We start from the raw sequence: 52773 nt of genomic DNA on the forward strand, positions 1-52773 counted from the left end.
AAGTTTAAAAAAACAAACAAAAAAACCCGTTGGATTTCACATCAGTAGCTTCATTTGAATGGAAGACTTATTGGGGACAGAATTATTGGGGACAGAATCTGTGAAAAGCCCGATGGTGAATGGGAAGTGGTAGTATTTTATTTATGTTAGGGCTGCTCATTTTATCTCTTTGTAAAGACTGCAGTTAGTGTACAAAAATTACACTGACAATAAGAAATTTTAGTGGTTCATCATTCTTTGATATCGTTTTTCTGAAAATTAGGCTACTTTTATTGTGAAAAGTTGATCCGGAAGTAGCGTGTACTTTCATTCTCTCCGTTTGGCAGCGGTATATGAGAAAGACTTGTACGGGAAGAGGAAAAAAGGCTCTAGACGTGCCGGATCGAATAAAAGACAGGGTTCGTGTCATACAGTCATGAAGTACCATTGTTGAGTTTCTCGTTGCACATTAAGTTAGTGTTTTTAAAGTTGTATGGGCAATCTTATCTACCATTGCTGGGTAGCTAGCTAGCTTATAAGGGAAATTTAATCGTCTCATTATTTCTTCTCTGTCTGGTTGTCTCCCGTGTGTTCAGGTGGAATAGATCTTTGAGGACCGACACCGTCCATATAACTAGGCCAGTCTGCTGGATTTTTGAAGCGTTTCTGTAGCGTGAGCGTTTATTTGAGCCGATACAGAATGTCTGGACAGAGCATTACTGACAGGATAACCGCCGCTCAGCACAGCGTCACCGGGTCGGCGATTTCCAAACTGTGTGCAAGGCAACCACTCATGAAATAATGGGGCCAAGAAGAAACATCTAGACTGTAAGTTTGCTTTGCTTGGTTATTTGCTATTGCTGTAGTTGTGTATTTCCTTCCGCTTCATGTGCCTCTGAATACTGTCTGTGGCTGTGAGGCCTGCATATATGTAACGTCACCGTCACACGGCCATACTGTGGCTGTCTACTATTGAAGTTCGTGCAGTAGAAATTGTTTAATTTATCTAGCAAATTGGACCGTTTTTATCATTGAGAAGGTGTTTGCTATTAATTTCGCAAAGTGTTAGAAGCTTTGGTCCTTGTTAATAAGGAGCGGAGAGACTTCTTTCTGCTAAATATTTCCTCCAGACAGCTACATTATACATATCTAAATTGTTTAATCCAAGCAGGGATCTGCATTGCACGTTTCATAAAATAATTATTTGCACCAGTATGTTATTAAGCACAGTTAAGTTCAGTTTAAGGTACCATCAAACAACTTACCTGAGCATTGTTTCAGCTGTAGAGATACTTAATGCAACTTTGGGTCAAAAATGAACATGTTGAAGGCTTGAAGTAACATTTTGTTTCTTTCTTTTCTTTTTTAACAAAATGAAACATATAATGGGGCTAAAGATAAATTAGTTTTATTTGAAGCTTTATTTTCCAAGTGGACTATGATAATTACCATCATAATAAACAATATTCTGTGACCAGCAATTCGTGTGTAAGTTGAGTCTGGTTTTATTTCAGGAAGTGGCTGTGTTGTTATTGACTAGGGCTGAGCGATATGGACCAAAAGTAATAATCAATATTTTTTAGCTGAATGGTGATATATACAATATATATCTCGATATTTTTCTTCCCAAAAGGTATAAACAAAAAGGCACTCCTGAGTCAAAGCTCGTGTCCCAAATGTCACACAGACATTTTTATTAACATTCAGCTGGTGATGTGCATGAGAAATTGTTCAAAAATAAACTATTGGCATATTTAAATAATAATACTCCTCAAATAAATTAATGTTTTTTCTTCTATAAAAGACTCACAGCTGTGCTATTAAAATGTAGACAGAAAAGATACAGAGCAAAAATAGCAAAAAACTGACTAATTCTTTAAAAAGCCAGTCTGGTGAAGTAGACTTCACCGGAAAGTACTTCCTCTTGTGTGTACTCCTGTACATCTAGTACCTTGTGACAGACTGAATGAACAGCCAGCTCAGTAAATCCATAGACATATGCGTTGACGTATCACAGCAACGGGCCACCCACTCAATGCGAAGTCTGCAAGCACACGAAAAAGACCCACTTCCGCTATTAAGGTCACGTGACTTACAGTACAACCCAACTTCTGCTATGGAGTTGCGGTATGGCAGCCAGGGACGCTTGGGGGTCCAGGTGATTGCCAAAGCATAAGAACAGACGTCGTATGAAATAGGGATGGCACGATACCACTTTTTTATGTCCGACACCGATATTTACATTTGGATATCTGCCGATACCAATAAAAATCCGATTAAAAAAAACAAAACAAACAAAACAAAACAATTGTTTTTAAATGCCTGAATGCAAGTCAAAAGTCTCTTACACAACAAAATAAGAATCTTTTAGTTATCCCATGTACAAGACTAAAGACCGGGGGGCAGAGCTTTTCGGGCAGTGGCACCAAAGCTCTGGAACTGTTTACCACTCCAGCTCCATTTAGCTGACTCTGTGGCATCTTTTATAAAACAGTTAAACTTTTCTGTTTAACCAGACTTTCTGTTGACTTTACATATTTAAAGAATAAAAATAATGTTAATATGTTTTTAACATGGTGTTTTATATGTTTTGTTTTTCTGATATTGTGTTTAATTATTGTACAACACTTTGTGACTTGTTGTCTGTGTAAAGCGCTATATAAATAAACTTTACTTACAACAATTGCTCTGTCACCTGAATTCCTGTTGCTCCTATGTGAGAAGGTGATGCATTGGCTTATGGCATGTTGCAATTTCAGTAGGGCTGCAACTATTGATTATTTAGCAATTGAGTATCTATCATTTATTCCATCGATTACCCGAGTAACTGGATAGAACTACCCAAACTGTTCTATCACTGCCATTAGCAAGCGGGTGCGCACCCCACACACGCCACGCATGACACCCCGTTGCCAATACCAGATATTTTTTTCTCTGACTAGATTGCTGCACTATAGCATTATTTCACTGCAATTGCAATCTACCACCGGGCACGTTCACAAGGTGTACACGCGATCTCACGACGGTTTCATTAACTGAAATAAATAAAAGCGATAATTAAAAGGGAAAAACGATAACTAACTAAAAGTATATTGTGGGTTACAAAACTAACTAAACTAACGGCAGCAGTTTGCAGAGAAGCAGCAGAGTCCCATATGGAGTTTGTTTGAGTGCGACAGCACAGATAGAAGCGAGTGTGTTGTTGTGGACGATGAAGAAATGTGAGGAACACTTCTCAGTCAGGAAAAAATACCAACGTCAAAGTCCACCTGAGAAGCGCACACAGGGCAGCTACGGAACCCCTCTGAAGCTACGCAGTAACCTATGACCTAACCTGATGTGCACCTCTGGAGAAATGTACCTACACGTCAGGTGAATGAAGCCCGCAACAATTGTGATTGGCCTGTTCAGCACTGCCAAGTCCACTTGGTGTTTTCGGCTACTTTTTGCTTCAGTGTTTAAATTTATCAGGAATAATCAGGAATGATAATCAAGCATCAATATAAGGACTCACAAATTCAGCAATTCCTGGAGTGAGACTACTGAAACTATTGGAATGGATGGAGGTAATGAACACAGTAAAAAAAACAGGGATAATTATGTTTGCAGCCAAAAACTGACAGAAAGAGCGAGGACCAAGGAGGAGAAAAAGTCCCAGCAAGCGACAAAAGGCAGTTAACACACATATCCAGCTATACAAGCGTAAATGGGAACATTAGTCAGCACTTGCGTCATTTGATGCAAATACAGATGCCATTTGTGCAAAAGCTCATCAGCGTATGTATTTGTATCGGAAACTTAGGGGTTTTAACGGGATAACATTTTTATGAAATGTTTTATTCTTGTTGTATTGAGTCTGTTTTAACTTTTTCCTTAATCTGTGGTTTGGTTCTCTGAGCCTCAAGAACAAAAGAAGGTTAGAGAACGTTGTGAAACTGTGTAGCAAGGTGGCAAGTGCAAGTCTTCATGATCTTGCCCTCCTGTACAGGGTTCGAGCCACACAAAAGGCAGAAAGGATTCGGGTTGATAGCACTCCCCCCTGTCCTCAAAGTATCAGTTATTGCCTTCAGGAAGGAGGTACTCTCTGCCACAGTGCAGAAAACAGATTTAAATTCTCTTTTATTCCTAATACTATTAACTTTTTGAACTCTTTAGATGATTGTGTTCCTGGTTGCATGTGTTGTGTGTTTGATTTGTTTTATAGATTTATTTATTCTTGCTGTTGGCTGCAAAACAAATTGCCCCTCGGGGATAATAAAGTATTTATTTGATTGATTGATTGTAGGTTGTGTACATCTGCCCACAAAGACCCAGCGCTGAAGTCTAATTAGCGAGCATCTAATCAAGCTAGCTCTCTGAGCAGCTCCGACAGAGAACCAGCATCATGTGCTGGATAAACATCAGGACGCAGCTGGATTGAGCTTTGATTCCTTTAAAGAGTTCAGTTGTTTATGTCAAACATTTGCTGTGTTCTGATGTTACGCACCACATACGAGGTTTGGGAATAGTGTCAGGAACCCCATGTGTGCTTTCACTAACATAAAGTTATAACAAGTGGATTGTAAGGGGATAGATCTTTCCGACAATGAAGTGTTCCTCTAGTTCCTAAAGGAAGCTTTGAATTGCCAAGGTAACAAGTAACAGGAAATACTTACATAAACCTCACCTTCCCAGAGCTCAGGGGAATTTAGCTGATCAAATGAGAGATTGGCTCTGATGCATTTCCTTACAATTATGCTGCTGATTACAGGCACATATTTGACCACTGGAATGCTCTCACCAGCCTATCATATCATAATAATGTAATTCCACAGAATTTAAACTTAGATGCCTCTAACCGGGGAATTGCTTGGGCATTATCCAAGAAAGTAAACACGTTCTAAACACCAAAGTAAAAGCTCTTTTGGCACAAATGCGTCATGACAATATCAGTGAGTCATTTAGTCTTTTCCTATCTAATGCTTCATATGCTTTTATCAGACCAACTTTATTTGATGTGTCATGAGTATATTTAAAATTTATTCATTGTCTATTTAAAATGTATTCATGCTAAAAGGCTAGCAGGCCAAAATTCTAGAACCCTGCCATGTAGAACTCACCATAATAGGAAAAACAGGGTCATAACCTTGTGTTGTTCATTTGCAGAATACATTATTGTGCATACTTGGAAAGAGCATTATTTTTTTTCACTTTTGATTTTAGCTACAAGTTCAGTGTTATTATTATTTTTTAATTTAACTTTGAGGCTTTTCCTCATAGAGTTTTTTACAGTGCTCGACTCTTCTTCTGTCTGCAGGATGCCAGGCTCTCTGTGATGCTCGTTTATCCACAAATTCTTTTACTAATTACCAGTGAGATGTAAAATGTAAACTATGGATATAGTAAACTTTGTTTGGTCAGTACAGCACAAATCAGAACACTTTTTGGTTTATTTGAACATGCTGTGGCCAATCCTAGTAATGTGTTTGTAATAGTGAATATACCGATGAGGACAGAAATATTAGCCCCCTCTTTGAAATGTGCCGTAAATTCCACAAATGGTCATAACTCGAGAACGATGTGACCTAGGATGTTCAGATTCACACCATAGATGCATACTGTTAAAGCTAGACCCATCAAACTTCACACATTTGTCATTGACTTTACCATAACAGCACTTTGCTAATGCTAATGAGTCATGTTTAGATCAGTTTCTAATGGTCTGTTTCAGTGTATGCAGCTTTAAATCAAACTGACAGCAAGAATCAGCCAACAGAAACTGCAGCTCATGCAGTACACAGACCTGAATGACACTCCACCTTCTAACTTTCTCTCTGAGTGATAGATTTATTTTTAAATGCAGCTAAATTCTCAACACCATTATTGTTTTTGTTTTTTTCTTTTTTACATGTGAGCATAGCTCTTGTCTGATAATGTTTGTGGTGCAAAAACCTGGATTTCAGCAGTACAGAGCAGCATCTTAATTAAATGATCTGATGTAGTGTTTTTTTTCCCCCCCTAGTTATTGCCCCATGTTAAATAAGAAAATGCAGTGTGTCGCTTGAGTGTAGACAGATACTAACAGAAAGCCAGCTGAGTTTAACTGCACATGAAGCCACATAAACACATTAACATGCTGGTCATCCCTCAGCATTTAGTTTTTCACAGAGATGCATTTTTTTTAAACTTATGCATTAGGGATGTTCCTGGCGACTAATTTCTTAGTGACTAAACAAGGGAAAAAAAAAATAGACTGACTGACTAGTCTAAAACCAAGAAAACACTTGGATATCTAGTTTTAGGACTTTTAATGGAAAATGCCAAAAACTGTCTAAACAAAGGCATTTGACTCCATTAGGAGTTTTTGAATTGTATGGTAGTCACCTTAGTCAACTTTCATTTGACTTTCAAATAAAAGTCCAAAGAATTTGATCTGAGACCCTTTTTGTAACTCTTATTGCTACTCTTGAGGTGGCAGACTAATGTGATGTAGAAGTAAATTTCTTTATTTAATCTAATACTTAAATGATTTTTTGATTTCCAGTTCACAAGGATAGCTTTCTTAGTGATGGATAATGCAGTAAGAATTATGTGTGATTTATTTGATTTTATATCTGATTCACTTACATCACCTAAAATGTGTAGTGTGGCTGAGGTTGGGATACAGCAATCTGGATAGATCTTCAAATATCCTCTGCCAGAACTTCTGAACAGGTGAACAAGACCATATAGCATGCTTGTAGTTCTTAGCAGAGTTCCCTGCACAGTGGGTGCATATGTTTGAGTACATAAGACCCATTTGGAACATCCTTTGTCCTGTATAGTGTGCTCTATGGAGAGCTTATATTGTATAAGTTGTAAGAGTAGACTTTTTTCACTTTGAAAGTGTTTAAACAAGTTTGTGTCCAGACGTTTTGATCTTGATTGGTGGAGAGATCACGCTTCCATTGTGCAATTGGGAGAGAAACTGACTCATCATATTTAACAATAACTTGTACAGTTTTGATAACAATTTAGGGGTGCAGAGATTTAAAAATTCTGCTACCCAAGTAGGCATTTCTAAATTTAGTTGACTAAGATTAAATCTTTCCTGTAGGATGGACTTCAATAGCTGAAATTTACTCTTGCTGATTCCATATTTTGATATAAGTTCTTGGAATGAAATAAAGTTTCCATTTTGAAAACATGTTCAAGATTTTTTTTAATACCTGTACTGGAACTGGTTTATGTTGGGGTTTCTCCAGGCCTATAGGAGTGCAGGTTTACACAGTTTGCTATGTTGAGCCAATTAGTAAATAGAAGAAATGAACAGAAGTAGTTTTCCTCATAAGGCAAACGAAGCATGTGTGTGTCTGCCAACCCAAAGCATCCACTCTTTTCTAACCCTTTGTGTGGCATATGAGTAAGCTTCAAGGTTGTATGTGATTGTTAGATATTGTGCATGTGATTATTGAAGTAAGTTTGGAGACGTTTTGATCTGCCTGTATGTGTCAACATAGTAAAGTCCAGTCTGAGTTCATGTAAGTGACAAGTGAAATTAACCTTTTAATGCGCCTATAATGTTTATTGAATTAAGGTGGACATATTATGATATGTATATAAGTATTTTTCTGTGTTTGTATTATTTCAGTTTCACACTATTTTACATAAATCCTGTCCCCTACAGCATGTGCCTATTCCTTAGAGGAAGTAACGTAAGAGAGAGTTTAGCTGGCTGTGACTCTCAAAATAGGGCATAGGGTCACATTGGTGCACAGTACAGTACCCTTATCATGCCATGAGAGAAAACAGCACAGAGTGCTTGTTCTAGGTCCACCATGTCCAATGAACTTGATTTGATCCAATTTTGAAACAGTGCAACCTATTGGCTAAGAAGTAGGTATAAAAGCTTCTAGACCACAACTGTGGTTTTGCTTTGAAAAGTTACTATTTGTTATGGTTGTTTTTCCATAGAAAGTGTGAGATGTTGAGTCTAGTGACTTACACCACGCAACAGAAGGTTTATTAGGGGATCAGTGAGAACAAATAGTTATTTTTGGCAAAACCATCAATTTAATGGTGGAACGCCCCCATCGTCTTCGGAAGAGAAGCTTGTGAGTTCCCAGACAAAGTGATCAATCATCAGCTAAAGCTTATTTCTGTATTTTCAGTTTGAATTCCTTTAATAGTTGCATTTTGTCGAATTTTTGTCGAATGAAAGTCTTGAAAGAGTTAGTTATTTGTTTGGGTCATGAGTGATGTTACCAGTCAAGTCTTTAATAGAATAAATAGCTGTTTTTTTCAGGATTGCAGTGGAGGAATGTGAGCATATTGACATATTGGAGTGAGGCTGGCTCTCTTCTTAGACACTGTTCCCAGCTGCTGAGAAGAGGCGCTCAGAGAGGGTCGAAGTAGCAGGAATACACGAGTGGTTTTGCCAATGATGCAAGAGTGTGATACTTCATCGCATTCAAGTTCCACCAAGAAAGGACACTTTCTGTCTTTGAGATGAGCTGCTCCCCAAAGTACATCAGCACCTGCCGCAGAACAACAGATAAAAACAGCCTGATGGTTAATTCTGAGATGTTACATTTGACTTTAAATGTTCATTAATATGCATGATTCCTATTTCAGTTAAAAAAACAAAATCTTACTTCATTAGTGAACAATTGGTTGTGAGCATCCAGTTCATTGTTCTCACTGTCTGTTTAGTCACATCCAAGCAGTGAATGGAGAGCCAGAAGAGATCTGTTTGGAGTACTCTTGGCTGAGCCATCAGCTGATGCTGTAGCTTCTTTATCCCCACTGGTGTGCTGGATCTTTACAGTAGCACTCCCATCCATGGACTGCAGGGCAAGAGTTTGTATTTTATTTTGAATAATGAACCGCTCCTCTGGTGTCAGAAGTTTCAATTTTCGAAATCGTGGGTCTAGAGCAGCTGCAATGATCGCTTTGCTTGGGTTATCATTTTGGATGGTGACTTCTCTTGACCAGCGTGCAGCGATCTCCATTGAAGCAGCTGCCTGGAAGGCCTTCACAGGAGCAGTATCATAGGCAGTGTTTGGGGACTTTAAAAGCCCTCTGATGAGGAGGCAGGGCAGAGACGGTCACATAGCTTTCACTACTTGTGTAGACAGTAGCACATTCAAAGGCCTGGAGTGCTTTAGCCAGCCAGACAGGGTCCACTGATCAGCCTTGAGGCCTAGGTAGTACCTAGGCCTCAAGGCTGATCAGTGGACCCTGTTACTGCAGGGTCAGACAGAGAGTTACCGTATAATAGGTGCTGTTCCACCTGGTATAAAACATCTTGGACAAGTTTGTTGTTCGCTGGGTCTGCTTCTGCTTGGTCTTCATACTTGCTTGAAGCAGTTCACTTTGTTTAAAGTGCTCCAAGAGACATCTCTCTGCTCCAAGTGCTTTACTGATCTGAGGGTGGTTCAGTGCATTATTGATCACCAACTGTAAAGTGTGACCTACACAGTGGACAGACATCCACCCATGTTTTTCTGCAGGATGTTTGCAGCCAGCACTACATTGGAGCCATGTAATAATCCATAGTAATTTTCTTCAGTTCTGAAGAGAAGTGAAAATGTCTTCAAGAAACAAAAAGCAGTCCAGTTGTCCTTTTTCCAGCTCCAGAGACTACTATGACCTGGATGACTGAGAACTTACACAGACATAACTCATAAAGCTATTTTTGAGATACTGTAGTATTTGGTGCCTTCCTTGAACTGTTTGCCCTGAAAGTGTCTGTTCACATGAATTCTTGCTCACCAACATTCCTATGCCTTCTAGCAATGTACAGTTTTGGTCAGCATGGTGATATAAAAAGGACTAGATGAAAGAAAAATAAGGAAGCCAAGTGTTTAAAAATCTCTGCTCAGCAGCTCACTCACTTTGAGTGCTTCTTCTCAGATGCTGTGGATTGATTGCCTCAATGCAACATTGACTTATCACTCCACTTTGCCTCTTTCTGTGCTTCTCACCCTCCAGACCTGATTCAGTGCACCAATGAGATGAACGTGAACATCCCTCAGCTGGCTGACACGCTGTTTGAGAGGACCACCAACACCAGCTGGGTGGTTGTCTTCAAGTCCTCAACACCACACACCATCTAATGGTCTATGGCAATGAGGTCAGCACTCTAAGTGACAGAAATGACACATTCAGAGACTTAAATGTACAATCTGATAAAGCCTTAACCACTGTACATTAACAATGTACAGTGTATTTCACATGGTATGATATACATTGGTATAATATTTTTTTAACCCACAAGTGAATCTGTGGGCATGCAGCACTCATGTACCCATTCATGGTTCCTCATATGGTGTTTTTCTTGCAGAGATTTATACAATATTGGCTTCAAGGAACACACTTTTCAACCTGAGCAATTTTTTGGACAAAAGTGGCCTGCAAGGTATATCACCAGCTTCTACAACTACTCAGCCACATTTCCCTGTAACATGTCTTTTATCATTTCTCCTCTTTGTTTCTAATGTAGGCTATGATATGTCAACGTTCATCAGGAGATACAGCCGCTATCTGAATGAGAAAGCTGTGGCCTATAGACAAGTTGCATTTGACTTCACTAAAGTGAAAAGAGGGTAAGGTTCATTTTTCCTTCCAAGCTGTCACTGTAACAGACTGTCCTGTTAGTCCTGAGTTACACCTGAGCCACAAAGCTTGATTTCATGTTTAAGCAACCTGGTCTTGTTTGACACTCAATGCTAAATTGTATTGAAAAATATCACTGCACTACTTTCCTTTTCCTTGTAACAGTTTTGTTAAAAGAAAGGAACATTAACTTCTGCATGTGTATTTTAGGAAATTAGTTCTGTTTTGCTTCACTTAACCATTTTAAAGACAAGATATTTCCAAATAGTAAGCATCTTTTTTTATTTCTGACAATCTTTTTCATTTATTATATTTGCCTAATTTTAATGATTATTTAGCATCAATTGCAATGTACAGTGGTGTGAAAAAGTGTTTGCCCCCTGCCTCATTTCCTGTTTTTTTGCATGTTTGTCACACTTAAGTGTTTCGGAACATCAAACCAATTTAAACAATAGTCAAGGACAACACAAGTAAACACAAAATGCAAGTTGTAAATGAAGGTGTTTATTACTGAAGGTGAAAAAAAATCCAAACCATCATGGCCCTGTGTGAAAAAGTGATTGCCCCCCTTGTTAAAACATACTATAACTGTGGTTTTTCACACCTGAGTTCAATTTCCTTAGCCACACCTAGGCCTGATTATTGCCACAACTGTTCCCAATCAAGACATCACTTAAATAGGAGCTGCCTGACACAGTAAGGTCCCCCAGAAGATCCTTGAAAGCTACACATCATGCCGAGAGCCAAAGAAATTCAGGGCAATTGAGAAAGAAAGTAATTGAGACCTATCAGTCTGGAAAGGGTTATAAGCCATTTCAAGCTTTGGGAATCCAGCGAACCACAGTGAGAGCCATTATCCACAAATGGCGAAGACATGGAACAGTGGTGAACCTTCCCAGGAGTGCCGGCCGCCCAAAATTACCCCAAGGGCGCAGCGACGACTCATCCAGAGGTCACAAAAGACCCCACAACAACGTCCAAAGAACTGCAGGCCTCACTTGCCTCAGTTAAGGTCAGCGTTCAATGCCTCCACCATCAGAAAAAGACTGAGCAAAAATGGCCTGCATGGCAGAGTTCCAAGAAGAAAACCACTGCTGAGCAAAAAGAACATTAAAGCTCGTCTCAATTTTTCCAAAACGCATCTTGATGATCCCCAAGACTTTTGGGACAACATTCTGTGGACCGATGAGACAAAAGTGGAACTCTTTGGAATGTGTGTGTCCCATTACATCTGCGTAAAAGGAACACTGCATTTCAGAAAAAGAACATTATACCAACAGTAAAATATGGTGGTGGTAGTGTGATGGTCTGGGGCTGTTTGCTGCGTCAGGACCTGGAAGACTTGCTGTGATAAATGGAACTATGATTTCTGCTGTCTACCAAGAGATCCTGAGGGAGAATGTCAGACCATCTGTTCGTGTACTCAAGCTTAAACGTACTTGGGTTCTGCAGCAGGACAATGATCCTAAACACACCAGCAAGTCCACCACTGAATGGCTGAAGAAAAACAAAATGAAGACTTTGGAGTGGCCTAGCCAAAGTCCCGACCTGAATCCTATTGAGATGTTGTGGTATGACCTTAAAAAGGCCGTTCATGCTCGAAAACCCCTCTAATGTAACTGAATTAGGACAATTCTGCAAAGATGAGTGGGCCGAAATTCCTCCAGAATGCTGTAAAAGCCTCATTACAAGTTATCGCAGACGCTTGGTTGCAGTTGTTGCTGCTAAGGGGTGCCCAACCAGTTATTAGGTTTAGGGGCAATCACTTTTTCACACAGGGCCATGATGGTTGGATTTTTTTCACCTTTACTAATAAACACCTTCATTACAACTGCATTTTGTTTTACTTGTGTTGTCCTTGACTATTGTTTAAATGGTTTGATGTTCCGAAACACTTAAGTGTGACAAACATGCAAAAAAACAGGAAATGAGGCAGGGGGCAAACACTTTTTCACACCACTGTAACTATAGTTATGACTCTACTTCATTTAGTGGGACTGTGGCATATTTTCATTAAAATAGCTGTTGTGGCTCCGGTGTTGTGCCAAGTTTGCAGTCTTGACCTCCATTGTAGAGATTGTAGAAACAATATGCCGGCTGATTAATTATATCCATTTAAAGCATGCAAATTAGGCAGGGCACTTAGCCAGCCACATCAATGGAAATACTCAAGCCTGAAATAAATAATGACCAATATCTTAGGAGTTTGTTGGGTTAAAATAATTAAAGCTTTCTCTTTCCTTTTTGCAGGTCGGATGGAGTGATGAGAACCATGAACACAGAGAAACTCCTTAAAACCATCCCTATCGTCCAAAATCAGATGGACGTGTTACTAGATTTCAATGTGAATACTTAATATTGTCCGGCATCTAAATGCGTTGCTGACAAAAGCAGCTTAAACCTGATGTTTTTAACACCAGCATCTTTCTTCTAGGTCAATGCCAATGAACTGACAAATGGTGTGATCAATGCAGCATTCATGCTTCTGTTCAAAGATGCAATCCGACTGTTTGCAGCCTACAACGAGGGCATAATCAACCTCCTGGGTAAAAACAAGTTCTTGTGTCATGGTCCTGTAATTTTGCAATTCAGACTGTTGGTTTTCCTTACTCTCTTGTGCATTATATTGAAGGGACAACTTCAGATAAGGGACAGTAGTCGTGGGTGAAAGACTGAATGAACTACTGCAGGCATCCTTCTGATTCTTTAGTACTGCATTCAGCTTTGAAAGCAAGGAAGTGATTGGAGAGTAGGTTTCTCACACTTTAAAGCCTAAAATGAATAAGTAGCAGGCTTTGCTTGTTGCTGTCTTATAATGATGAGCATGGACTGCAACCAGTTTGACAGTATGAGGCTCTGCACATTCTTGTAGAGAGAACTTTATTTAGTAGACCTTGTTTTCATCAAGATGTTATTGAAGTGCAGATTTAATTCATGGGTTTGACCAAAGTTTTGCATCGATTGACTGCAACCATTTGTATATATAGGCCCTCATTTTAAGAGGCTTAAAAGTGATTGGACAGTTGAATGGCATTAATTTAATGATCAGGTGAGCCCTGTTCCCTTATTATTCAGTGACAGGTTAAGCAGATAAAAGATCTGAAGTGGATTCCAAGTGTTGAACTTGTATTTGTAAATGTTCACTGGAACTCTGTGATAGTGCCGGAGGCCATCATTGGGCCGAAAAAACCAAATAATAATTAGATGATTTTGGAAGACAAAGTGAAGATTGCAGAATTCTTTCCTTGGCAAAGAAAAAAAAAAGCATCTAGCCAAGCCAAGAACACTCTCAAGGAAGTAGGCACATCAGTCCCAATGTTTACAGTTAAGAAATGCCTTCATGAATATAAATGGGGACTACGGAGGGTTAACAACAAACCAGAGGTTTTCTGGTTACACTCAAGAACAGGAAGGCTAGAAAGCAACTTAAAGATCCTGCCCATTTCTGAAAATAAATATTTGGACAGATGAAACCAAGATTGGCTTGTTTCAGTGATGGAAAGAGAAAAGTATGAAGAAGGAAAATGAGACCTCCAGAGCACCATATTGTGGAGCAATGTTATGGCATGGGCCTGTATGCAGGGTTCCAACTAGCGGTTGATCACCAGCGCTGTGCTAGGCCGAGGTGCCAAGGTTACAGTAGTTTTGGATTATAGTTTAGTTTATTTCATTGTAGTTTTTTTTTCTCTATTTCAGTAAGCTTTAATTAGTTTTTAGAATGGTTTGCTCAATTTTGTTTTTTTTTTTTGTTAAATGCTTAGTTTTAGTTTAGTCTTAATTAGGTTTAGTATTAATCTTAGTTTTTTCATTCTTTGTCAAGTGCAAAATTCAAGGTGCAACAAATGATCCGTGCATCCTCCTGCTTCCTGTGTATTAACTAAATGGTAAATGGACTAATTCTTATATAGCGCTTTTCTACTCTGACCACTCAAAGTGCTTATACAACACGTTTACCCCATTCACCACCAGCACTTCCATGATTAGCTAAGCTAAGTGCTTTTATTATCTAACATTCATTCACACTCCAACACTTGCGTTGGAATTGAACCACCGACCTTCCGATCAGTAGGTGACCTGCTCTACCTCCTGAGCTACAGCCACCTCAACTAGCCAGCAATTATTTTTTTGGTGAAAACAGTCAATGATGGTTGTCACCCTCGCTGCATGGCTGTGATGCTGGTTCTCTGTCAGAGCGACTCAGAGACACTAGCCCTATTAGATACCATTTAGACTTATGCGTGGGTCTTTGCAGGGCCTAGGTACGCAACTTACTGGCATTTATGCTTGTGTGAGCTGCTTTCTTCCCAGTTTTCAACAAGAGTACAGCGGCACAGCCATTAGTGAGTGGACACAAATTACAAAAATTGTCATTGACCAAAGCTCATGGACCTAACTGTAGTCATGTATGCCTATTTATTTTGTTGGTGCCAACCTGATTCAGGAAGAATTCCACAGAAAATCACTTTGTTTCTGAAATTGTTCTGTATTCATATCGTCATGGACATATGGTGAGATATGCAAATCTCACAAGTTTATTGCTATTATAAGACCTTGCAAGTAAGGTCACATGTAAATTAGGTATGGTTTTCAATTTTTATGGGTCATATCCTGGGACTTTGATGCACCTCATGTATAACTATGGAAAAACTTCACTCACCCAAAGACCAAATAAAGTCTTATAGGTGAGTAAAGTCTTTCTCATAACATTTTTGTAGTAATTGTTTTTTGTTTTTTTGTGTTGTTAACAGAGAAATACTTTGACATGAAGAAAGTTCAGTGCAAAGAAGGATTGGACATCTACAAGAAGTTTCTTACACGAATGACAAGAATCTCAGAGTTCCTAAAAGTTGCAGAGGTAGGTCAGAAGCCTGATTCAGTCAGGGACATGGGATCATTAAATAAGGTGGCTATTGTTGATAGGGCTACAACGATCCCTCGAGTAACTCGAATAATTCGATTGTAAAAAATCCTCGAAGCAATTTGTTGCTTTGATGCTTCGTTTAAACTCTGCAGCGCTCAGGTGTCTCGTTCACCCGGATTATCAGCATTACAGTTCGGTCGTCTTCTTCTTCTTGTGGGTTTAATGGCAGTGGGCAAACCAGCTTAGAGCTGCATTACTGCCACCTACTGGACTGGAGTGTGGATCAGCGGCAGTACGGAAGTTTAAATATGCAGATGAACTGTTACGAAAAATATATTTCTTATCTGATTACTCGAGTAATTGATGGAATAATCAATAGAATACTTGATTACTAAAATAATCAATAGTTGCAGCCCTAATTGTTTCCCATTCTGATGGTCTCTGTTTGGTTTTTTCTCTTCAGCAAGTTGGAATTGATCGAGGAGACATCCCAGATCTCTCTCAGGTAATCCTACATGCAAAAGATAATCATTTAGGGCAACTTTGCTTATACTTGGTAAAACAAGGCTCAGTAGTTCTTTGATGGCTTGCTTAAGTAAAGGTGGAGAATAGCTGAATTTGGGGATTAATGCAACCCTATGCAAAGTCTTCTTTATATTTTTTACTATGAAAATGGGAAATGGAGTGATTTATTGAAACGTAAACATAAATGGAAATACACTATATAAGGAAAAACTGAGTTTGTACAATTCTAATGAGGCTTGAAAATCAATGTTTGGTATGGCCACTTTCTATTCTTCAACACACCAAGCTGAAACGCAGCCCCAAATTATGACAGCCTCAGCTGTGTTTACAGATGGCTGTAGATACTCAGTGTTGGACCTTTTCTGCTGACCTCTTCTGTACATACTGATGACGATTAGAATCTAAATTTTAAAATTTGGATTCATGGTAAATGGACTGCTTCTTATATAGTGTTTTTCTACTCTAGCTGTGCACTCAAAGCGCTTTATACAACATCACTCCATAAGACCTGTTTGCCACTGATTTTCAGTCCAGTTCTTGTGTAATTTGGCATACATCATTCTTTTCTGCTTGTTTCCCTTACTTCTGCATGGTGTCTGTGATATTCTCAGTGATTCAGGTCATGACAGTCTCAAGAGCTTGAAAAAGGCAACTGGACTGCACTCATTTGTTTTTTTTTGTTTTTTTAAGACGTTTCACATCCTCTTATCCAAGAGACTTCTTCAGTTCTAAAGCCAAATGGTGGAGAGTACCTTATATTTAACCCTAGTGGGACCGTACCCTTTGGAGGTGGTCGTTGACCCACTATGGATCAAGTGCATCATTACATGATCCAAGGTGTGAAAACAGGCATGGGTCATTACCACCAGGGGTTTCAGTGTGAAACCATTATGAGACCTGGCCCCCCCACCCCCCATCATGTGGCCTTTTAAGGTCACCTGAACTAGGTTGTGAGTAGGGTGTTGGGGCACCTGAAAGAGATGTGAAGACTACATTATAGATGACAGATGGTGTCATCAGCCACCACCTCTGTATTCACAGTGACATAAATGGCTTCTTTTACTCCTCTTTTAAACTGTTAAGGACATGACTTTCAGATACCGTACATTTACTTTTTGTCTGCCTCTATTCTTTCGTCTTCCACTTGAGCACTTTACTTAGATTGTTTTTTAAGGACACACTGCATACCATGTTAAAATATGCCATGTTTTCGGCTAACAGCTCTTTGGGAATGACTGCTCAAAACACTAAAGGAACACTGAAAATGCATTAGATCTCAATGGGAAAAAAATCATGCTGTGTCTATACTGATATGTGCTGGGTAATGTTAGGAACAGAAAGTTGCCACATTATTTGATGGAAATGAAAATTATCAACCTACAGAGGGTTGAATTCAAAGACGTGTCAGGCCATTTTTCTGAAACATCTCTGCAGCAACTCAAACTGTAGTTTGTGTGCATGCCTGACAGCATCAGGCCATGCTCCTAATGAGATGACAGATGGTGTCCTGGGGCATCTCCTCCCAGATCTGGGAGTCTAAGGTGCAACCTGGTGGCGTCAGATGGACAAAAACTGTCATGGTCTTGGGGTCTTGGACCCAGGGTTTTGAATTTTGTGAGTTTGTGATTTGTTTTCGTTTTTGAAAAGTGATTTATAGCTGGCATAGGCGCCAAGCCCCCTGCAAGCCTGAAAAGGATAAGCAGAAGAAAATGGATGGAAGGATTAATGTTCATGGTTTTCTGTTGAGTGTTTGGATTTCCTGGCAGTTTTATTATCTTCTGATGCCTGGTATAGGTTCCTTATTTGATTTGTTATTTGAACTTGTTTCCTTTGTAGATGAATTTTGGTTTATTAGCTCCCTTTTGGTGTTCCTACTCCGTTCCCTCCAGTCTTGTCTCCTTGGTTGTTTTGTCTCGCCATGTTGAGTTTGTATGTGTGAGTCTGTCATCTGTTGAGTCTTTTCCTGTCTTACTTGGTGGTCTTTTGTCTCTTGTGCTTTGTATCTACTTTAACTCCCTTTGTCTTATAATCCCTGATTTGTTCCCTTCTGTGTTCCTTGATGTCCCAGTCTGCATTCGTCCTTTGTTTTTCCATGTTCTAGTCCTCCTGTTCTCCGCTGTCACGATAAGCGTTTTTCTCCATTCAGTTGTCTTCTTGTTTTATTGTTGTAACTGTTATTTTCTGTGGCATCTGCTGTATAGTTTGCAGCTACACTCCCACCTGTTTCCTCGCCCCTAATTACCTGCTGTGTATTTATTGTCTGTGTTGTCCCTTGTGGTGTCCTCCCTCATGCTGTGTGCAAAGTGTTTCCTCCTTGATTACTGGACTCTGTATGTGTGTGTATGTGCATGTGTGTGTGTGTGTGTGTGTGTGTGTTTTTAAAAGAATTGTTCACCAAATCACAAGAGAAACTGCAACTGAACCAATCCAGAGGTGTCAATATCCCACCAATTTTATCTCACCAAAACTTTATGCAGTGGAGGTGCGCTTTTTGTTTTGTTTGTTTGTTTGTATTGTATTGTAAGTAAAAAATATTGCTGTTTTATTTTTTTTTAAATATCTCAGTACTTTAGGGTCCATAAGCAAAATTTAGCTCATCTTTCCTGTGTTTGGGGAACCAGAAGTTAAAGAAAAGCAACAGGATGTTGACATATACAGCCAAAACAATAAATTAGGTTTGACTGTTTAACATTATGAGAAATTCAACAGCTTGTAGAGTTTTAAGCACCATAACTCTGAGGCGCACTGCATTACAATATAATAGAGTTCCACACTATTGTACAATCCCAATCAGCTTAGTACAATTTAAACTGCAGTGATATAATTATAGAGTGATGCACTGATGGGCTTAACACACTGTAATATAGAACCAGTCAAAAGTTTGGACACTATACTGGAAGGTCTTTGGCTCTAATTGGTTTTGTGACAATTTATAATTACAAAATTTGGCTGCTATTGTTCTTTCAGTTCCTGGAGTTTCAGGCCTAACACGTTTTAACACTGTTTACAACAGGCAGGAGGTGCATGTGGCCACTGCTGCACTTACACACACCTTCCAGCTCACACTCACTCCTGACCTTACACGTCATTCAGCAAATAAAGGTGTGAATCGAGAGTTGTCGTATTGGATGTCAGGCCATTAACCTATATTCAAAAGCAGATTTATTGGTCAGCTTTACTTTTTATTAAACATTTACATTAAACTTTATAGATAAATCTGATTATTTTAGCTTTCCCCAAATATGTTCTTGATAATATCTTGACTGTTGCCACCTTTATTTTCTGTATTTTTTCCTTTCTTCTGTCTCTTTTTCTCAGTTTACAGTCTGTGTAAGTATCTGACTTTTCTCTCTCCATCTCTGTATTTGAAGCTGTTTGTGGGCTCTTGGTATTTACTTGGCTTGCTTTCATGCCTTTATTTAAAAAAACATTATCAGCATGTGAAACTTAATGTGTTAATGACATTCATGTTAGGCCCCAAGCAGTCTGCTGGATGCCCTGGAGCAGCACTTGGCATCTTTAGAAGGAAAGAAAGTCAAAGATTCAACAGCAGCAAGCAGGTAGGTCTGATTCATGGCTCCCTACCAGCCCATCTCATAGCTGAGGCTTGTGTTTGCCTCAGCAGCTTGATATTTTTGGACTGAAAGTAAATGTGTGTATTTGTATCAGTTATTCAGAACCTAGTAGAAATTTTGACCACAGAATGAGATCAAAAAGCAGTATGCATACTGAAGTCAGGCTGTAAGAGTGTGCAGATTCTTGATGGCCCTAAAATGATTCTTGGTCACTTTTTTTCCCTGTGTTTGTCCCTTGATTTAGAGCTAGCACCCTCTCCAGTGCTGTCTCCTCCCTGGCCAACACTGGCATATCTTTCTCCAAAGTAGATGAGAGAGAAAAACAGGCTGCCCTGGAGGAAGAGCAGGCTCGCCTAAAAGCACTAAAAGTACATCCCACTCCCTCCACCTACATTCCTTTATGCTTGGTGCACTGGCAGCATGTTGTCTTAAATGGCATTTTGTGTGCTGTACTTTAGAAGGTAGGAGAAATTTTCTTTGGGAGGTGTGTTGAGCACCTCATTTTGGAAGCTTTCCCTATACTGGCATCAATGGTAGTATTTATGTTTCTGATCAGTTTTATAAAATGTTTTGATGGAATTTTTTTTCTGTGATTGTCCAGTCCTCCAAAGACCATGACTAAATGTTTGCCTACTGTGGCCCCTACAATTAGGGCTGCAGTAGGTAGACAAAAACATTACGGGGATTAAAGTTGTAAATATAAAAGAAAAAACTCACAATTATACAAATAAAGTAAATATTCTTTCTTTAATATTTAAAAATCTGAAATTACAAAAAAATAATCGACAAATTTGTCTTTCTTCTTCTACTTCTCTCATATTCTTAAAAGAAATCCTGAAAAGGAAAAAAGTGTTTGGATTCAGATCAGCCTATGTTGCTAACACTCACATACTTATTGTAGGAACAGCGTCTGAAAGAGCTCCAGAAGAATCCTACTGCAGTGACTACAGACTCTTCTCCTGTCTCTCTGGGTGGGACCATAAACTCTGCCCCTGTCACTGACCTCTTCTCCACCCCCAGTTCTACCTGCAGGTGAGGACACAGTCTGTGCAGCATACCTTAGAACTGGAAAGCCAGAACAAGAAGAAAAAAAAAATGAATCCCTGCAGAGTCGATGCACATGATACAGTGATCTTCCCTTTTCTTTCCCCAGCCAAGAATCAGAAATTCTGAGGTTTCTGTGTCCATTCCATGCCGAGTGCAGCGTTACACCCTGTCATTTTTTTAAAACACTTGAGCAAAACTCATGTGTTGACATTTTTAATTATGGTAATTCAAGGTGTGTTTGATCATACGTCTCAGCAGTGATACGCTCGATGTTAATGAGCTGTTCACAGCAAGTACAGGCGTGTAACAGGTGCTTCGGCGGCGATTGCCCGCTGTTAAAGGGTTAAGCTAACTTTCTTATGATTGATAAACACAAAGGTGTGAACAGCATAAAGGTGGGTATGGATGTGCATGCAGCCAGGTCTTCTCTCTGTATCATGTCTCTTGGACATCATCCCAAGAGCAGAAGCTGTCTGAAACCTGAGCTGTGGGCTCGTAGAAATTATTTACTTTGGCCATGTTTACCCTGCGCCAAGAGGGGGAACAGGGTGTTGCTTTGAGTGTCTTTGCTTATTTGTTTGTTAACAAAATCGCTGCCAAACTACCAGTCTGATTCATAACGAATTTGCATGAAATATGGCCAATGACCTATATCACCTTATTAAATTTTTGCCGTAATTGGGTCAAGGTGGTTTTAAAAAAAAAAATCCAGAAAAATTGAGAATAAAATCTCTATTTTCATCCCTCTGGAGTTGATGGAGGGATTGAAGCGTCTAAATGACATTGTTGATTTTAAGATAATGTAATGGCAGGATGCAGCCTCGGTTAGTCTCCAGGGGTGTGTCCCAATTCAGGGGTTGCATCCTTCTAAGGATGCATTTTAAGGCCGAATACGTAACAGCCAGGCGACAAAGGCTATCCCAATTCAAGGGCGCCTCCAAATGTGGCCCACAAATGCGGGCTCTTTTTCCCTGGATTTTAGGACAGGTTGGGTGTATCCTTCGTGGTCTAGCCTATCCCGTGATTCATTGCAGGCTGATTACTATTGCAGGAATGGTGGAGGAGAGCGAATGGAAATTTTTAATTACTGTTTCTGTGACTAATTAAAATTTTCCAGCCACTTTACAGTTTCTATGACCTCCTCTGTGAATTACCACCTTATCATGATGGAGGGGTTTGTGTGTCCCAGTGATCCCAAGAGCTATGTTGTCCGGGGGCCTGTCCCCCGGTAGGGTCTCCCATGGCAAATTGGTCCTGGGTGAGGGGTCAGACAAAGAGTGATTCCAAAGACCCCTGTGGAAGAGTCACAGGGGTGGGGTCCCGGTAACCCTGGAGCCAGGCCTGGGCAGGGAGCTCGAGGGAGAGCATCTGGTAGCCAGGCATTGGTCCGTGGTGCCCAGCTGGGTGCAGCCCAAAGAGAAGACAGGGGCCCACCCTCCTATAGGCCCACCACTCGCAGGAGGCATTGTAGGGGTTGCGTCGGGCGATGGCCAAGGGCGGAGGCGATGGCCAAGGGCGGAGGCCCTGGCGGACCGATCCCTGGCTATTGAGACTGGCTATTGTGACATGTAATGTCACCTCCCTGGTGGGGAAGGAGCCTGAGCTAGTGCATGAGATTGAGAGATACTGGCTAGATATAGTTGGGCTCACCTCAGTGCATGGCCTGTGTGCTGGAACCAGTCTCCTGAGAGGGGCTTGACTCTGTTCCAGTCTGGACTTGAGAGGTGGTGAGCTCGGGTGGGTATTTTTGTACCCCTCGGCTTCCTGCCTGTACGTGGAGTTTTCATCGGTGGATGAGAGGGTTGCTTCCTTGTACCTTTGGGCTGGGCAACGGGCCTGACTGTTGTTTGCTCTTATGCACCGAATGACAGTTCTGGGTACCCATCCTTCTTCGGGTTGCTGGGCAGGGTGCTTGAGGGTGCACCATCCAGTGACTCCATCGTCATTGTTCTATTGGGAGACTTCAACGCTCACGTGGACATTGACAATGAGACCTGGAGGGGTGTGATTGGGAGGGAACCCGAATGGTGTTTTGTTATTGGACCTCTGTGCAAATTTCAGTTTGTCCATAATGAACACTATGTTCAAACATAAGGATGTCCATAAGTCCACATGGCACTTGGAATACCAGTCTGTGAGATCTTCAACTCCCACCTCCGGCAGAACTTTGACAGCATTCCAAGGGAGGCTGAGGACATTGAGTTTGAATGGACCACGTTCCACACCTCCATTGTTGAGGCTGCTACTCAGAGCCGTGGCTGCAAGGTAGTTGGTGCCTGTCGTGGTGGTAATCCCGGAACCAGATGGTGGTCACCAGTGGGAGGGAGCCATCAAGCTGAAGAAGTAGTCCTATCCTTCTATTATATAGGTTTGGTTAGCCTGTGGGACTCCAGAGGCAGCTGACTCAGGTTCAGGCGGTGCACGAAGCAAAAATTCTGGTGTGGGAGGAGTTTGGTGAGGCTTCAGACGGCCTCGAAGCAATTCTGGCAAGCCCACCATCATCTGGCTCCGATCCAGATTCTGGATTTGCAAGCTGTTCCATTTAGTGTGTATTTTTGGCCATATCTCAGCTAATTACAGATACCTTTGATGCAGTAAGAAGCGTATCATTATTGTCCATGGATCGAGATACAATCCAGATCTGCGAATACATGACACAACTTTTGACTCTCTATCAATCTGATCACTCAGTTCCTCTATATTGCCCACCTGACAAATCCCATATTTCTCATTATAAGCGAGGGCTTTTAAAAAAATGAAAATGACCATAAAATGAAAGTTACTTTACTTCATTTTACTTTTTTAAACCTTGGAAAATTATGGGCATGGACAATAGGACCTGTGTTTTCTCTGTGATTCAGTGTGTGGAGAGTTTGAGACGGACAACGTTCAGATTAGCTAATATGTTTGCTGCGGGCAGAGTTTGTTGTGCCCTGCAACACTTCTTAATAAGTGTTCTTATTAAGTGCAAGTGTTAACAGAGAATTAAACTTTTTTCAGCAGGTGACTTTTTTTTTTCTTTTTCTCCCCACCATGAACTTGTGTGTGTTTTTTTTTTTTTTTTTGGCTCATTCTCTCCAGCACCTCCAAGGCAGCTAACGACCTGCTGGACCTTCAGCCAACTTTGCAGCAGCCACTGCCTCTCTCCACCACCAACACATGGGGAGGTGAGAGCACTTTTCTTCTTAGCAACACTTCAGTCCACACAACTACCACATTAAGACATGTCACACAGTGATGAGCACACACATTTCTCAAACATTACCCCACGCTAGATTCTAGATGGCAGTGCGTGAACAACGTGAGGCTCAGTGTCTCTAGTTTTTGTAAATTAGCTGTGTTTTGCCTGCCCCATGCTGCACTGTTCAACAGGCCCCAGCATGTTCAGATAGCCCAACACTGTTCATCCACTCTTACGCTAAACACTGGTGTACCACAAGGCTGCATCATGAGTCCATTCCTCTACTCCCTCTTCACCCATGACTGCAGACCTGATCATGGTTCCAACACCATGATTAAGTTTGCAGATGATGACTGTGATTGGCCTCATCAGGAACAATTATGAGTCGTTCTACAGGGAGGAGGTGGATCGTCTTGTCAGGTGGTGCAGCAACAACGATCTGCTCCTTAAGACTCAAAAAAACCAGAGTTCATCATGGACTTCAGGAGGAATGCGGACCCTCACCCACCCATCCACATCAACAGTGCGGCAGTGGAGCGTGTGTCCAGCTTCAAATTCCTGGGGATCCACATCTCACAGGACCTCAACTGGACAACCAACTGCACCACCCTGGCCAAGAAGGTTCATCAGCGCCTGTTCTTCCTGAGGACTCTGAAGGAAAACCACTTCTCTTCAGACATCCTGGTGAACTTCTGCCGCTGCACCATCGAGAGCATCCTAACCAGCTGTGTTACCGTCTGGAATGGGAACTGTTCTGTGTCAGATTGGAAGACGTTGCCCCCCCCCCCCTCCAGAAGGTGCTACAGGAGACAAAAACCACCAGGTTCAGGAGCAGCTTTTTCCCCACAGCTGTGTCCTTATTGAACTCTGCCCCCCGACACCACCACCACCCTTCACACACATACACAAGTACACATGCCCCACCCCCCCATCACCTCACTCACACATGAACCACTAAAACCCCTGGTCTGAGTATTTATTGCACTACTGCACCACTTTTACTGCACTACTGAGTTTTATTGTACTACTGCACTACTTCTACTTTGCACTACCAACACCCCCCCCCGACAGAGCTTTTTATTTCTCTGTGTATATGCACTGCTCATGTACATACTCTGCACTACTCAACCCTCCTGGACTATTTTATTGCACTTCTGTATATATACTGCTCCTGTTATCATATGCTGTTTTTTTATCATTGCTCAAGCACTTTTGGTTAGATGCAATCTGCATTTCATTGCACTGTACTTGTGACATGGCTGAGATCACAGTCATATACTTGACTAGAGTCAGTAATTTTTGACCTGCCACCAATCACTATTTAATGTTTCTTGAAGCAGAGAGGAATATCAGTTTTAAAGTATTTCTGAATGACAGAGTGCTGTAGCACTAACAAAACTGATCATGCCAGCAATATTTCTTAGAGTAGTTGAGCCGTTATCAGCTATCCGGAAGTCTTGTATGGTTGACTGGCACAGCTTCGTGTTCCATGTATTTATTCACGAACAGTTTAGGCAAGAGTCCCCAAACTGAAACATGCTACACGGCACAAACCTCATACACACCTCTTTTATTACAATGAATGTCTCTGGATATCAGCCCTGGACTCTGACCGTTTTGATAATGAAGACCATTGACCTCTGAACTGCTTAGGGTGGTGAAGTTGAATGTCTTCTTTTCTAAACTCTAGCTTTTGTTTTGTGTCCACATAGTAAAATTGTGCTAACTTAATACATCTCCGTTGAGGGTTTACTGTGACTTTAAAATTGGTATGCAGTAAATACAGCAGACCAGATATCTCTGAGGGGGAAAGAAATTGAGGAAATGCCCGATGGGGTCCACTGGTCAGTACATACAGTTTCTTTTTTTTCTCAAAGATCTGGCTTACTGCCTTTTTCCACTAGATCAGGCCATGTTCTTAACATTCTTTAAAAAAAAGAGGCTGGTTAATCTTTTTCGCTTTCCATCTCTCTGGGGTATTTCGCAACCGTTTCATTTTTGTTTTTTTTCCCCTGGATCATTAGTCCTTTTTTACTCAGGCTCTTCTTTGACATCTGATTTTGATACTGCTGCACAGATAGACATTTATCACAGGTACTACTGTGGATGACTGTCTTGCTGACAAACTGAAGACGTTTAAAAAAAAAAAAAAAAGAAGCTAGATGTTGTTGATCATTTCTCATGAGTAGAGGTGGGTTAACATGGTGTCTATGAGTGAAATCAGTGTGCTCTTGCTATATGCCGCCCTTCTCATCCTCTGCTTCCTGTAAGCTTATGGGTTGAGCCTGCAGTGATATGTTGTTAGCTACTAGTTGTGTGCTGCACTTAATATTGGCCTGTATTTAGTCTAGCTATTTGATGAGTGCTGACTTCCTCTACTTTTGTTCTGCAGTTTCTGACCTTTCCACCTGCTTGGCACCCTCACTGTTCTTTCATTGCTGTATCTTTCCTGGTCTCATGAATTCATCTTCTCCCCCTTCCTACCTTTTCTGTTTTATTGCCTGTGTGCTGTCGCTGCTGTGTGTCAGACGTTTTCTGTGGGCCATGCCCGTACAACACCACGCCCCTGTTCCATTCTGAGCCCCCTGCTGTAGCTGGTCTATTCAGAGGTGGATAACCTCAGGCTGTTCAAGGTCCATCCTGAGACACTGATCAAAACATAGATGGAACTAGATAAAATCTAGTTTCTGATGGGCCTAGGACAGCTAGATCCAATCAAGTGAAATACTTCTGTATGAATGGTGGCTGTGGCTAAGGAGGTAGAACAGGAGGTCATCTACTAATCAGAAGGTTGGTGGTTTGATCCCTGGCTGCTGCAGTCTGCATAAGTAGTCTTGCTAAAGTATCCTTGGGCACGATACTGAACCCTGAGTTTCTCCCGATACATTCATCAGAGTGTGAATGTGTTTGCGAATGTTGGATAGAAAGCACTTAGATGTAGAAAAAAAGTGTGTTTGAATAGATAGTGAAGAAATGTTGTATAGAGCACTTTGAGTGCTTGAGTAGAAAAGCACTATGTAAGAACCAGCCCATTTACCAAGTTGCAAAAAGTATGATGAAGTGTGGCTCAGCTGATTCAGCAGGGGACTTTGACTTACCAGCAGAGCAGGGTTTGAATACCCTCTAAGGCCAAAAGTGGGCATTAACATGTTAGTTCATAAGATGCACGTGTATATGCTCTTGTGTGTCTATTATTACTGTCAAATGAAATGGATAGCAGCAAGTTCTCACATTAATGAAATTGATTTTTCAAAACTAACTCATCCTGAACAAATGTACTCGATACAATCTAGCAAACATTTTCTTAGTAAACCAGAATTCTATGTAGCCACCCACTTTATGAAAATCATTTATTTGATCAGAGAAAATAAACCGTAGCATGGAAGGAACAAAAGAAATGGCATGAAATGTATAGGGCAACTGGAGGTAAATTTGGTATTTGCAACCCTGTACCACTCCCAAATGTCACTTTAATATACAAGTACTCATAAATTCTCAGTGTAAAATGCAGCATATTTTACTGATCACCAGTATAGAATGATAGGAATTGTGGCATTAAATTTTGTATTCTGAGGTAGTTTTATTTTCCTCAGCAGGGTTTACAGCCTCCCCAACACCCCAGCAACCACAGAACCTGCGAGGTCTTAATGTAGACTTTGACTCCGTCTTTGGAAACAACACTAATGCCAACAACTTGGATTCCACGGGTAAGTTTTGTATTGCTACAGCTGCCATCTGAAGATTGGTGGGCAGATTTTACATACATGCAGTCATTGAATATGGAGGTTTTGGAACAAACAAATCAAAGTGCCTGTCTGTGAATGGGGTATGTAGATTAGTGTTCTCAGCCAGTCCCAAAGCAGCCACCCATTTACTGTAAGTAAAGTTTATTTATATAGCACGTTATAAGAACAGAGTTCACAAAGTGCTTTACAATACAGAATAAAATGCAACATTTAAAATGATAGAATTAAATAAAAGCTAGCCTGCACAGGTGGGTCTTCAGTTTCTTTTTAAGGGTATCAACAGAGTCCACACATCTTAAATCCAGTGGAAGTGAGTTCCACAACCTCAAACACACAGTCACTGTTTTCTATAACCTGGACCTAGGTACAGCCAACAAGCACTGATCAGCAGACCTCAGAGATCTAAGTGGTTGGTACGGTTGTAGTAGCTCATGGATATATGGAGGCATTTGACTGTGGAGGGCTCTGAAAGTGATCACTAAAATTTTTAAATAGACCCTAAATTTTATAGGGAGCCAGTGTAAGGAGGCCAGAATTGGTGTTGCGTGGGACCTTTTAGGGGACCTGGTGAGAAACCTTGAAGCAGCATTCTGGACCATTTGAGATGATTTGCTCAGGCAGAGGAACAGTGGCTGAAGAAAACCTTCCTAATGTCAAAATGATATTGTTTGTACTTTACCAGCCAACCACAGAAGTGACGTATTCATGTCAGTGATTATTTTTTCCTTGTCTTATATATTCTTACAATTGATGCTGAGCATTGCATGCGATTAAGATTTTCCTAAAAGAATAAAGTACATCAAGGAAATTTGTTTTTCTGTTAAAATTATTATTATTAAGTTCTGGACTGCAGGCAGTCCTCTCCACTCCCAAATTCTGGAGGTAGTCTCTGATAACCCTGCTCTGTGGGGCCGTGTGTTGTTATCTTGGAGGGTGGAGTTTGGTCCCAGACTGTGCAGATGTAGGATTTCCACTGGTTTCAGAATCTCATCTTGATATCTCTCTGCATTGAGATTACCTCCAGTGATGAGCCTGATTGTCAGAACCTGGTTCAAAACAAATCCATAGCAGGAGAAGCTTTTTGGCATTGGCAGAGAAGGTTTGGGAACTTTTTCATGGGGGCAGCACACATACTCGGCTGTCCTGCTCAACCCACAAATGCATTTTCCTTACAAATGTGGCTCCATTTAAGGGGAAATAAACAGGCTTTCCAGCAGTATAATATGATTTATTATCAAGAGGCATTGTTACAACAAAGAAATAATCGATCAAACACAAATTTCCTTACTTTTTGTGGTACGTAGTGGGTAATTATTGAAATTTGTAACTGATCAAGTGATTTGCTTGGAAATTTCTTCTTCATTGCTTAGAAGAAGCAGTATCGGGTTAACCTTCACTAACCAGGATATCACTTTCAGGTTTCTTTAATGGCTGAACCTCAATCATGAAATGTACTGTTCACTCTGTTCAATACAAAAGCGTAAGATGGGTACATGTATAGGACAATGTTGTCATCAGTGTTTGAACATGAATTTGTGTGTCGTGTGCTTGTCATTTTGTGAAAAAGGTTATTTTTAGCATGCACAGGTACAAAAAGTGATTTGTTTGCTGTTTATATTTTATGTGACTGCAAAAAAAAAAAAAGTCAAAACAGAGAAGCTCTCACTTTCAGATACTTGACTGTCTGACGGTTGTAACTCATGTAAATTTTAAATAAAGACAATATTTAATCAAATGAAGAAAATTTTTGACTAAAAATTCTCAAGTAAAGTTCAGAATAGAATAGAATAGAACAGAATGCCTTTGTCATTATACAGAATGTACCATGAGACTGGATTAAGTAAAGTTTATTTATTAAGCACTTTTCACAGACAGTCACAAAGCACTATACACAGAAAAATACCAAATACAAACAGGAATGAAGTGCTGTAATAGCTAATAAAAAGATGTAATCATTTAGTGTGATGGGAGAGAATGAGCTCAAAGATTCAGGGCACTGATGACCATCTTCATAAGTGGATGAATGTGAGAAGATTTTAGATCTAAAGTTCATCACCTTATTCACAAAGTGACTGTGTTACAATCGTCAGAAAGTAACCAAGCATGCTGAGGTGGAGGAGAAACTATACTGTTGATCCACCCTGAGATTATTCTTATTACAATTTATGAGATTTCTAAAATAAGAGGATCTAGCTTCTTTCACTGCCTGCATGTTTTAACCAGTGGGGTATATTAGATGTAATTCTTGTAACTAATAAATTGCATTGAACATTGTGTGCACCTGAAATGAGTTTGAAGAAAACTGGTGATGAATGAGCTGTTCGTTTAGATAAATACTGTCACTAACGCTACCATTGAAGTGTGGTTGAGGTTAAAAACTGTTACGCACTTTGCCTCATTACTTTATGGCAATTATACAAATTTATCGTCATTAATTTGGCAAGAACAATGATGTTTCTGAATGCTACACTGAATCTTTTTCACATGTTTACACACCCTCACTGGTTCTTAGCTGCTCACAGTCTCACTCCCCCTTCCTCCCCAAACCCCCTTTCTCTTGTCCTGGTGTCAAACACCCTCCCTGGGTCTTTGCGTTTTTGCCTGTCTGGGTGAGTTGACTCAACACACATTGGTCTGCCAGTCTTGGTGATGACTTTCTTTTCTTTCCTTTTTAGAGCCCTGCTTCTTGCCTCATCCACACTCAACATCCTCTCTCTTTCTGTCTCTGTGTGTGTACCTCATGTACCATTCTGTGTTTGTCTTTTTGTCTTACTCTGTCATGTCCGTTCTGTTGCATCTTTACCTGTTGTTGGTCCCCCCCAACCTTTCACCCCCTCCCTTACCTTCCTTTCCCTTTGTCCTGCCCCCCTTTGATTAAGATATTTTAGGTGGCATCCTAAAACCCACAGTGGCAGCCTCAACAACTCAGAGTGTGACTCTAAACAGCCAGCAGCCGCACAAGCTAGTATCCAATGATCTGGATTCGTCACTCGCCAATCTTGTTGGCAGTAAGTTTCTCTTCTTCTTCTTTGTTTTTCTTCAAAATTTCAGAATTTTTAAGTGAGTGAAATACTAAATACTGCTGTAAAAGACCAATGTGTAGGCAACCCAGATAAAGAGTCATTTCTTTTTCAGTTAGAAACGGTCATTCACTTTGGACCTGATTTTCTGCAATGCAGTGTACAGACAAGTGTTTTCATCCTTTTACAGCTCAGCTGAGCACGAATTTAGCATTTCCCTGTACTCTGAAGGTAGCCGGTAGCTTTGTAAACTGTTGACTGCTGTTTGTTTTTGAAACATTTTAGATAAGCTTCAACTTCAATTGTTCTTCCAAGCAGTCTCCAACTCTAAATGACATTTATCCTATCTTAACTCAGCTCCTGCAAGACTTCAAAAAAGACTTTTCCATAAACCAAACTTTTAAGTGTTTCTGAACTTGTCAAATTATTATTATTAGACCCATTAAGATAGCAGTGTAGACCACAGGTTTAAAAATACTGGAACTTTACTTTAAGGCACATACCACACCATACACAGAAATGTCTTCAGCAGCTGAAGACCAGCATCTGGTTCTCGCCCAGCCAGCTGGATCTTTACTTTTTTCATTCCTTATTTTTCTTTTTTGGCTGTGCTTTCCCTTCTAATAAATAAGTATGTAAATCTAAGCATTATAAGGAAATAACATCAGCTTTTTTTCATTAGAATAAAAGTGTTTTCACAGCCACACATTCATAATTTGGCTTCTATATTCTTCAGATCTGGGAATCGGGAACGGCACAGCAAAGAAGTAAGTGCATTTTATTTAGCTTATTGGCCCTGATACTGCATACTACACCTGAATAATATTTTGCTTGATCTCTATAGTGATCTTCACTGGAGTCAGCCTGGTGAGAAGAAGCTAACTGGTGGAACTAACTGGCATCCCAAGACAGCTCCTTCTACCACCTGGAATCCTGCAACCATGGTAGGGCTGTCACCTCACTGTGCCTTTCTGCTCAGCCAGCAACACAGTATTTGGTTTTACTGGCTTTGTTTTAAATAAAGGTTACAATAGAATTGAAAAAGGACAAACTGATGGCATTTATAAAGTCGCCAGTAAACTTAGCTGATGTAGTTTTTTCCAAAAGGAACAATTTATCATTTTTTGAGAAATAGTTTGTGAAAAAGCCACCAAATTATATCTGTTCTGAATATGTCATGGGAGCATTACACCCTCTTTCCTAATAGTTCAAGTTTCATATTCAGTGCCTTCTTGTCTGTCAGTGTTAATTAATGTTTGTGATTTCTGAAGGATTCCTTGAATAGTTGTTTCTTGCAATGTGCAATTCTACACTGAGCTGTACGTCTTTGCCAGAGGATATGCCACCACTAGTAGCTGTAAGACACAGCGTTGCATTAACACTGAACAGCAACACTAACCACTGACATTAACACTGATGGCATGCCACAGCCTGGGGTCAGTCCTATCCATCCGTCCATTTTCTTCTGCTTATCTGGAGCCAGGTCACGGGGGCAGTGGCCTAACCAGAGAAACCCAGACCTCCCTCTCCCCAGCCACCTCCTCCAGCTCATCTGGGCAAACACAGAGGAGTTCCCAGGCCAGCCAAGAGATATAATCTCTTGGCTTAATTACCCCAGCCACCTTTGCCAATGTATTTGCTCAGGTTTCTGCCAAGCTGCAGCCCCTTTTGGCCCTCAGATACCCATCTTCTGCCAACCAAACCTAGAAAGCCACCTCCTTCAGCCTGACAGCTTCCCTCATCACTGGTGTCTACTAGCGGTAACAATCTTATTCACACCACCCCTGAACGATTGTGAGTTGAAGTTCCTCAGCAATGGAGGTCTTGAATGTGGCCCTTTCAAACTCTGTCCCCAACCTTCCCCATGATGCAAGAGAAATCCTTCCGAACATAGAATTTAGATTCTAAAAAACTGCCTCTGTCAGACGCTCGCAGTTTACCCTCAGTACATGTTTGGGTTTCTCTGGTCTGTCCAGCAGCATTCCCCACCATCTGATCTAATGTACCAGTAGGTAGTGATCAGGTGACAGCTCTGCTTCTCTCTTCACCCAAGTGTCAAAGATGTACCACCACAGATCAGATGATACAACAGTGAAGTCCATCATTGGCCCTTTGGCCCAAGGTGCTCTGGTACCACTTATGAGCCACCTTATGTTTGAACATGTTTGTTATGGCCAATCCATGCCTAGCATAGAAGTCCAGTGACAAAACCCCACTCTGGGAGGAACGGCCTGCCTGATCTAAACCAATCATCCCTCTCCGGGTTCCGCCATCGTTGCTCACGTGACGTGAGAAGGCTGGATGTTCTAAACTGCTCTTCAGTGTATGCACATACACTACGTTTCCATTGATGAGGAGCCGGTGCTCGTGCCAGCGCTGGTTTCAATGAACCGGCGAAACGCTTAAGAACGGGCCCGCATTCCCACCGCGTTTCTGTGAACTGCTCCTTTACGTATGACTGTGTGGGCGGGTCCTCGTCTGGACACGGAAGCCAAAGCATACAAACGTGGGAGAACACGCTCCCCTTTCTCACATTTTACCAAACTGCAGCATCTGTGTGCAGCACAGAGGGAAACACAGACAGAGATTAGAGCAAGACGACAAGTACGCACTTTGTGTCCTTTTATCTGTGATATGAACTGATACAAAGCAGCAAGTTCAGCCTTAGAGCCCAACCTAATTCACAGCCGTGAAAATCGCTTCGCTTTTCTCATGTAATACACATGTAATATGGTAGAAAACTTGATGTTGAGACGGCAGAGTCACGCCCTTCTGCCACTTTCGTCATGCGTTCTGGGTTCGAGACCAGCTAGTTTGTGAGGACGGAGTTGAACCCGTTTTTCAGTCGAGCACCGAGTGGTTCCGTGGTGGAAAAAACACTGAATGGTTCAAATAAAGGCACCGGCTCCAGAACCCTGTTGGTGCGAAAGAGGCTACAGATTATTCATGACACGGACCAATATCTGATGATCATCAAAAGCACTCTCAGATGAAGCTGTACATAAAGAAATGGGCACTTGAAAGGTGATATTCTACGAAGCAGATCCAGAAGGATTAGGGATTAAAGGATAATCAGAACCAAAAATGAAGGTAATCTTAACCCTTTATTTACCACAGGCCCAACAGCACTTCAAAAGTGCCACCATTTGTGGATTTTGGGCAACAATTACCAGAATAACTTTATGTTGTTTGCGAAGCGCAATTTCTCAGCTTTCTCAGCGTTAATAGTATAGACTACCTGAGGAACACTGAGTGAGGTACCCCCAACAATCCAGACACTCAGAGAGAGCAGAGTTCTGAAGGAAAGGTCTTGATGCAATGAAAGAAGCACAGTCTGTGATGAAAGCTCCAACTTTGGCACCAGCATCATGTCTGACTCACTTGTTTCCCTCGGTAATGACTGAATAGTTAATGAAATGTATCCTTCCCAGGAGAACTGGGCGTTAGACAAATCTGGGTTTGTTATCACTGCAGGGGCTGCTGGGGTAGGAAGGAGCACTCAGAGAATGCTCAAATTTCTCCTCTTTTAATCTCTTTCCACACAAAGAATCACACCTGCCAGTAACCACTTTCTACCACACTTGGCTTCTTGCTTTCCTGTACCTCGACCTGTTTTTTCCCTCTTCAGCAAATATAACATCAAATGCAGCTGGTGTCTAGTTTTATTTCAGTCTTTTGCTAATACCCTATATATTTTCTGTGGAAAGCTTTTGTGCCATAAATGTTGTTTTTATCCTTAATATTTTACACTGAACTTGATATATCTCTGGACCTTTTCCAAATGATACTGATCAAATAATTTTTTCAAATGTGCATTAGTTGTGCCGATGTCAGTCTAAAAAGCCTGAAGTTCTACATAAATCCTCATATTGGCTGAGTTCTTTGGTTTCTCATAACCGGTAGTGTCCTGCCATGTCTTTCCTTGCGGCTCACAAGATACGTAAGATTTGAGGATTGCAGTTATTTTTGAATGAAGTATCAAAGTCTGGACAAAGTTGGATTGGTTACGTGTTTTTTCTTATGCACAAAAAAGATGATTTATTTGCATTACGTAAAAAATTATATCAATATATATCAGCTGGTAGTATTTATACATAAACCTATAGATAGAGCATGTTTTATTTAAAAAGGAAAAGGATGGGGGTCACATTTTTAAATAAATAGCAGTAACACTTAACTGCACACTGTTAAGCATTAGTAAGGCATTAGGAAATTCCTAAATTATAATTTATAAAGCATTGCTCCTACATTAGTACACACTAGTATGTAATTTATATACACAGATAGAAGTACTTTATTCTTAATTAATAAACCTGTATATAAATGATTAGTAACAGCATCTTTATCATTTACAAATGATGGATTAATATATATAAATTAAGTATTACATCAGGGACAAACCAGATATTTAGGAACCATTAATAGTTCATGGTATTATTCAGAAAGCCTAAGTAAATAAAGTGTTTAGATGTACATTTATACATAACATGCACACTAATTATTATTACTAAGTAATTTTTTTAAAAATTGAGTTGTTTTTTTTTAACTTTAAATATATTTATATTGTATTGAAATAGCTTTCTTTTATCACACGAGTTAATATTTCATAGAGGTTCACAAATAAGTGTAAACACCACAAAGTGTCCATCATTAAACTGATAATTTAGAAAAAAATGTCTGTGGGATGTTTAAAAGTTTAGAATGGGGTGGGCAATATAGCCTCAAAATGATGTTATGGTATTTCAGTGAAATTTGCAATACTAGTATTTCTAAAAATATAGATAAAAAAAAAAAAGCACTTCACGTTTTGTCTGTATTGGCAGCTTTCATTTATTAGTGCAAACAAAACAAAGGGTGTTTTCCTTCCTCCTCTCCCAAAGACTCACGTGGGTGGCTGTAGCTCAGGAGGTAGAGAGTCACCTACTAGGGCTGCTCGATAATGGAAAAAATCATAATCACAGTTATTTTGGTCAGTATTGATATTATGATTATTTAACACTCACTGACTTCGTAAACAAACTGCATTTATTGCACACAAAGAACAATGAATACCTTGAAATCTAGTGCATTTCTATAATCTCTTGAAAATGAATACTAAATTTAAATTAAAAAACTGAATATATAAAAATATAAATACAATAAAAAATATATAAATAAATACATTATAAATTAAACACAAATAATAAGTAGAAAGGTAATTCCGGTTATCACGACTAATAATACATGGAAGAAAAAGGACCAAGTTATTTAGACCAAATAAATTCTCACATTTTAGTTCCTCAGCATACTGACAGATCCTGCACATGTACTCAAAAGGTTTGGTATTAACATTGGTAGTCCACTCGATTTCCGGGTTTTTTGGCGATGACTCAGGGTCCGGTGTGGTGCTAATTACACCCACAGAGCAAATATTGGTAGGGACATCTCTCCACCGTCCCTTGCTAATAGTGCCCCGTGGTTGGGAGGGGCATAACGGACATGATTTGTTTTTTCTCAGGAGGTGCAGGGCAGGTTACAGTATAGATTTCCCACTTGATATCTGACGGCAGTTGACACATAATGTACCTGCACAAGCATAAGCACCGGCAACATCGCTGGCCGCTTACGGAGGTTACGTTGTAGGGCCGCAAAGATTCAGGCCCCATTTACACGTTTTGACATTTTTTTTTTTTCTTAATAAAGCTGCTAGACAGGATAGGTTTAGCAAGCGGGCTGTCTCGATGACAAATGCGTGCCCATCTCAGGAACAGGGCAGCGCCGGACACAGCGTTCACGGTAAGTGGGTGTGAGCTGTAATGGCTATAGTGTAATTAAAAAGGCCGTGTAGCAAAGCGAGCAGTCACATGAATGGCCAACCCACCTCACATGGTGGTTCACCTGATGGGGCAACCGGGAAACTAGAAAGGGGGGTGACACCGGGTGCCCAAGTTCCATTGAATAATACACAATTTTTTTATTTTTATTTTTTTGCCCCGCACCCTAAAAAGGATGATGGAGTATTGTTGTTATCCCACTGGGTAGGCAGCCATTTCAACTTTTGTGAATGTGATAACTCGAGAACACTGATGTACTAAGATGTACAAATTCATAACATAGATGCATCTACTGACAATCTCAGACAAGTTAGTTCTTACCATGAGAATGCCAATCGCAGAAAATGACCGTATTCTCAATGGTTTATTTTTATTTTGTTGTTTCTTATTCCTGGTTCTTACTCAGCCATTTGCTTCTAAATTGATATGATGAATAAAGACACTAAGGCTTATATGCACCCCATTAAGATATACCATGATATTGTACTTATGTGTTCTAGAACTTGTACTTCCAGGGAATTTGTGCCAACTTAAAATTCTACTGCCTGGGGGTAGCACTGACAGCCAACTGTACAGTGGGTGTTTTGAGTGTTTAAGGCCCATTTGGAACATTGTTTGTCCTTTTATAGTGTGTTCTATGGAGAGTTCTGTATTGTATAAATAGCCATTTTAAAGAAGTTTTGATCTGGGATGATGGAAAGATCTCGCTCCCATTTTGCTATTGGGACGAAATTTTTATAACAATTTGGGGTAGAAAAAATGACTTGTTACTCGTGTAGGTTTTTCCTAAGTTCAGTTGATTGGGGTTAAATCTTTCTTGTCCATGATGGACTTCATTTGCATGTACTGTACTGCATGTAATTTACTGTCCATCCATCCTTCCATCCATCCATTCTCTTCCGCTTATGCCGGGCCGGGTCGTGGGGGCAGCAGCCTAAACAGAGAAGCCCAGGCTTCCCTCTCCCCAGCCACCTCCACCAGCTCGTCCGCGGGGACCCCAAGGCGTTCCCAGGTCAGCCGAAAGATATAATTTCTCCAGCATGTCCTGGGTCTACCCCGGGTCCTCCTCCCGGTGGGACATGCCTGGAACACCTCACCCAAGAGGCGCCAAGGAGGCATCCTAATCAGATGCCCGAACCACCTCAAGTGGCTCCTCTCAATGTGGAGGAGCAGCGGCTCTACTTTGAGCCCCTCCCGAATGGCTGCATTCCTCACCCTATCTCTAAAAGAGAGGCATAACTAAGGGAGGGTTCAGGGTCACCTGATCCAGCCCTAACTATAAGCTTGATCATAAAGGAAAGTTTTAAGCCTAATCTTAAAAATAGAGAGGGTGTCTGTCTCCTGAATCCAAGCTGGGAGCTGGTTCCACAGAAGAGGGGCCCAAGTAAGCCAGCAGTCTGAGAGCAAAGTGCTCTATTGGAGTGAGGTCTATTTTAGACCTCAAATGGGTAATGTTTGCATCTAGCAGTAAATATTCGTGTGCTCTGTATCATTTTTTCTTTTTCTGTTGTGGGAAACTGCTGGCCTTTCACTTTCATTTGTAAATGCTTTCTAAGGCAATGATAGTTCTCACTTTAGATAAGGTCACACAATATGCTTTTTTAACAGTGTGTAGTTATTATAAAGTCTTATCTCAGTAGCAAGTAGTTACTCACTAGTGAAGAATTTCTCTTTGTTCCTCTAGAATGAGGGCAATAATCATATCTTTGTGTCACTACAGACACCATCTGTCATGGCTTTCCCTGCAACCACACCAACGGGCATGATGACATATGCAATGGTAAGTAAACTGTGACTGTATGTAGAGGAGGACTTCACTTTCTGTATCACACACTTTGCAAACAGGCAAGGAGGAGACTGTCATATATTATTATTCTGCCACATGGTGAGCTATAATGACTGATTTTTGAAGTCAGAACAGATGGTATCATATGTGTTTACAGAAATTATCATCTCATTGAAGATGATTTTAGTACTTTCATCTGTTTCACAGAGGGAAGAAATCTGCTTTGAATGACTGTAAATAAACATTTATGTTGATACCACCTTCAGGTGACACAACTGGCCCCGTTGTTTTTGGAGGGGAATTAATGCTAGAATTCATTCACTCGTCATTTACTGTTTCTTTCCCATCAGCCTCCCCAAATGGGCTCCATGATGATCACACAGCCCACTATGATGTATACTCAGCCTGTGATGAGGCCACCCAACCCCTTTGGGCCCAGTCCAGGTGCACAGGTAATGAATATATGTGCCACTGTTTCTGCATAAGTATATTATGATAGTGAAGTCCACAAATTTAGGTTCAAAGTATTTTTCTGAACATTCAAGAACCAGATTGCAGCAGAGAAGATTGTTGTGTAGTCATCACAAAAATGAAATGTAAAAACAGCCATCACTCTTTCATATTTGACTGGACTAGTGTCCCAAGTCTTTGTAGGATTTTAGACCGTGATGGAAATACAAACAACCATCAGTTGGTAGGAACCTTTTGCTTGATGCTTTGGAGTAAAAGTCACGAGTACTGTGGATGGAACCGTGGTTTTTGGGGTGCCTGTAACTCAGGAGGTAGAGCAGGTCGTCTACTAATCAGAAGGTTGGTGGTTCGATCTCTGACTGCTCCAGTCTGCATGCCAAGGTATCCTTGGGCAAGATACTGAACCCCAAGTTAGATGTAGAAAGTCCTTGTGTGTGAATGGGTGAATGATACATGCTGTATAAAGCGCTTTACTCATGTAGAGTAGAAAAGCACTATATAAGAACCAGTCCATTTACATTTTTGATTTTAGTATAGCAGTGCTATATGGTTTTATCTGCACCTTCTTCTTACGGTGTCATGTGATTGAGATGAGTTTAATGCTGCATGAGTTTAATGTTGTAATGCTTTGTATTCACACGTGCACTCCTAAATACATTTCATCTGCAGGTCATTTAGTCGCTAATCAGGGATTAAAGCATAAAAAATATTTTGATGGAGCCCCTCGCTGCTGAACGGGTGACCGGGAGTTTCTGTCATTACCAAATGATCGCTAGTGCTAATCATGGCACCCACTAGCAAACTGTGGCGATAGAGATCTGTTCTGGTAGCTAACAACTGAAAATCTCAGCTCAGCGAGCACAACACAGACACACACACACACACACACACACACACACACACACACACACACAAGTGTGTTTTGCTATATTTGTGGGGAATTTCCATTGACTTCCATTCATTTCTACAGCCTAAACCTTACCTTTACCCTTTTCCTAACCCTAACCATCACATACCTAACCCTAACCCTAACCTAAACTCAATTCATACCTTAGCCCTAACTCTGACCCCTGACCCAAAAACAGGGTTTCCCCTTGTGGGGACAAGGTTCCAGTCCCCACAAGGAGCAATTGGTCCCCACAACGTAGTATATGTCAGGAAAATTGTCCCCACAAGGTATTATAAACATACACACACACACACACACACACACACACACACACACACACACACAGAGGTGTAGAGAAACGTGTCAGCGATGATCCACTCCGTGTTAAAGGACCCTTTATGAGCTTTAATGTTGCTAATGTGGGTGAAATGCTCCACTTACACGGTGACAATTGAAGCAACAAATTTGTGTTGAGGATTTTTTTATAATCAAATTATTCGAGTTACTCAAATTGTTGCAGCCCTAATCTAGATTATTTAAGCTACACAGATTAAACGGCTAGCAGAAACAGCGAAACACCACTGCGCTCTGAAACAGGAAGTGATACGATACCGCAGTGAGAGCCAACACCAAAACTGTGTCCTAATTCTGGGGCTCGTCTGCGTAGACCGGGTCCTTCGAAGCCCACAAAGGCCGGAAATGAGCAGCTGTGAAATTGGGGTCTAGCCTTCATATCTGCGTCACCTGCCCTTACCTCAGGATAGCTCCTGTTGCCTAGTAACCGTGACAGTGCAAAGGTACAGCTGTGGAAAAGCAGCTGTTAAAATGGAGCTGAACTTTTTCTCTTTTTAGTGGTTTATTTAATGGCAGCTTTAATTCAAAATAAGCTGTTAAAACAAATATAACACATTTCAACATCAAGGAATAAAGACGAACGAATGATTCATTTCCAAATATATTAACAGCTCTCTAGTAAGACATTAATGTTGAATAAAACTATCCAGTTATGAAGCTTAACTTTAACCTCAGCCAAACTGATTTGCTCAGGAACAAATGAAACACTGAAATAAACCAAACATCAGCTGTCAGAGATCATCTGAGGGAGTTATATCTGTGTTTAAAGCCAGCGGGGGTTTGAAAACGATGTCCCGGGACTCGGGCGTTGTCTCCAGGTATAGCGAGCTGCCTGGTCAGCTGACAGCCAGTGAGGCGAGCTGGTAGAGCAACAGCAACAGACATCTCCAAAAATGTTGGAGCACTTTTTGCAATAGATTAAAACGAGCTGATATTTGAGGTTTACACATTTACATTCTCGCCTGAAAACATCTTAAAAGTTTATTTTGTGTCACAGAAACAGTCATATTTCTGACTTCTAACGCTCTCCTCCACCATTGTTGCCTTTGAGTTTTGATGTGGAATGAGTCATGGGATATGGTAGGCCACGAAGGATAGACCAGACCCATCATTCAAATCTGGGAAAAAGGAGGACGCATTCGATGACTGCATTTGGAGGAGTCTTCGAATATGGACAGCCTCCGTCGCCTCGCTGTGACCTAATCGGCACACAAATGCGGCCTTTGAATTTGCAGCCCCTGAATTTGGACACAGCTCGAGTGCAGTGTGGTTACATCACTGTATGGCTGGCGTTTTTCAGGGGGGAAGCCCCTTCATTTCTTTGGGTTCTTTACTGGTTCTCTTTCTATCTTGTTGTGTTTTCATCCTCTCTCCTTCTTCCCTCTGTCACTGAGTCACCCACACCTTATAGCCCCTCCTGTCTCACCTCCCTCAGAGCACGAGGGAAGGACCCTGCTGCAAAGCTCTTTCTCTACAATTTGTTATAGAGCATCTTTAGATGCAGCTTAGCTTATGTGCCATTAAAACGTCAAGTGGTCCACACAACTGGGACAAGAGAGTTGCAATTAATTCTACTGATCGAGTGAAGCTGACTATTAAATTGATGATCTTTGCACACACTGCACACCCATTTGGTTTTCTGGCAGGCTTCTCTCACTCCTGTAAGATTTGGCCTTAGTTGATTTTTTTGATACTGGTTATACATCGCTGGGCCTGCAGCCTTTTTCCACATGCTTTTTCCCAACCCCAAAAAATGCTGACATTGTGTTTTTTGTTTTTCCTGTTCTTCCCAGATGCAGTTTATGTAACCAGCGGGGGGGAGGAGGAATCTTCCACATCTGAAGATGATTCACAGCAATGTCAATTATCCAGGCAAAGTTGCTGTTTGCGTCTAATGAACTTGCCTCTATGGGAATGAACAGCTCAAAAAAGACTTGTTGAATAAAATCAACACTTGGGGCAGCTCTGGCCGTTTCACAGAGGCTTCACAGAGGATGTTGTGCCCATCTTGTCATGTCTAAGTCATAAAAGGAGAGGAAACGTGTGTGCTGCCATTTAAAACCATGTGACAGGGACATATCCTGACTGTGTCCTGCATTGAGAGAAACACAACATCCAGAGGGAGCGCTTTCTGATATCACTGTTTCATGTTCCAAGGGGAAAACAAGCTGGTTTGTCATCACACCACCTGTTTGCTCTTTGAATTGTCTTTTTTGTTCCTCTTTCTCCAGACGAGGCTGGGAGAGTAATTTCTTTCAATGATCAATTATGATTAACTTCTTAAAACACCCTCATATTAGGACAACAAGCAAACTCCTTTTTGATGTATTGCTTGCAGTAGACATTCCTTGTGTATGTTTGTATTTATTTATGATTACTTTAAGAGAGGATTACATAAAAAAACAAGAAGCAAATGTAACTACTCACTGGCCTCTTGCTAGAGGGAGGTCTTCAGGTTTATACATAGTTATTCTTGATTGTAGAACTGGATTTTGAGTGGTTGAGGTGATTTTTAAAAATAAGTTAATATAAAGAGATGTCATGTTTTGCTGTTAGGGCACTAAATATTCTTTGTACTCGCATGATGCTTGTACACTTGTGTGGTTCACTGAGAGATGAGTATGAATGTAATAATTCATTAGCACCAACAAATGATTGGGGTCAGTTTCTGTGAATTTTCACATCAGTAAGAGGATTATATTTTGTGATCAAGGCAGCATCGCATTGGAAAGGAATCCACATTTATGCTTTTGATCCTTGGCATGCCTTTCATTCTTAGATTTATCGAAGCTCCCAGTTGGCCTTCTTCACCTGAACGTGCAGGGACTCTTTCATGCTCAGACTTGGTCTTCATAGGGGAGCATTTGGATGTTATGGATGAGATGGGACACGGTGAGACACTAGGAATATGATTGGCTCACACCGGGTTGGGGGGGGGGGGGTCAGTTAAGCAGGAGAATAGAGCACTGTTGATCAGTGCTTATATAAAACTGATCCTGCCAGTCACAGGAATGGGTGGGCACGGGTGTGAAAGATGGCTTGAACATGAAAGTGCCTCTGAATCCATTAACTTTTGTGCGTTGTCCCTACAGATTATATTTGTATTTTTTTTCCAATAAAGTGCAAGCTTTCACACTTATGTGGCTTCATGTTTATTTACACTTTAAACTCATCAAAGGTACCAGAGCCCAGTGTATCCTGACTTTATTCCTGGGCACTAGTATTAATTCATCCTGCATGAGCTAAAAATAAAACTGTTGGGGTTTTTTTTGATTGGTTGGTTGTCCCAGTACATAGTATGTCACATACATGCTTCTCTGGCCATCCTGACCCACATATTGTCCCATATCTCCTGGTAGTTTGTATGATGTAGTATTGGGCCTCCCATCTGAATGCAGCCAGGACAGGGCTTTCCAGTTCCTTGTGGAGGTCTTGGGACACACCCACTCTGGACAATGTGGATTGTTCAGTTCTTAATACCTGATGTAGGGTTTGAACATAGTGATGTCAAAGGTTAAAACAACTACATTCATAAGGTCACAGTCTATGAAAGGGTGGCCTTTACTGTCCTTGTCACTCAGAACAGCCTAAGGTCAAAGGGATCACCAGAAGCTCTTTTTTGTTTTGTTTTTGTATTCTTAGCACATGACTTTGCTTACATATGGAGAGTAAGTAGAATAAAGGCTATTATTGTCCTACAGCAACAATCACAACTAAATTTGTATATGACTTTTTTCTAACAGTTTCCAACAAATAAAGATACTTAATTTGTCCTCTATCTCCTTCAAGGTTGCCACCTTGTGAAGTGCTGTGAATCTTACAGCTCATTGGATGTCCTGTTCTGACCACTTGAGCATTTGGATCCTTGCTGGATCTCCTCCACTTTGAATACTACATGCAGCAGATAATCTAATTCTGTCCATATTCAGCATCCTTTGTTAAATATATCCAGTATTCCATCTCTGTACATGTCTAAACCATCTCAGCCTCGCTTCTCTAACTTTGTCTCCAAACCACTCGGCCTGAGCTCTATCTTCATTTGCATCCTCTTAATTTTCAAAGTCAGCAGTTTCCTGCTGTCAACTACATTCTTCCCTGACACAACCTTGCAGTCTCTGTACCTGCCTGAACACCGCCTCATCACTCCTGTTCCCTTCACCTGCATGTCCACTGACGTTTTCTAAGTAATTGGCAGGAAAATCTGGCAAGTAAGTGTTTTGCAGCTCAGAAATCCCCCAGCCTCTTGTGTTGGTGCGATCAAAAAACTCCTTTCACTGTGCCGTGTTCCAGCACAGTGAAAGGAGTGCTTTATAATGCAAAGCAAAGACCCTACAATATTCAAGAGTGGCTCACACAGTACTTTATGAACCAGCACTTCGCAGTGGTGTGAATGAAGAACTTCCTTTAAAGAGTAAGAGACCTCAGGGATGGGCAGCTGATACCAGTTGGGGATGAGAAGATGGAAAAGTAAAACAAAGATGTACAAATGTGCAGTACTGGAAAACAAGAACAGTGGTTCACTCGTCTGCCTTCACACACGTGAATTTGAGTGGCATCTCACTCTTAATCCAAAGGGTTTAATATGAATTCAGCCCACCCTTTGCAGCTGTTTTCACTAATGTTTGTAGAAGCAGTCTGCATGCCCACGTGCTGGTTTATACACCTGTGGATGTGACTGGAACACCTGGATTCAATGATTTCAGTAGGTGAGTGAATACTTTTAGCAACATAGTGTATACTAATACACGATGAGTGGGGAAGTGTCCAGCGCATCATGAGTAAACCTTCCAAGCAGCAGAAGAATTTTTAATAATTACAGTGAGCCAAAGAAGAAACACTAATGTGGGAAAGTGCGAGCTCTCTTTTTAGTTGCTGTGGTTTTGGATCAACTGAAGGCTTTTCAGGGAGCTTTTAAGGGGGCATTATTTTGGGACTTGGAATTTAATTTGTGGGAACTGACCTTCTGCTCCATGATTATGGAGGCTTCTGCTGCTGAACTCACAGGTGCAGCAGCTCAGCACGCAGACCTTGAAAGCTGCATCCGGCTTGGCAGAGCCTCTCCACTGCCACTGAGGAGATTCTTTGTTTTTCTGCCACTTCCTCTTAGTCTAGATGCAGCAGTCAAAAGATGCAAGTGTGTGTTTGTAAGACACCGACGTTCACGATAGACTTAATAAGAGAGTAAGTAAATGCCTCACTGTTGAAGATAGCTACCCTTAATTTAGTTCCTCTTCTCTTTGATTAATTGTAGTGGTATAAACAGCATCTCAGTCATTACAGCAACCTCAGACCTCCTCCTGTAGACAGGAGCCTTCAGAGAAAGAAAATTATTTCTGATGTAAAATCATGTCTTTAAAGGAGTTTTGAGATCAAGAAATGCATACAGATAATGGAGTGTTGTGGCATGTAAACAGGATTGTGACAATTATTATTGCAAAATTTCTACTTTTAATATTGAAACAATGTTTTTCCTTTTAATCGGTGGAACAGAAAGTCAGTTATTGTGGAGTCTGACTTTGTCCTTCTGCCAAGCAGCACCCAAAGGTTCTGAGGCGCAGAGATGAAAGCTCAGTCTGGTCCAGCCCGTGCTGTTTTATCCCTCATAGCCACCGCTGTGGAAATGTTGTGTGTGTCGTGGAGGGTTTGATGGGTTTGAAGTGGCAGCTTAGAACCTGCTGATAGGCCACTGGCAGAGACAGATGTGACAGTTGCAATACCTTTACCTAAGTGCATCAAGGTGGGTGGATTCACAACTAGTTTGCAACCATAAAACTCACAGATGATACAAATACAAAATAATACTGAGCAATGATGTAACTCTCTGCTGTGTACAAAATGGTACCACACCATTAAGCACACTGTGATAATTGTTTTTCAGAGGCTGAGAGATCTGCTGATGCAGCTCCTCTGAAGTCAGTAAAATTGAAAATCTGTTCAGTGTTCCAGCTTCTCCGACGGAAACAAAGCTGCATCTCTGTCTGGTGTTTCATTTATGTTACACATTGTTATATGTAACGGATGGATCCATCCATCTTCTTCTGGTTATCAATTTCTTGAAATTCTCCTGTACTGTTAATACCAATGATCATGAGCTGAGCGTTATGGTCAACAGAATGAAACTCTTCTGCCATCCTGTGGCCAAACAGTGAAGCTGCTGGCAAAGCTATAATTCCACAGGGAAAAAACAAAGTATTACTTAGTACCCTGATCCTTTAGAAACAATAAATACACCAGTGTATTTATTGTTTTAGGACCAGAGGTTTGAGTTTTGTCTCTTTTCAACATGTTCTGGTTGTTTCTGTTCTTGGTTTCAGTTTTTTTGTATTCCCTGACTTCCTGTGAATTCCTGCCCTCCTTGTGTTTCCATGTCTGGTTTAGTCTCCGTCTTTGTGTTTCGTGAGGAGCAAATCAGTCTTTACTGCAGTCTTTCAAATGTGTCTCACATTAATTGTCTTTTTATAGTCAAACATTTTTCCAAAGTGCTTAAAAAACAAATATTAACAAATATTAATCAGTTAAGTTAAGAAGAAAGGTGGTGCAAACACTGGAGCCGAGCTGTGACATCATCAAGTACGCTGGTGTTCCAGTCTTAAAACAATAAATTCGTTAATCACATTAAAGTTACGTGACTTAATGCAGTTCAGGTTTTAAAGCCTTTACTTTAGCACCTTAGCAGAATGAGAACTGATTTTAATGTTTCAGAGTTTATTATGATTTCATGGGTAATTAATGCTAATAATATATCCTGGTTTTCAATCTCACGTTTAGTGTCCTGTACAAACACAGTTACTTCTGTCATGTTGCTGCTGTAGAAACAAGGAGACGGTTCACTTTTAAAGCTAAAAGGTTATTCACAGTGAGGTATGGCAATAGTTAATATCCCAACTTAACCATTCTGCACTGAAGCTAACAGTTAAATTACATCTCACCCTAAACAAAGCCCCTAATAATAATAAGACAGGCACTGGGGGGCCCCAGGTGCCCGAGAACCGCCCGACACCCCGCAGGAACCTCCACACACTGATGAGGCCCCAGGGGGCACAGCAAGGCCACACATACATATACGCACACATGCGCACACACACACACATCCACATCCACCCACCCCCTGAAGTGGGGGCGAGTGGACAATCTCTAATTTTGAAGAAATCTCTTACTCTACAGACAAAAAAACTTATGCAGCAGGAATATTTATAGACTTTAAAAAAGCTTTTGACACATTGATCACAACATACTATTCAACAAACTGGAAAGCTGTGGTATCAGAGGGGTTGGACTGAATTGGGTGAAGACCTGTTTAATAAACAAGCAGCAATTTGTAGAAATAGGTGAATACAAATCAGCCTGCATGGATATAAACTGTGGAGTTCCTCAGGAGTCAGTGCTAGGTCCAAAACTATTCATATTATACATAAAATGACATACAAGTCTCCAACATACTGAAATTTGTACTATTTGTGGATGAAACAAATATCTTTTGTTCAGGTGACAGTTTACATCAGCTTTTAGAAACAATCTTAACAGAAATGAATAAATTGTCATTAAATTTGAGTAAAACAAAAATTATGTGGTTTGGGAAACAGAGCAAGAAAAGGTATGTACAGAAAGGCTGTATGAGTACAAATTTCTGGGTGTAATGCTGGATCATAAAATCTGCTGGAAGCCTCGTGGTAATCGTGTAAAAGCAAAAATAGCAAAGAGCATCACCGTGTTAGGAAAAACAAGAACGTTCTGAACCAGAAATCATTGCAAATTTTATGCTGTTCAGTGGTGTTATCTTACTTGAATTATTGTGTGGAAATATGGGTAACACATACAAAAGCACACTACAGCCACTATGCACACTACAAAAAAGAGCAATAAGGGTAGTTAATAATGTTGGATATCTGGAACATACAAACGCTTTATTTTTAAGGTCAAACGTTGAAATTTATGGATCTGGTAAAATTGAAAACTGGTCAAATACAGTACAAAGCAAGAAATAATGTGTTACCAGAAAGCATTAAAAAATCTTCACAGACAGTGAAGGGGGTTATGAACTGAGGAAGGAGCTAAATTTTAAAAACAACAATGAGGAGCATGTGCAGAGCGCTCTGTGGAGTGGATCTGTGGAACAATCTAGAAGAGAACTTGAAAACATGTACCAAAATAAATCAGTTAAAAAAATTATATAAAACACTTATGAAGACCTATTAACGAGGTAGTGTTAAATATTTATATGGATGTTCTGTGTATATATATATATATGTATATATATATATACACACAGAACATCTGTGTATATATATATATACATATATACATATATATATACATATATATATACATATGTATATATGTATATATATATATATATATGTATATATATATATATATATATAATATACACATATATATATATATATATATATATACATATATATATATATACATATATATAGATATACATATATATATATATATGTATATACATATGTAATATATGTATATATAATGTATATATATTATATATATCTCTGTCTCTCTCTCTCTCTCTTCCTCCGCTCTCTCTGTCCTCTCTCTGTCTCTCTCTTTCTCTCTCTCCTCTCTCTCTCTCTCCCGCTCTCTCTCTTCCTCTCCCTCTACCCTCTGTCTTACATCTGCATCTGAAGGAAAAAGGTCACTCTTTTGAGGATGCCAATGTTCACATTTTGGACAGGGAAAACAGATGGTTTGAAAGAGGAGTGAAAGAAGCCATCTATGTCCACTGTGAACAACCATCATTGAACAGAGGAGGTGGATTACGTCACCAACTTTCCCCCGCTTACAGTGCTGTCCTGAGCTCCCTTCCCAGACGTCTCAACCCCCATTCACACCTTTGTTCCAGTGACCTCAATAGGCCACAGGAAACAATGGAGCGGAGTCCTAAATTGGTTTCAACTGTAACCACTGATTAAATATGACCCACGCCCCCTTCACACCTGGGCACATGTGTTCACGCACATGATCAATAGAGGGTCATAACCACCTCCAGGGGACTACGCCCACGGGGGTTTAAATACCTGGGTCTCTCCACCATTTGGTTGAGAACTGAAGAAGCCTTTCGGATGAGAGGTGAAACGTCTTCAAGAAACAAAAAGAAGTCCAGTCGCCTTTTTCAAGCTCCAGAGACTTTACAGGGATAAGTGAAGCCTAAGGCACTGCAGCCTGAAGTGACCCAAAGCCAATTTTTTTTCCCCTTATGCGACCTGTATCTGATCATTTCATGACAAATGCGACCCAGACAACTTGGTCCTAAATTCGATACGTATCTGATTTTTTTCAAATGCAGGTCGCATTCATCCGACCTACACATCACTGATACTCGACAAACATCACTATTCTGAGTCCTGCTGCAGGGAAGCGGGAAGAAAAGCAAACTTACTTCCACTAACACTGAGCACGCTCGCTACATGTGATGTTATCGCGTCCTCTGCTGCGCATGCAGGACACTTTTAGGTTCGTTTGCAGTTCACACACAGATCACATACAAGTCGCACATATTTGGAAATGTGAACGACCATGTAAAAAAAAATTGGATTTCACAAAAAAATCAGAATTGGGTCACTTCTGGCTGCAGTGTGAATGTAGACTTAGTTATTTTTAAAAATTCCCACAGGCTGTCAGAGAGGTGTTTATACTAAGGCTTTTATAGCAGTTATGATGCTTAATACTGGGCTAATGAAAGGTAGATCTGAGATTTTTACTTTTCCACTAAGTTCCTGTTGTAGATCCAACCATGGCCGTCTAATGAGTTTGATTTGATCCACTTTGAAATGTACTGCAATCTACTTCCTAAGAAAGAGTCATAAAAGTTTGGTAGCTCTAGACTGCTGTTGTGTTTTGGCTTTTGTTTTTAAACTGATTCCTGATGTTTGTTTTTCCATAGAAATTTAGAGATATTTGAATCTCTTAAAGAGAAGGTTTATTAGGGATCAGTAAAAACAAATAGTTGATTTTTGGTAAAACCATCATTTTCAATTCAATTCAATTCAGTTTTATTCATATAGCGCCAAATCACAACAAACATTTGCCTCGAGGTGCTTTGTATTGTAGGTAAAGACCCTACAATAATACAGAGAAAACCCAACAGTCAGAACGACCCCCTATGAGCAGCACTTGGTGACAGTGGGAAGGAAAAACTCCCTTTAACAGGAAGAAACCTCCAGCAGACCCAGGCTCAGGGAGGGGGGGTCATCTGCTGAGGGGGGAGAGAAAAAAAGACATGCTGTGGAAGAGAGACAGAGATTAATAACAATTAATGATTAAATGCAGAGTGGAGTATAAACAAAGTAAATAAGGTGAATGAGAAACAGTGCATTATGGGAACCCCCCCAGCAGCCTAGGCCTACAGCAGCATAACTAAGGGAGGGTTCAGGGTCACCTGATCCAGCCCTAACTATAAGCTTTATCATAAAGGAAAGTTTTAAGCCTAATCTTAAAAATAGAGAGGGTGTCTGTCTCCTGAATCCAAGCTGGAAGCTGGTTCCACAGAAGAGGGGCCTGAAAGCTGAAGGCTCTGCCTCCCATTCTACTTTTTTAACTCTCCCCATGAGTGATATATGTAAACTATATCAATGTGTGAGATCATCCTCTATTGTTTTAAATAGGCGGATATGGTTTAATTAAATTTATGCCTAAATATCTAATATTACCTGATTTTAGTGGAGTCCTGGAGGTGTTCTGAAAATTACACCTCAGAAGCAAAACTGTTGATTTGCTCCAGTTGAAGAATAATCTGATATAGATGAGAACTTATCTATAAATGTGATCATCTTTGGAAGAGAAACTCGTGAGTTCCCAAAGAAAAGTAATACATCATCAGCATAAAGGCTTATCTCGTGGTCTGTATTTTCTGTTTGAATCCTTTAATATTTGCATTTTGTCAGATTGTTGCTGCCAGTGTCTCAATGAAGATGACAAATAGTGAGTCAGAGAGTGGGCAGCCCTGCCTGCTGCCCCTCTGCAGACTGAAGCTTTGGGAAACAAGATCATTTGTTCTAACACGTGCATTTGGGGAGCTGTACAGTGTTCTGATCCAGTTTATGAACGATGAACCAAATCCAAATTTGTACAGAGCTGCCAATAAAAATTTCCACTTAACCCAGTCAAACGCCTTCTCTGCATCTAAAGAGACAACTGTGGTTTCTAATTTGTTAATGGAACAGTAATCTATTACATTTATTAGTCTGCGTGTATTATTGGCTGAGACCCTTGATGAAAGCTGTTTGATCAGGATATATTATATAAATGGTCATTTTTTCTAACCTTCGGGCATAGACAAATTATTTTAAGGTCTTCATTAATGAGTGAGGTTGGCTGGTAGCTGGATGGGAGTGTGGGGTCTTTGCCTGGTTTATATTTGGAGACAGTGTGAGATCGTTCTGAATCTGAGTCACCATTCTGAAAAAGTGAGTGCTAACTCAGACCAACAATTCTTATAAGACTGCTGGGAAACCATCCGGGTCTGGGGCTTTATTAGGTGTTGTGGGGATTTTTGGAATTCAGGCAATGAAAGAGGCGAATGCAGAGCTGCAGCCTGTTCTTCATTTAGTTTAGGTAGATTTATATTACACAGTAAAATGAGCACCACGGGCTAATGCCTGGCCACCAGACCCTCTCCCTCGAGCTGCACCCCAGGCCTGGGTCCAGGGTGGGGCCCCGGTAACCCTATCCTGCAGGGTAAACAGTTCCCTTGGTGACGCTTCCATAGGGGTCTTTGGCTCTTTCTCTGGCCCCTCACTGGGCTGCATCTGCAGTGATGTGGACACTGCACCGGCCTGTCATGGTGAAGAGAAAGCAGAGTGTGAAAGCGAAGCTGTCGATTCACTGGTTAATCCTCACCTATGGTCATGAGCTTTGGGTAGTGACTGAAAGAATGAGATCGCTTGCTCCAAAGGGTGGCTGGATTCTCCCTTAGAGATAGGGTGAGGAGTGCGGCCATTCAGAGTAGAGCCGCTGCTCCTCCACATCAAGAGGAGCCAGTTGAGGTGGTTTGGGCAGCTGATTAGGATGCCTCCTGGGCGCCTCTTGGGTGAGGTGTTCCGGGCATGTCCTACCGGGTGGAGGCCCCAGGGCAGACCCAGGACACGCTGGGGAGATTATATCTCTTGGCTGGCCTGTGAACACTGTGGAGTCCCTCTGGATGAGCTGGTAAAGGCGGCTGGGGAGAGGGAGGTCTGGGCTTCTCTGCTTAGGCTGCTGCCCTCGTGACCCGGCCCCAGATAAGTGGATGAAAATGGATGGATGCACAGAGATTTAAAAGGAGGCTACAGTAACAGAAGGACACAATATTTGGTGATGTCCATGGGTTCCAGACTTCAGGCAATCATAAAACTGCAAGCAACTTTAATCCAAGCTTACTTCATTTCAAATTTATTGTCACGATGTACAGACACAAAATTACAGTTGTGTCTGTATTAGGAATGAAGCAGGATCTGTATTAGGTTAGAGAATAGACCAGATCATACCCCAGGGACAACTACTGCTTGCATTAATACTCAAATAACAAAATGTAGAAATAAATAAAATTCCATTTATAGAATTAAAGCAAGAATCTTTTACACATTTGGTGTTTATTTGCCTGCTAATATTAGCTTTTTCAGATAATGACATAATGTCATTCACAAAGCTTTTACTGTTATAGATGAGGTCGTGCATTTTGAAAGCAGCTGAAATTAGTCAGAGGTCTGTTAAAGGAATCCACAAGATTTTCCAAATATAGCAAACTTAAGTTCTCATACGTACGTCTGCTGTTTTGAGGCAGACAGAAGAATGAAAGACAGACTGCCTGTGAGGACAGAAGAAGAGAAGGGAATGACTCATCAGTTGTACTGTCATGTGTTTGACGTTGTGGTGACTTGAATATCAAGCCACAAATCCCACAAATCCTCTGAATTCAAAAGAATGTGTTTGTATGGGGTTTAGTGAGAT

At 40.7% G+C, this 52773-nt stretch overlaps 1 protein-coding gene across 1 annotated transcript; it reads left to right on the top strand.

The window, feature by feature from the left end:
• Positions 1–393: 393 nt before the first annotated feature.
• LOC115791758 (phosphatidylinositol-binding clathrin assembly protein-like) lies at positions 394–42961 on the top strand. Its single transcript, XM_030745990.1, is given in 24 exon segments — positions 394–746; positions 749–787; positions 790–807; positions 9931–10035; positions 10038–10072; positions 10283–10295; positions 10298–10357; positions 10442–10544; positions 12805–12898; positions 12989–13100; positions 15303–15409; positions 15879–15920; positions 19259–19270; positions 19415–19500; positions 19760–19883; positions 20417–20547; positions 23644–23729; positions 27340–27450; positions 30369–30497; positions 31246–31276; positions 31354–31453; positions 38043–38102; positions 38459–38560; positions 41616–42961. Coding segments are annotated over 24 exon segments (1782 nt in total). The 5' UTR covers positions 394–679; the 3' UTR covers positions 41631–42961.
• The last annotated feature ends 9812 nt before the right edge of the window (positions 42962–52773 follow it).

The sequence above is a fragment of the Archocentrus centrarchus genome, chromosome 14 (genome assembly GCF_007364275.1).
Source record: "Archocentrus centrarchus isolate MPI-CPG fArcCen1 chromosome 14, fArcCen1, whole genome shotgun sequence".
In the NCBI taxonomy this organism is placed as follows: Eukaryota; Metazoa; Chordata; class Actinopteri; order Cichliformes; family Cichlidae; genus Archocentrus; species Archocentrus centrarchus.